Source organism: Lutjanus erythropterus, chromosome 5, assembly GCF_056507025.1.
Source record: "Lutjanus erythropterus isolate fLutEry1 chromosome 5, fLutEry1.hap2, whole genome shotgun sequence".
NCBI lineage: Eukaryota > Metazoa > Chordata > Actinopteri > Lutjaniformes > Lutjanidae > Lutjanus > Lutjanus erythropterus.
This window is the reverse complement of record NC_139321.1, coordinates 24,457,810-24,529,898: the sequence shown is the minus strand read 5'-3', so window position 1 is coordinate 24,529,898 and position 72,089 is coordinate 24,457,810. Positions and strand designations below refer to the sequence as shown.

The 72,089-nt window shown below is 39.2% G+C and overlaps 3 protein-coding genes across 3 annotated transcripts; 2 read left to right on the top strand and 1 right to left on the bottom strand.

The window, feature by feature from the left end:
- Window positions 1–17,090: 17,090 nt before the first annotated feature.
- On the bottom strand, window positions 17,091–18,981 carry LOC146326953 (protein GVQW3-like). Its single transcript, XM_084718282.1, has 2 exons — window positions 18,580–18,981; window positions 17,091–17,138 (listed from the first exon to the last, which is right to left on the bottom strand). Exons 1-2 carry the CDS (start codon window positions 18,979–18,981, stop codon window positions 17,091–17,093), a joined length of 450 nt encoding a protein of 149 aa, XP_084574408.1.
- Window positions 18,982–36,726: 17,745 nt separating this feature from the next.
- On the top strand, window positions 36,727–41,160 carry LOC146326952 (uncharacterized). The gene is made up of 7 exons (XM_084718281.1): window positions 36,727–36,868; window positions 37,041–37,379; window positions 38,543–38,599; window positions 39,485–39,732; window positions 39,856–39,906; window positions 40,340–40,433; window positions 40,591–41,160. The coding sequence occupies exons 1-7, from the start codon at window positions 36,826–36,828 to the stop codon at window positions 40,674–40,676; spliced, it is 918 nt and encodes a 305-aa protein (XP_084574407.1). The 5' UTR covers window positions 36,727–36,825; the 3' UTR covers window positions 40,677–41,160.
- Window positions 41,161–47,320: 6,160 nt separating this feature from the next.
- Window positions 47,321–54,051, top strand: LOC146326951 (uncharacterized). Its single transcript, XM_084718416.1, has 14 exons — window positions 47,321–47,524; window positions 47,611–47,949; window positions 48,739–48,867; window positions 48,990–49,157; window positions 49,271–49,341; window positions 49,580–49,826; window positions 49,939–50,028; window positions 50,126–50,200; window positions 51,201–51,329; window positions 51,463–51,627; window positions 51,917–51,969; window positions 53,527–53,629; window positions 53,712–53,742; window positions 53,828–54,051. The coding sequence occupies exons 1-14, from the start codon at window positions 47,461–47,463 to the stop codon at window positions 53,883–53,885; spliced, it is 1,722 nt and encodes a 573-aa protein (XP_084574542.1). The 5' UTR covers window positions 47,321–47,460; the 3' UTR covers window positions 53,886–54,051.
- The last annotated feature ends 18,038 nt before the right edge of the window (window positions 54,052–72,089 follow it).

The window sequence follows — 72,089 nt, the reverse complement described above, 5'->3', positions numbered from 1 at the left end:
GCACAAGGCCATATAAACAGCTTCTGTTCTCATTTGTGGCTTCCTGTCTCCCCATATCTTCCTCGTGAGTCCCAACAAGAGGCTGCTGTGACCAGCTTCCCATGTGAAAACTGACTGGACTTGCCAAAAAGGCCCTGGCTCTACTCCACAATGATACCCACACCCCCCATGTGCTGCCCCAAAGGGGTGGTATCATTTCATAATAAGGCACCCTAAATAAAAGTTTTATAAGACATGATTGATGGCTTTCTTAATGTTTATAAATAATTTGCTCATGCTTTATGCAACAGGGGTTACTCTTCTCTTGACTCTTTATCTATACACAATTAATAATACCCCAGTTATATCGCTGATTGTGGTGACAGCCAAAAGTCTCTGTGTCGTGTTATCATGATGCTTGTGGCTGACAGTTTACTCTAGTTGACTCCGACGAAGAGGCACAGACAGCTGCGATGTTGATTCAGTGACAAGTTGTTTATTGCTCACAAGCATCTCAAGATCAGGGGGACAGACTGTAAAGCATCATACAGGAATTTCTCCTAAGACACTTCTTTTTTTTTATAGTTTGAAGAAAACAAATATAAAGAAAACTTACTGTGTGTCTCAATACACTCTAAAATAAATCATGGTAGTTTATTTTCATAATAATGAAATCACTGTTTTCTCAAGTAAAACTGGATCAGTATGAAGTATTTGACGAGAAAAGTTTATTTGTTTTGAATCATTACAAAATGACCTCAACTTATCTTTTCAGTTTCATTGAACTTAAAATTTGAAGGCAGCCTGTTTTAAGTAAAAACAAATACCTCATATTTACAGCTGGAGCCCAGACTCAGTAAAACTATTCAGTATGAAAGAAAGTTATAATCAAAGGAAACTTACAGTACTAATGAATTATTGCTCAGTAACCGTTATCTGACAAGTTGTAGGGCTAACAGTCTAACCTTGATGAGACCCATACAAGTGGATCAATACACAGATAATCATTCTGGGAATCAATATAGCTATTGCCTCTCTCATGTGGGCTATACATTAATGTTTAAAGGTCTTCATTTCAGTCACACACTCGCCTCGGGGATACAAGCACCCAGGTGAGCTTGTTTCCACGGCGATGGGCTTTACAGCTGCATAGTACCTTGGATATTGTGTAACCTAGCATTAAATCTGAAATAAAAAAAAATAACAGAATAAGAATATGAAACTAACACAAATATGTACACCAATCTATCAGATAAGGGTTGAATTAATTGTATATTACAAGATTTAACTATTAGACATAGTAACCATTTAAAGCTCAAATCTAGCAATTACAATAATACTTTATTGAAGAGGCATATTTACTTATTTATGTTTACATGTCAGTTATAATGGAATATCGGCAATAACTTTTGGGTTGTCAGGCATTTATTTACTCTCTAATCAACCATTGTTAAACCCCACCATGTGATAAGAGTGTTATTTGCATGTATAGAGATCTGAGGGTGGTATCTTTTTGTTAGCCTTTCCAAAACTAAAAGCAAAGAACAAAAGTGTGAAGAATTCATTAAATGATGTGTTTATCAGCTCTAATCTGCAAACATTAGCATGTCCAGCTAACTGGCGTTGCCTACTAGCGTTACCTAGTGACCAGTTGTTATCTCTAAGGCCCAACAGCACATAATTCAGTTGGTTACATTAGTTTGATACTTGAAAAATCCTCAGTCATCCACTATGTTGTATTTCCCCACTGTGTTTTCATTTGCTAAACACAGTGGTTATTCCTCATCCTGAAAGCCTGTTATCCCATACAGTTAAACATGACGACATGATGTTCGAAAATATGAACAAATATGTAAGCTATGCAGCCAAATAGGGCTATATTGGAACAGAATAATAGTCTGATTTTAGGCCTATATTTTTTCTTATCGTAGGCCTACTTTGTTTCCATTTACTGTACATGCACCATCAACTGGTGAGGACTTTTTGCCTGCCCCCTTTTCAAGATTCTCATTTTAAGTTGAGTTGTCTAGACACATTAAAAAGACAGCTGGTTGGGTTTTCAAACAACTCAACTGTAATTAACTAGCGAAATATGGGTAACAACATCTGCCAGCATTAGTGGTAAATCTAAATATGTAAACTATATGGTGTATGATTTATGGAATCTAAAATGTATGGTCAAACTGTTCATTGGAGGATCTATTTGATGAATTAAATAGAAAATAAAAAAACAAGGCATCATGCCAAAGAAAACACAAGCCAGAGAGATTTTTGAAACCTGGCAACCAAAGACTTCTTCTTATTAATTGGCTTATAACACATCTATAGAGAATTAAGCCACTTAGTGTTCGTCGCAACAAAGGAGGCAGAACAACAGAACTTTTAATTTCTTCTTTCGTGAAGTTTTGTGGTCCAAAGTGAACTAGGGCATTCAGAGTTGACCATCACTGACTCCCAACTGGAATTACCCTTTAAGCACCGGCACTAGCTGCATGAAATCAGGACAAAGTACAGCAGGAGGCTTTTATGTTTTCCTCCGCTCATTTAGTCCAACAATGTAAGGTCACAGAAGGCCCTGGACGTACATAAGCAGTGATTAATGTGGGCCATAACACCACACCAACATGCAGGCCTGAGTAAACAGCCTGCCTATAGAGGCACTGACCCTTTCTTGCAGAAGTCAGGATTGTTTTATATAACCTACAGTATACCATTAAATGTTTTGTCCACCTTTGGTTTACAAGATAACTGTTGTGACCACGTTACTGTTTAACTATTGGAGATTAGACTGAATCTAGTTTGTAATGCAGAGAAATTGGCTGCATGGTTCAGAAAAGAGCTACAGGAAATGTAAAACATGATTTAATGATAATTGCTTTGATTCAAAACAAAAGTCTGGCTAAACTGTATAGGTTTTTCCTGTTTAACGTGAGCGGTATTATAATAACACTTAAGCAACTACTTTAAATCAATTATATCTCAAATAAATTCTCACAGTTTATTGCCCAGATGAGAAAACAAGGGCCTCCATAAAGCTGACTTGGAATTCATATTAGGCCCTGCTCTCCCATAAAGCTACGACTCTCAAATAGTAACGCATATTCTGACAGGTTTGTGTTATTCCACTTGAATTTGAACTCTGACCTCTTGAGAGTCTCAGAGGAAGTGCTTCTCATCACTGTTGCATAAATCTTGTGTAAACAGGCCTCACTCTCATCAAGATGAGAAAATATAATCAATATAATCAAATATATTGTAGTGACGTCACGGTGAGACTGTGAGTTTTAAAACACTGCAGAAACTGAATCTGCAGCTGGATATGAACATTTTTTCTACGGCATAATCATATTGTTTGAAGTGTAACAACAGCCCACTATGTCTCTGTTCTTTTGTAAGTGAGTTTTGTGTACAAATTCAACAAAACTCTCCTTATAGTGATGCATTTAACTATATAGTTGGTGCAGTATATGGCTCCACTGTTGATGATGCTATCTATCTTAACACGTCTGTTTAAAACATGGTGCAGCTATGCAAACAAAATGCAGTATAGCTCAATTTACATACCATCCTTAGAGAGAGTAATAAGTCATCTGCTACCTTGGGTGTGACTTGCTGAATATTTCATCTTCAGTGGTATGTAGCCATGCTGATGCTTAGGTTTTATAGTTGGTTTTAACTGCTTGGGTTTTAAAGGGATAGTTTAGGATTTCTTTAAGTGGGGTTGTATGAGGTACTTATCCATTGTCAGGGTGTTACATACAGCAAATGACACACGCCCCCAGTTTGGAGAAGCAGCAGGATTGTAGGAAGCTAAGCAATGAACTGCTGTGGACACGGTTGGTTTTAGCCACCTAAAAAAGCTCAGCTAACATAAATAATGCAGATACCACAGTTTCAGAATATCTTCACTACTTTATCTTACCATTGACAAACAAACAAAACAAACAAACAAACAGTTACTTTAAATAGTCAAGAGTTTTCATAGAGAATAACTGTGATAGAGATTTAATTTGTCCACAGTGGGTCTGTGTATTAATCAGAGTAACAAGGCTGCTGATGTTGGAAATACAAACTGCTGTCAGTAAATGCAAATTTTTAATGCTGTGAGCGCCACGCTCATAACTTCATTCATCTCTAAAGAATCTGAATCAAAGCAGACATCTAAGAAACAGACCACTAGAGGAGACAAAAAAAAAAGAAAGTTTTTAAGTGATTTTGGAGAAATGACTTGTTAAGCTTGGTAGAAGGAACAGGTAATTTTGTCATTTCAATCAGGAAGGGCTCTTGAATTTCCTACAGACACTGCTGAGTCAGCAGACATCACCCTTGGCCAAGGCCTTTGGCTTAAATCTGGTTTTTAGGTGCCAGATAAGGGCTGACCATGACTACTGTATTTACGTTGAATAGCAGAGAATCAATCCCCTGGTGGATGTGAGGTAAGTGATTCTATTTTAGTTGTACTTTGGAACAAGATGCAAGCCTGATCATAAATGCTGTGAAAACTGGCCAAATACAGGAATTTATAAAGCAGACAAACACTAAAGCAAATTAGCATGTAAAGAGAAAAGAGAAAACTTAGATCTCTACGTGTTTAATATGTGCTCCTATTTAAGAACTTGTATAAATTGAACTTTTTAGTTGTGCAGCAATTATTTGGGTGTAGCTAATGTAAATTAATGTCCCTTTGAATTGTAGAAAAATGCATTGCACAAACCTTGCAGATACTAAATTTCCTCATAAATGAACATTAATAAGCTTATTTATCTGCCCAATTTGGGTTGTTCTGGAAAGATGCCATATAAAAAAAGCAAATTTGAAGAGATTGTTTTGTACTAACATTTCTTAGAAGTTGTTGTCATAACATCTCTGATCAGGAAGTCAGTGCCTCAGCAGTGTACATTCCTCACAGACAAACAGAATGTGGTCTATTTATTCCTCCATTTACGATCCGTTTTTCATGTCTACAGCTTGTAATCCTGGAAACAAACTACTACAATCCAGTCAAAAGCACAAGTTTGCTCAGTCTGCACGTTCTTTTGTTGTGGTTGTCATGTTGTGCTAAAGGAGTAGATGATGACTGTACGTGCATACAGGGTGCACGTGTAACATGTGCTCCCCCCAAGAGAGGTTTATATTTGGAGTTTGTCTCCCCATTTATACTCAGCAAGAATGTGCCTTCAGATTTTGGCAATCAGTGAACTGAATTTTTTCCACAGCTGTCTTAATCAATTTGTCTCCACTATCTTGTATGACTGCAATAATCCATAGCGATCATTTATATAAAGAGACAACATTGGCATGGTCGATAGACATAGTTCATAATTTTGCAGGAAAATAAAAATGCTATTTATGTAGCTTACTGAATCAGTGCACATGAGGTACAAATACATAAATAACACAGAAATACATGATATAATTAGTCATGAGTGGATGGACTTGCTTGTTGTCTTGGAGATGGACTAATTAAAACTCTGAAAAGCTGATTTCATCCATATCGCCTCGATGTCTCGTCCACACTGCCATGACAAACTCTATACACTCATGAAGACTGTGTCATGTGGGAAAAAGTGATGTCTGTGAAGATTTTCAGTCATCCAGGTCATGGGATTTGTAGCAAGGGCTGTCATAGGCAACTGGACTTGATAGAGTCGATAAAAGATGTTTCATCCGACAAGCTTCTTCAGTTCTGACTGACTGGTTGGGGGTTCAGGTATTAAATCTATGTTCCTCAGGTCAGGACTCCTTAAAGCTAAGGGACACTCCTTTGAAGATAGCAATGTTCGCATTTTAGCCAGGGAAAACAGATGGTTTGAGAGAGGAGTAAAAGAGGCAGTTTTTGTTAACTTGGAGCGGCCATCCCTCAACAGAGGAGGAGGTCTAAGACACAATTTATCTGTCACATACAATGCAGTCTTAAGATCACTTCCCAGGCAGTTGGATACCAGCCTACACTCATGTGACTCTAAAGACTCACATGATGATCTCTTTCACACTTTCCCCCCAGGTGACCCTGACAGTTCACACAATGGAAGGGCGGGCTCAGGAGTCACATACCCCTCTTGGTGTTAACAACCCCACATATGTTTATTACCTGAATTCCCAACCAGTCAGTCAGAACTGAAGAAGCTTCTTGGATGAGAGGTGAAACGTCTTCAAGAACTCTAACAAGTCCAGTTGCCTATGACAACCCTTGAGTTGTGATAATTTTGTAAAACGTCTATTTATAACAGACCTGACTTAACAAAATTAAAAAAGGCTTGCAACGATACTTGGACTTAAACACTGATGACTTGTGACTTCACTTGGACTTGAGGCTTCAGGTTTGAAAATACTTAAAATCTTACACCAAGGCCCAAGATTAAAAAGTGTGATGTATCATGTGATGTGAATCAATTCATGTCAGAGCTACTTTTTTTTATGATGAAGATCAGTTGCACTTGTTTCAACAAAATTATTTTAACAAATAAACATACATTTTAGCATTTAATACATTATTAGTCTTTGTTAAAATGGCCTTTGGTAAAAAGTGCATTGTGACTTGTTTAGCACTCAGAGTTTAAGACTTGTGACTTAATTAGGGACATGCCTGTCTTGACTTGGAACTTGAGAGCAAAGATATGAGACTAACTTGTGACTTGCAAAACAATGACTTGGTCCCACCTCTGAAAATCAGTATGCTTATAATTCATATTACAATAAATAAGAATGATACACGTATTTATATCCATTTATAATTTCTGTTGTCATTTCTGTTTATCAATTATATTTTTGCTTCTAACTTATAGGAAAATTATAAGTTCTAGCAAAATCCACAGTCCCAAAATCAGTATTCCAACATAATGCAAAATAGCCACAGAAAACATCCAGTATGAGAGAGTGCATTAAAAAAATATGCATTTTCAGGTTGAATCTGTACAACTTGCATTGATCAATGAAAGTATCAAGGAGATGCATTTTCTTGTGTGAATTGTCCTATACTGTATTCTTAATGCTCAGATGTGATGCTCACATGTCATGGATGATTTGATCGATCACATAAAATGTAAATGATCTCCTATCATATAAAGATCTTATGAATGTACTCCTTATGTCTGCATATGTTTCATAGGCTATGAAGTGCTGTTAGAGACTGTGAAATATGTTGCTGTGGAGATAAAACTTTGATTGAGGGCAAAAACACATTTGGCATTATTTGGTAGAAGCAAAATTGTTATATCCTGCACAACCCCACCCACACTGTCCAAAATATTATATTTTTCTTTTTAAGTGTTCTAACTTGCAATACAGACTGTCACAAACACCCAATCAATACTGGAAAAAGATTTTAACATTTAAAGCAGTAACTCAGCGGGTTGAAGGCTGCTCTTAAGATAGTACGATGCAAGCTTTATAATTTTCTTGGATTGCTAAGAGCAGGGGGTCATCCAAGCCCACCAGAGGCTAAGTTTAACTTGGCGTGCAGGCAGTGAAACCTGTCAGAGGTTTAGACCATCTATAATATACCATGTAAACTCCTTACTGAAAAGACACTACAATGTTGACAAGCGGATAAAGGGAAATTCCACGCACAAGCCATTTCTAAATAAAATGACAAGCTGCCGGTTGAGAGTTCATTTTTCTTATTTCCATGTCTGGCCTCACATAAACCCAACAGTGACAGTCATACTAATGTACAAGCCGCAAATATACAAAGCTGCACATGATTAAATTTAAATGGACACATTGTTTCTATTAACACTATTCTATGAGCCTTGTTAAAAATTATTAGGTAAACAAATGCAATGAACAAAACAAGAAAGGATGTATGTCATTAAAAAAATAAGAAAAACATCAGCGTGTCTGTGTGTAAAATCATAAATTATTGATGAATGTCCAGAATCCCTTTGCAAGCCTAAACTCTGTCACTTTCTGCATATGAGAGATTGCAGCTGCACTTTCCGTTTGCTCATCATGACTGCTGCTCTTTTAACTTTCTGCACAGGACAAACTTCAGCTGTTGCTTTCAGGAGTGACTGCTCTTACTGTGTATACTATCACTGGTTCTTTCTCAGCTGCCTCTTTTCAACCAAATACTTCCAGGACTGAAGGGACATGAACTAAAATTAGAAGCCTTGTTTTTAACTTAAATAAACATTACAAACTTAATGCAAAATAACTGCATAAAACATCCAGTATGAGTGTGTGTATACAAGAAACGTCCTTCCGAAGACACCCACTACTTGATTAGTGTGAATGAAGCTGTGCTGAAGTTGCTGAAGCCAAAATGTTTGCGTTTGATCAATGGGCAGCTTTCAGCGCTGCAAACTTCAGCCTGATGGTTCTTGAGCCATCGGAAAGTTCCTCTGGTCAAAACGCAGGTAAGTGTGAGCCGGCGTACGGTTCCTGAGTCCTTAAAATGGTTCCTGTGTGCTTTGAAGAGTACCTATCGTGAAAACTGGCCTTTACTGGTACAAAATGGCATTTTCTCTAGAGGGTTTTGAAATGCATTGTGGGGAATGTGGAAATATTAAACCTGTTGTGGAAAATTAAAGTAAAATATTCCCCAGTAAAGTGACAGACTGGGATCAAAAAATGGTCCTAGCATTTGCAACAGGCTCGCACTATTTTCAAACCAAACCCCACTCAAATGTTAACATAAGAAGCTTGAGATAAATCCATACAGACACTCAAATGACACACTATAATCACTGCAGTCTCTGATGTATGCTAACAATGATTTAATACAATCTGAGAGCGGCAGAGCGCTGTGCTACGACATGATATGCTCAACTAAAGGCACATTCAGCACAAATACAATGGCTTGACATTAAGGCACAGTACATAATAATACAACAGCTCCATCAGAACATGAAAAGAGCATCTATAAATGTGCATATCTATGAACCATATCCACAGTGCCCCGGAATAAGTGCAAATCTGTCACTCAAGTTGAAATCTTTTCAGTTTTTCTGTAATCCTGCTGACAAACAGACCAACAAACAAACCAAACAGAGATCCCTAATCTCCTTGGTGGAGGTAAAAATGGAAAAATGTATTTTCATGCGGTTAACAAGCTATGCTTTGCTTTTCTCCACAACCTTGTCCTTGTCTCTTCCTTCGTCAGCAACAAATATTTTTCTATATTTTCCCCCCTCAGCCAACCAAGCTCCCTGGCCTAGTGATCAATTTCATTCTCGCTCATTTTCAAGTTTCCACCCACTTGATCTTCTCACTTGCTACAAATCAAGGGGATCATGGGAGAATCTGTTCATTAAAAGGTACAATTGAGTTAGTCACAAATGTTTTGGGTTGCATGCATAAAATAACTTTTTGAATCAAAACAATATGATTATTTTTTGTTATGATCTTTATCAATGCAATGCCTCGCCAAAGCTAAAAAAAAGGACTGAGATTGCATGATAGTTGCATCTATCAATCATTTCTTTATATTCATAATTAATAATTTTATGGATTTATTTTATTTTATTTTAAATGTGATTATTTCTAATTTGTTTTAGGATTACACACATTCCAGCAACTCCAGTCAGAGTGGTTGTTTGCTCCTTTTGACATAATTTGCTCTTATTTTTAAGACTGTCTTGTAAGGAAGAAAGCTGTGGTCACTAATGTGAATCCAATACCTGACCTGCAAGATCTAACCCTGCAGAATGGGCAAGAGATTACACAAGCTTTTCAAACAGCCTCTTCACTCTCAGATAAAGTACATGGACATGGCATTGAGCAGCACACATCAGCATGCACAGTGCAAAGGTAAAGGGAAACTAAAACCTTAAAAAGCCTCATTGATGTGACTTGTTACTCTGCCAATCATAATGGTTTCCCACAACATCTCCTGCCACAACGACTCTCTCTCTGTTTATTGTTATTTATTGTGAATAGGTTCCTTTCGGCTTGATTGTTCATTAGCTTTACTTTGCAGTTGGCTTGAAGCATTTTTGATGTGTAGGCTAACCAGTGTCTATCCATGCATCACATGAACTTGTGGCTGCTGCGATAACTGAATGTAAACATAATATGTGTGTTACTGTCTTCCCAGACAAAAACTTCACTGCACGTTCTCGCTGATTACAATGTACAAAACAATCCCAGAACCGTTATCAGCAACAGTTAAACTGTGTCCTAAGTCTTTAAACGACTTTAAGGGAATTAATTATTTGCAAATGGTTTGCTGGAGCACAATAATTAAACATGACGGGTGAAGAGCTCTGCAATCACAATAAAAATGACAGCCTGGTGCCACACTGATATGATGATGTGCTCCACATTGTGAAGATAACTGTCAAAAATGATGGAGGATGCCATCAAGGAGACATAAAAAACTGTAGCGTCAGTTTGTGTCTGAGCTGAGCTGTCCCCTATGAACGTGGAATAAAAAAGCATTTTATTACTGTATATTGAGGAGCTGTTGTCATAATTAAGAAAACACGCTAATGTGTACACTCACAGTAACGTGGGATGCCAAGAAATGAGAGATTTCCAACGGGGGCAACTGATATTTAATGAGCTGTGCTCTTTCCAAATCTCTCATAACTGAAGTGCCCACTCATCGTGTGAAAAGTGAGCCAGACATGCAAGTCAATGGACCCAATTATATCCATTTATTTTTATTGTTCAATCCATGCTGCATCCAAACAAATTTAAATGATGAAAATATCTCCACATCTACAGAACAATAGACTGAACGCTGCGCTGGCTTGCCGCAGAGGGAAGTGCTTAGTTGAACAAATTAGGAGAAAACACATATAGGCTCAAGATAAAATAAACATTAGTGGGCAATGAGCTGCTGCATGTTTTTCATTAGATTTTTAATTTCTAAACCCATTTTCTGTCAGAGCTGTTGTATGAGAAAGATTGACAAAGAAATAATTTTGTATTTGAGATTCTTCTGCTGCCATCCATCCGTCTGACGCTCCTCACACTGCATCCCAAAGCCATAAACACCTCAGGGCTATTATGTTCGTTAGTTAACTCACTCACAAACACAGGCACACGCAGACACACACGCGCGCACACACCCCCACACACACACAAACACACACACAATGGACATTAAAATGTGCCAGCATGCCATTTGGGAACGGAGCTGCTATCTTCTCTGTTTTAATTACTGTCATTACAGGAAGTAGTGCAGACAAGAGTTTGTGTTGTTTTCTCCCACTTCTTGCTTCTCTCACCCAGACTCACACAGTGCTAAGGGGAACTGTTCCCAGGCCTGGGCGCCTCGCTAAATCATTCGTCATATTCAGCTCTGTTGTGCATTGCCTTGACAGCAAAAGCCACAGATTTGTAGCATTACCTTATCACATTCTGACTGTATCTGCTTCAAAAATGAAAGCTTGACAGCAAGAAAAATATATTGAACATTTTTACATTTTGTCATGTCCCAGAATGTGGTGTACGTGAGGGTAGTTTAAAAAAAAAAAAAAAAAAAAAGGATTCAACACAGCAGTCAGAACAGCGGAGCTGCTCTCACTGCACACGCTTGCTTGTCTCATGTTTCAGCCGGCCAGTTAAAGGGATAGTTCAGATTGTTTGAAGTGGGGTTCTTACCCGGTCAGTGTATTACCTACAGTAGATGGTGGTCAGCAGGCTCTCAGTTTGGAGAAGCAGCAGTAATCCTGTTGTAGGAAGTTAAGTGGGTCACCTAACAGTTATTTTTTTAATTGATAAATCCGATGATTATGTTTCAGATTTTTTTCTGTTACTTGATTATTGTAATAATTAATTTATCCCAAATAAAGAGCAAATACTTCATAATATTTCAACATACTTTATTCAATCATCATACTGAAAATGGGATGCATAAAGCACATTTGAATAAATGTGGCATATTTTAAATTTTAGTAGATGCTGTTTGTCAGAAGATTGATCAAGAAAATACTGGACCTTAAATGCATAAGGATTGCTGTGACACATTCCATTCCATTCCTTTCCTTTCCTTTCCTTTCCTTTCCTTTCCCTGAACTGATCAAGTTAAAACTTAAACTGATTTTGATGTGAATTTATTTCACTGAGTAATTTGCAGTTAAGATAATCAGCGGTAAATGTATAGTTGCATTTACAGATCGTAACAGCAGTCAAAGAATGTGACCACTTATACATGGAAAATAAAGTAAACAAAAAATATGGTACAGCAGAATAACAGCATTAGATGACACATGGTGTAACGTTATGTTGACAGAAGTGGTGCAAAAGTTACTTTTAACATGGTGACAATGAAAAAACATTTAGAAAATCTATTTTGCATAACTACTAACTAGCACTTTCTGTATTTGATAATCCTGATATATCATGCTTGGGTTGCAACAAAACGTAAACATGAAGGTGCTGTCTTGTGGCTGCTGCTGTTGTCTTGACAAAGTGTTACCATGCTTTGACTTTGTGTGAAGTGTTTGTTCATAGTACTTGTAGCCTACTGTTGAGATAACGTTCAGCCATTTCCAATTTGCAGAACTTACATCATATTATTTGGTCTCTGTCTAAAATACTCCCACACATGCAGCCTCTGCAGCATGCAGACCCATGCTATGTCAATCTGCATATTTCTGGCAGATAAACCAGAGACTACAGGTGTACACTACAAGTTTCATCATGATAAATATTAAATAATATTGTTCTTTGGACAAAGACAGGATATTTGCTTATATCACAAAGTTTTCAACTATACAATTTTGAATCAATTCAAGTTAGGGGTCTGCCATCAACATAAGATGATATTATATGTCCATTTATTCAGTAATTTTGTGATTAAACTCTTCGAGATGTTTGCGACAGACATGCCATGGAAATTTCAAAATAAAGGCGTATCTTAAAGATGACAATATTTGCACTTTGCAATGATCATATTGGATCGCTTGAACACTGAATTGATCTTGTGCTAACTACTTTTACAGGTCTATACTAATAGTTTTATTCTAGCTATTCTTCCCAAAACAGTCACATTTTTCAGATGATGATTTTAAGTATTTTACAATAATCCTTCAAAATAACCTCACCATGTGTAAACTGTCTGTAACTGTACAACATAGCCCCCTACATGTGTCATTGAAATCGAAGGACTTGACCTCACTGCTCTATAGCTTCGACACTGATGAACAGCCTTTTTCATGTCTTTTGTGTGCAATGGAACTCACAAAATGACAAATTAAATATATAAAAATGAAGATGTTCAGCTGCAAAAACAGTCTGTATCGTGTGCTGAGTGTGATTTATGAGCCTCCCTGCACACTGCTCAGTACTTTGGGAACACAACAGATTTTGTGGTTTTGAAATATTCAGTGATAAAAAATGTTTTAAAGATATGTCAATGTCATGGACATTCCCTGTCTGCCCCCTCCTGCGTAATGTGGCCTCCAGCTCTGTTAATCTCTTGATGAGACAGAATTATGATCTTATTGTGTATTTATTTTGCGCAAAACTAACTGAGTTGAACTCTGTTTCCATTTGCTTCACATTACAGTTTCCAAAGATATGTGTTTGATACATGGGGTGTCAGCAAATTAATGAAGAGAAAATTGGAGTCAGTGTTTATAATTTTCACTATTTTTTCAGGCAGACAGAGGCTTTAAAATGTTCTTGTTTATTAATGAGCATTAAATATTTTAGAATATATTGTTAGGTGACGTATGCTGAATATTCAATACTCAATCAAATCCAGCCTCTACCAAATTAGTCATTTGTGATAATTTAATGATAACATGTGTGTAGTGCATTAATTTTTTAATTTTAATTTGTGTCATATTGATGTTTAAAACAAAAAGACTTATAGACACTGTCTCCTGCACTTACAGTCAAAAATTTTATGTTTCAGTACAATGACCTTCATGATGTTATTTAAATAATTAAACTATTAAATGATTAAAATAATGTAATGATGGTTGTTCTTCCAAAACGCACAGTGTGACAGTGTGCGGGAGTCTTTTTGTTTTGTACTGTCAAACCATGGCCTTCTCCTACTCACCTGTCGATTAACAGATGTGCAAAATTTTGCTCTTTAATGAACAGATATTTCAAACATAAAGGCAGTATGGCATCACCACAAATAATCACAGATAATGATAATTATTAATAGGCATATCAAATAATACACATAATAAATGAAATAAATAAACAAACTATACATAAATGAATAAACTAATGATCATTTATTACAAATTTTCATTACCAATGCTTTTACTGAATTTACAACAGAATTTCTTGACATTTCAATGACTAAGTGCCAATTTAGGCAGTGTGCATGTGACTGATGGCCACACAGGGAAATCTAGGAACTTGTTGTGGGATCTGTTTGATCTCAGAAAGATGTTTAACATAAAAAATTTATTGAGCACTGAATTCGCCTGTCTGCCAAGGTCAGAAGAAGAGAGTTGATCCATTTTTCCTCAAACCTCCTTTTCTCCTCAGCCATATTCAGTCTCACTCCCACATTAAACTGCCAAGTTGTCCACCAAAATTTCTAACTTTAGCCCCTAGTTGCCATGCAACCAGTAGCTTTCTACACTTGACACCTGTTAGGGGGTCACAGTTTAACGCTGTGGCTGAGTATTGTGTTAAATGTGGCCTGTTGGAAAGGACAGTACTGAATGGACTGTAGATGATTAAAATATAATGCATGCATTTCATGTCATGTTCGGGGGGCTGTCCAAGATATTTCTGCTGGCTGCCAGTGGCGTGGACGCCTCGCTTTGAGAATGTGTCCCTGTATTTATGACGCTTCATTCACTGCAAACACTCCATTTCCTCACACCGTATATCGAATAGAATTAAAGTCTAGTGTTGCAACATTCTTCACCACAATAAAAGAAAAAACACAAACAAACAGACGAGGTAAAATGAAAAGATTATCACCTCCTTTTCTTTTTTCATCACGCCTTGTGGTACCACATCTGTCAACAACACAATAGCTGAGGTGAAATAGGGGTATTTTGCACAATCTTTTATTCATAAGAACATTTTGCGAGCTTCTTGTTTAAAGCCCACTCTGTAATCCAAAATGTTGTAAGTAAAAACACACCGTGTAACTGTAAGACCTGTGTTTATAGTCCCTACTGATGAAGGAGCCACAGACAAGACTTTCTGCAGCCTCTCAGTACAAACACTGCTCTTTTGAAATCCACAGATCTCAGCCAGAATAAACAGCGATACAATAGAAGCTTGTACAATATCATCCCTCATTCACAGTCACTCGCTCTCTGCTCTTTATTGGCAGCAGTGTTTATTATGAGAGAGGATGGGGAAAAAAACAAAGCAAAGTGTACTTTTGACAGATGTAAGAAATCGTGAGCACAAGTTGTGTATATCTCTGGGGATTTTGCGCTTGGAAGACAAATTAAACTGTTGTTGAGGGAACAGCGAGCAATTTGCCCAAATCTCTGTTCTTCTAATGACTTGTTAATGTCTGAAGCCATATACAGAACATGGAGTAAACCTAGATGCTGCATGTGAAGGGGATTCATCATTTAAATTGTTTTGTGGTGTGATATCCTCCCATGTGTTGGAAAAAAAATGTCCTTTTATGTCAGTTTATAACATCACAGTTTCCTGCCTGAAACAGGAAACTTAAACAGGAAACTCCTTTGTGTTTTTTTCTTTAAATAGTTACCAGTGTGTTGTAAGTGGAGGTATTTTTCTTTGCCTAATTGAAATGCCACAGGCGTCTGTGAGAAACTCAGGCCGTCCCTCCAGACCCGGGGCCAAGTGAGCTGCACAGTTGCAGCAACAGTGTCTCCAGGGAGACTGCAGTGTGATTATAAAGAACTGCCTCCATGTTTCTGCCCTGTCTACAGGGTGCAGCACAATGCAGCGAGGACGTGAGGTCGATTGCATAACCTGGGAGTAATTTCACTGATTGGTCATTCAAGGCTGGGCCCGAGCTGACAGACTTGACCAGAGACCCATGAAGCAGAAAGCGAGAGGGGGGAGGAGAGTGAGAGAAACTCAACATGCACAGATGGTTTGTTAGAAAGTCTCATCAGAGTAGCCTTACTCTTGGCTGAAAGACAAGTTTTAAATCAATTTGTATCACTAAATATTTTTTCGCAGTATTTTAAGTCTCGTACAGAGATACTGAGATGCATGCTATTTTTATTGTAAACAACAAAAAGCATAACCATATAAAGTAATTTTCTAAAAATGCCTTATTCATATATGACAGTCATATCAATTTATCATTTTATTTCCAAACTTCATTGCTGAGATGTTGGTCCACTACAACTACAGTCCATCAGAGCAAACAACACTGACAGTCAAGACAGTTTTCCCTGTTTTTGACTACTAGTAGTGCCGAGGAGGAGAGTTTCAATGACTGCGTTTTCTTTGGTCTCACACATTTACAAAAGGACGCACACATTCTGACCAGTGGTTTCACACTATTTGCTGATCTGCAGGTGGCTGTAATGTGGCAAGAAAGGTAGTGATGTTTGATCTGTCTTTGATTGGGTGTGTAAATACTGTTTCCATGGTTTCTCTACCAAAATGTTTGTATTTATTTCAGAACATCCCCATTTTTATCCATAAATGCTTTTTAAAGTTGCAATATGTAACAATTATGCATTAAAATATCTAAAAATGCTGGACACGTTATATATTTTGTCGAGTTGTGTACTTACATTATCCCAAATGTTTTCAAAAATGCTCAAATCCAGACAATTCCATAATTTTTTCAAGGTAATGGCATCTTTCCTCTGAGCTGCTAGTTGCTATAACTTCTGGGGAACAAACTGTAATATTACCTTGTCCATGAACATGATTTTATATTTTATATTTTCAACAATTATAGTGGCTTTTTAACAATGAAGACAACGATTACTATGATCCTACACTACTTAACGCCGTCACCAAAATATGTCTTTTGTTATTGTTTTAATGGGAGAGAGACTCCAGGTGGTATGCATGATTTTCATTAAAAAAAAACAACAAAAAAACAATGTATAGACTCATAAAATAAACCCTCTCAATCACTTATGACCCCCTGGAAGTGTTATTCTAGGCTTCAGCCTTTGAGCAGCGGCATGTACACCCCAGCCAATAACATTGTGCAAGTTGTGAGGTCTGTACTACAAAAATCTAGCGACCAACGATTACATTACATTCTCCGCCTCCTCAGGCCTCTGTCATGAGCTGCAGGTCTGTGTGTCCGTTTGGCCGAAGGTGGGGCTGAGCTACACACAGACAGACAAAGCAGATTAAGAACACAGCTGACAGAATAAAAACATTCACTTCAGCTACATTCACACAAAATCCAGGAATGTGGCACTGTCCTGCAGGGTTGTGTAGAGGTGTGGGCGTGTTTATTTGTGCTTTAACTATCCAAAATTAAGTTTTATTTCTCTTCATTGATTTATTATCTCTTGTGCTGCTTTCTCTCTCTTCAGCCCCTTTTACACAGCCTATTCAAGGCAGTACTGTTGCGCCTTTATTCCGCCTTACTGTCTGTATAAAAGTTATTGTTCTGCCTGTGATCGGCTAGTGGAGGTAGTAACGGAGCCGTAACAGAGGAGAATCAATGTCTGTGTAAAGGGAAAAGCTGGCAGAATGGTCCAGGATGCTGTTGAGTAACATGTTTGTAATTGTGTTCTTTAAACTGTTCTTATTGCACAGATTTGTCAGCTGTATTTGTCACAGTGCTGAATGTCCTAAGCAGACATACACTCACAGACGGAAGAGAAATTCTTCCCACCGGTCATCACATAAGGAGATCTTTTTAGTTTAACAATTGCGGATGAATATTATGTCATCAATCCTTTAGATTATCAGCTCTATGTGTGATTAGAAAAGACCAGACCGGCAGAATCACTTGTTGACTGGTGCGCTGTTGTGCTATGTCTTGCTTCTTTTGATTTTGCAGAGCCAACACACAGTAGAAAATGACACGCTGGGGCGGCTTTATGCTGGTGCTGCTCAGAGTAAAAAAAAACAAAAGCAGTACAGATGTGAGCCTTCATGGTGGTGCTATTTGCATGATCTCTGAGTAAAAAGGGCTTTCATCTCTCCTTTTTTTGAGCTGGGGCAGAGGGGCCAACTTTGCCTTTCATTTTGATTAAAAAGCACATGGAGTCTCAAAAAACACCTTCAGAAGTCAAGGGAACTGGGAGGTCTGGGTTTACCATGCTTTTTGCACTACCACTGGGCAGCTAATGTTAGCGTTATGGTATAATTTCAGTATCATTATGAAGATGGAGGCATACAGACCTGGCCATTGAAAAAAGATTCACTTCTAATACTTCTCTCCCAGTTCTCCTCTTTTTTTTTTCTTTTCATCCTTGCCAATGTCCAGAGAATTTGGAGCTAAATTAGGAAATCTTGCACGCTTCCAAAAACACTGATACATGTTTTGATTTGGCACAACCATGCCTTTGTTCCATCTTTTGCAGATGCTTCCTTTAGTACAAGGTGTGTCAGAAAAGTAACAGGACTTAGTGTGCTGTGTGAGCTATGAGTGGGGTAGGGATTAGCGGGTCGCGTCAGCGTGTGATGTAATATTGGGGAGTATGTAACTGCAATCTCAGCTCTCTGCAGCCATTGTATGTTTTTTCCTGTGCTTTTGTTAACAGCTTCTTAAGTTCAGGCCATCAAGTGATGGGCACAGAGCAACGAACTGACCTGAAGTTTCTCATCCGGGTGGGGAAAACTCAGAAACTGGAAGATTATGAGACGCTCAAGGATGTCCTGACACACCTGCATACACCGCTCCTTCTGGTCATCATTCAGTAGCTTCGGCACCATCTTCGTGCAGATCTTCTGCATTCCCAAATCTTTAGTGATAATCTTCCGGATGCTGTCACAGTTCATTCCCAGCTCACGTGCGATCAGTCGAACAGTCAGCCGATGATCGCAACACACCACCTGCCTCATGTGCTCAGTGTTGGCCTCATTCTTGCTCGTTGAAGGCCTTCTCCTCTTGGGGTCGTCTTCCACGTCCTTGCGTCCCTCTTTGAACGTCTTGTGCCACTTGAAAACCTGTGAGTGCGACATCATCTCATCTCCGTACACTTGCTGCAGCATTCAGAGTGCTTCTGATGAAGTTTTCCCCCGCCGGACCAGAAACGTCAGGTTGTTTTGTTGCTCTGTGCCCATCGCTTGACAGCCTGAAATTAAGGAGCCGTTAAAAAAAGCACATGAAAAAAAAAATACAATGGCTGCAGAGAGCTGAGATTGCAATTTGAGATTGTTATATAAATATACACAGCACACTAAGTCCTGTTACTTTTCTGACACACCTTATATAATGACTTTAGAAGATCTCTTTATAAATCGACGCTTCACCTCATTTGAACAGTTACAATCAAAGTTCTTGCATTTCTTTTGGTATTTACAATCAACAGACTACATCTGGTGAATCATTTTATCTTTCAAGTCACTCTCTAAAGATAAATGCTTTCCAAGAGTCTCTTGGACTCCCCAGAAGCATTTCTAAGACATTTAGTGTCAAGTTTGTTGACATCTTCAAAAGCAGGCTACACAGCTCCTCTTCCAAAATAAAACAAGCACACTAAAGTTGCTGATGAATAATACATGGGAGGAAACGCTGATTGAATTAAATCCTACTCTATCAACACCATGCTCCAACTCAGTTCAAAGCAATCCATAAACTACACTGCTCAAAGGCTTAACTGCACATCCCTGATGTCCAAAACTTTAGAATTTCTTACGTCCCATATATCAGTGGTGCTGATCCTGACACTGCTTTACTTGGGTGCTCTACAGTACGAAGAGAATTTAAACAATAGTGTCAGATTTTAGTGTACATCATGATAATTACCATGAAGTATATTTAAAAACTGTGGAAATCTGACTCTGTCCTCTTGTTTGATTGTGTATGCAAAGACTACTAGAAATAGAAATACTACAAATAGAATGTTTTACAAAAAGGAGGAAATGCCTTCAACATGTGTTCACGCGCCTCAAGGACAAACAGTGAGGTCTGGTGAGTAACACTGAACGTAAACAATAGCTTTGCCTGTTTACAAGAGAACTCCACATGGCACATTTAAACAAATCCACACATTAACTATCTTAATACTGTCTAAATACTCACAAACAAAAAGCTATAAATTGAGAAAACAATCTCAACTCAAGGTACATTTAATAGCATCATATCATATGGTTTTCATCAGCAGATGGAGTTTGATTTGTTGTGATGGAAATGTGTTCACACTCACTGGGCACTTCATGAACATCGTGTCTATTTACATAACTGTGCTGCCAACAGAAAATCCTCATTTCTGTTACAACTAGAGATTGTTTCATCACCTGTTGTGTCTCAGGTCATGAACTTTAAAACTCAGAAAGATAAATGCCACAATTATTAGCTTAACTGTCCATTGTAAATATTCTTTAGATCCCGTCTCTGTGATTAAAGCACAGTTCTGTGCTGTTGTTGCACACAGTTTTATGATGCTGTTAATCATTTTAATGGACATTTTGGACATGTTCTTTTCTGTTTTTGCTTGCAAATATGTGGCTTATATAACTGCATTAACTGGGGATTGTTTAAATTGTGTCTGATCGTCAGACCGCTGTTTTTCTTGCCCTAATAGGGAGCGCCAAGTAGAGCCACTGCTCCTTTGCATCAAAAAGGGCCAGCTGAGGTGGTTTGGACATCTGATAAGGATGCCTCCTTGGTGCCTCCCTTTGGAACTTGTCTGGACACATCCAACTGATAGGAGACCCCAGGGTAGACCCAGACTCAGAAGGGGGTATATATTTTTCATCTGGCCTGAGAACACATCAAGATCCCCAAGGAGGAGCTGGAAATCGTTGTGAAGAAGAATGTGTGGATAACCTCGCTTTGCCTTCTGTCACCACGACTCTGACCCCGATAAGTGGAAGAAAATGGATGGATGGATGGATAATAGACCCCACATAGTAAAGCATGGAAAAATGCAAGTAAAATTAGTAAACTAATAACCTGAAATGAATTTAATACCTTTACAGAAATTAACGTTTCCCCCAGACATGTTTTAAAGTATGAAAAAACACTGCTATGATTAATATTTTTAACATGGTTTCCCAAAGTAAAAGGTAAAAAGACATGATGGAAACAGGTCTACTCTTTCTTTCTTAATGAGAACATCTGGAAGAATCTGAATCTGGCCTCACTACCAGCCCCCTTGTGCTAGGTTGACAGGTGAAAGAGCACTGCTCTTCAACTAGCTTGACTAGTGTTAACATTAGAGGAAATATCAGAGAGATTTAGCCATACGTGTTTGAGCCTCAATCAGACCCAGACTCAGATGAGGAGTCAGTCGTGCACCTAATTCAGGGCCAGCAGACGTATCAGAACGGTAAGTGTAGTTAGCACCTTTTTATTTGTTTATGTTGTATGCTTGTTAGCTTGTAACTGGCAGTGGTTGACACAGCTAAACGTAACTCTCTCTCTCTCTGTACTGGTCCACTCTGCACTGGAGGTCTCAGGCTTCTTTACCTGCATTATACCAATTCACCCTCCTGGCCCAACAGTTGAGCAAACTTTGTGCTCGGCAGAACTTCAGTCAACTGTCTCCTTTCTACATCAATCGTTAGCTAGCTAGTTACGTCTGGTAGCTAATGTCAGCAAAATGCTAGTTAACTAGTTGGTTAATGTATATCAATTGTTAACTAGCTAATTAGCTACCATTTTTCTAACATTAACTAACTAAAAATGTGCATTTAAAGGTCCCTAAGGTTTCTAACCATCTTCAAATTACAATAGTATAATATTATTTGAGGGTCCAATTGCCTACCCCTAATTTAGGATACGTTTGAATTGCAAATGTTGGGGAACTGCACAGGCTTCTCCCACTTCAAGACAGGAATATTAAATTGTGACACACTTTGCAAAGATACAAGTCAGTATAGTCAACGTCAGGGATTTTAGGAGACATAAACATAAGAAAAACATATTTTTGAGAGGAGGGGATCTTCAAATAAACATCTTTCCATCTATACTAACTGGAATGTCACTTTTGCCCTCTCAGGTGAGGTTTTTTCCACTGACTCTGTGCCCGCTCTATAGCTCCCCATTGTGTCCGCCATGCAGACAGTGTGTTTCCTTCCTGTCTTTGTTAAGGTTCCCCATATGAACCCAATAAACAGGGATCATTGGCTGAAGATGGATGATGTACCCTGTGGACAAGACGGCTTGAGGAAGAAGAAATGTATTAGTGAAAATTCCTGAAATTCCTTGAGCAGGTAAACTGGTCCAAGTACAGACAGCAGGAACACCAGCTGTGATGTGAGAGCTGACATAACATTAAACAGTGGCAATGTTTGAGAGGCATTTTAAATCACTGTGTGATGTCATGTCCTAATATTTAGTCTGAAAAAAACATCCACAAAAACATCACTTTATGTTTAAATACCGTCCTGAACGAGCCTGGATTTAATCTTTGACAAGATGTGGCAGTAAATTGTCTGCTGTAGCTCTTTTTAAGCCTCCCACCGTAATGTTGGACTTTTTAGTTTACCCTGCTGATTTATGGTGCAGGCAGGTATTTGCAGTAGCCTTCTATCCACATGTCTGACTTGAAAGGAGTTAAAATAAATCAACCCACCCTCTGTCTCTAACAGTGACTCAATCAGAGACCATTGAATGGGCGTTACTTCCACTTGTCTGGTCTGAATGATTGAGAACCGTCTGGAAGAAGAGAAGCCCGCTCTCTCAGTCATGCATCTATTGATTGTTGTTTTCCGCTTCTTTTTCAGACAGTGGTTGGATAAATCTTGAACTGTTGATTATTGAAAAGCACAAAATTGGATTGGACGAGTCAAAAATAAATTTACACTTTATCCTCTTTATCGCAGAAAAGAAGCTAATTATTGAACACCATGATGCAGAAATCATGTCACAACTATTAGGGGACTGCTACAACGGACGTGGCTGAACTAGCACTACTGCTAGAGGTGGAAATTATGAATCAGTTTGCTGATTCCAAAGATTTGTTGTCACTGACTGTGATCACATTACTGTTCAAATGCACTGATGCAAATCAGTAAACACATCAGTGTTCATACTGCTGTGACTGATTCTGACTGTCTTCAGTTCAGTTGTATGTTCAGTAGCTGTTTTTTTTTTAATTACCTTATTAGATCAATAAACACCTATTTGCACAGGGCAGTCAGCTCAGTTTGAAGATTGGGTGTTAAAGATTTGTTTGTGGGCAGGTCTTATGCATTGAGTGTTTTGACACCTTCTGTCTCTGCTTCCTCCGGTGTTTTTTTTTTTTTTTCAAGTGAAGAAGTGGTGAGGCGCTGAGTGTAACAGGGTAAAGGATGCAGTTTTCACGGATTGTCTGTGAATGCACACTACATCATATATTTGAACCAAAAGCGTGCAACAACAAATCATTCTGATGTACTTTTCAAGTGAAAGTGTCAGTGACAATGATTTTGTGGTCAAGCAACTAACCAACTAACCATGGGGAGAGCGAGGCTGGAGATACCATAGATGTATTTACGCAGACGCGATGACTAGCGGTGTTTTTTCTGGATAAAAAGCACTGTAACATTTCTCAGCTGATTTCAATGACTTGTTCTTATATTCAAGGCTCAGGATCTACATGGAGTAAGTTCGAAAAAAAAACCTTATTCTTCTTCATGCATGTAGATCATAAATGCTTAAACTCAGTGAAATTGGTTGAGAAACATAAATGTTGTAGTTTTTTATTAGTTCACAGCTCAGTCTTACCAGGACCACTATGACGGTGACATTCATGTATTGCGGCAGTGGGATGAAATGGTCAATGCTGCATCTCTGGGATGGACTGAGTCGTTAGCATTGATCACACTGTGCGCCTCAGTACGTCTGAACTACAAGCTAATCGCTAGCAAGTTTACTGACAGACACTGACAGTTGATCATTATTGGCCATGCAAGCTATTATTAACAACATGAGCTTAAAGACCAGACTGGTTGTGGGCGAGTTTATTATATTTTACAGTAAATTATTCAAAATTATATTTTAATGACTGGTTGTTGGAAGCCTTGCAGATGGCCTGACACATTAATGGATTTGAAGGAATACCCTCTGATTAAAAAACTATAAAACAAAATGTGAATGACTAAAAGTACAAAAAGACAGCAAAATCCACGAGGTCTTTCCTAATATAAAGTTATGCACGTGGAGGAAAACTAAGGCACTCCATCTTCTGGTGAAATAATACTACAAATTTATACTTTGAGCACAGGCAAACAAACACACATATTGACTCTAGGTCTTCATCTGGGTCTCAGTCGATATGCGTTGGTCTGTTTGTTTGCCTGTGCTCAAAGAATAAATGTATATTATTATTTCCCTGGAAGATGGAGTGTCTTAGTTTTCATCCATGGTTGTGTGCAGAAGTTTATATTAAGCAAAACGTCCTGGAATCTGTTGTCTTTTTGTACTTCTACCTGCCTCACTAAAGAACACTTGTCAGATCAGCCATCAGAGCCATGCAGCACTTCCTCTTCCTGTTTTGACTGAAAGTTTTATGTTTGTTTCTCTAATGATAATTGTTGGAGTGAAACTGTACTGTACTGTATCAAAACGAAATGGAAAAACCTTTGCTGTCCTACAGAGAGTCTGACTTGTTTTTCAAGAGCAAATGTACTTCTTCACTGATTACCTTCAGCAGTACAACAGGGGTTTTGAAAGTAGTTAACTAATGTCCGCTACAATCTCAATCTGTCACATAACCCTTGACTTGTGGGTTACAGCAGTCCCCTGAGGGTCTCAAATCATAATGCAAGACACAGTGAAAACAGCTCGATTTTAACACTCATGTTCAGTATACACTGCATGTTCTACAAATGCTATGATTTTAAAGCATGTGCTTTGTTCTCGTTTGTGCAAGATAAACTATGGGGTACCTGCACATGAACTAGGGTCAAAATGTTTTTGTTTTTTTTTTTAGCTTTTTCAGTGCACTCTGCATCTGACCTTTTATACTGTCATATAACGGTACTTGTTAAATAACCACTAAAATATGCACCACGTGTATTACAACAGAATGGAGGCGTGTGTGTGTGTGTGTGTGAGATCACTTGCTCACAGATAGGACACAAATTTTCTCATGAACCTTGACTCTTGCTGTGTTTAGCGCTGAGGACTCGTGGCCTTGGGTTGATTCACAGTATTGTGGCTGAGTCAGGCTCTCTCTGCTCGGACACACCGACAGGAAAAAACACTCTGATAAAAGCCGCAGGGGTTTTGCCAACAAGAAGCCTTACACGTCAAACCTGCACTTGCTTAACGCATTTGCCTCTAATTGTGTGAGTTTGAATCACTGTTTTGAGTAGTTGTTGACTTGACTGGATGGATTTCCTTTAAAACTTGGGCCAGACTTTATTTTATAGTACACTAATAAGACACAGCAAGCTGTGCTTTGTATTAAATTAGACAAAAACCTTAAATAATGTGTCCTTTATTAGTTAAACAAACACAGCTATACCCTAATTATTGGGTATCATTAAGATTGTATTGATATTACTACTCTTACTGATACCACTTCACAATCTGGTACTTTAATGGTTAACGGTTTAATGGTCATTACTAAATAATTACCTTTTAAAAAATATATTTTTAAAAAATCTCATCGATATCTAAATCTCATAAACTCATTAATATCTAATTCGAAATATATCTAAAATATCAAGTAAATCATATTCCTGACATCAAAATACTGAGTGAAATAATGAAGCACACAGACATCAGTCGGTTTCATTCATCCTGTCCTCTGTCCTCCTCCCTCTGATGCTGATGTGATTCACTGCCTGCAGAGAGAGGAGGGGCTGTTTGTCTCATCCAGCAGTGAGTTTACAACAATTTGACAAAATTGAACATACATGGTAAAGTCAGTTAAACATTTAGACAACACACGACTCTGGTTTTAGCTTGTTTCAGTTTGCTGTTAGCCGAGCTAATGTGCTGTGCTTGTGTAGAACAGGAGATTAAAATATTGCTGGCTTCAGTTTACATGTTTGTGCTGGTTGATCAGGTGGATTGCAATAGTTTATTGCACTTACTTACAGTCATGAGCATAGCTGTCGTCAATTTAAATAGTCTTTGAGTTTCTTCACCTGTTTCACTTCACTGTCTCTACCAGCAGCCTCTCTGCTCTGCTGTGCACTGTGCACTGCACTGTGTGCATATTTTCATGTGTGTGTATGGAGGACCTGCATCGACACAGACACAGAAGGGGAGACGCTGCACTGCAGTTGGTTATAATAAATTACACCAAACTTTAAAAAGTACCCATAAAAGGACAGATAACATTGCAGCTTATCAATGCTCTTTAATAATTCAGCCCTGGGGCCTGTTTAGTATCAAGTTTCGGTACCCATCCCTACTAATCAGATGTAACAAAACTTATTTTGTATCAGATTAGACAAAAACTAGAAATTTGCTCTTTATTAGACAGTAGACTTTTTAGAGGGTAATTAGACTATTATTACTACTATTATTAGACTTTTTAGAGGGTAATTAGGGACAAATTACAACAGAACTGTGCTGTAAACTAAAGTGATGTCACATATTTGTTACTTGAGACACATCTTTAGTCTGATTTACTGGATGAACACTACGGGCATAAGTCCTGCCACTGGTCACTTGCTTCAAGCGCCATTGCAGTGTTCATGATTGACATTTTCGAAGTCCCTGGGAAACAAGAACAACCCCCTAGTTACAACCTACATGCTGAAAAAAAGAAATTAGCACCTGTGACGCTAATAGCACAAACATAAACAAGACTTCACCTTCTTTGGCTGGTGCCATGCAATTAGCAGAGCAGCCAAGACTGATGCCTACTTCTTTGATGTTAAACTGACCTGCATTTCTTTGCTTCTGAACGCTACGTGTCACATTCATCCATATTCATACACTAATTGCCTTGCATGGCAGCCTCTGCTCTGAACTCACACATTCACACTGAGCCACAGCCACTGCATTAAAGCACATGATATATGATATGTGATATGTTATTGTTATTATGTGATATAATAATAATAAGGGTCTAATACAAGGTCCATCACTGTCTAATAAAGAATATATTATTTCTAGGTTTTATGATGAACAGTAAAATAAACTTGATGTAAGCTCAGCTATCCCAAACCTGTAAAAACAAAAAAAAATCCAAACATTTTAGATCACTGCCACTAGAGGACTTAGTGCTCAGGACAGTCTTTCCCATAAGGTCCCCTGCTTATGTCCTTGGATGGTTTTCTCAGCATCTCTCTCTCCTGTGTTAGTAGTACGGGTGGCCAGGCCATGTGAGAAATGAAAAGAGGACTTTGTTTCCCAGCGGAGAGAAAGAGTTGGATCTGGATCAGCCTCGGGTCAGGAGAACTTCTTCTCTTCTGTGCACCCCTAATCATCTTTCCTTTAAGGGCATGTTTATGTTTGCACATTTTTCCCCTTCGATTGTGCCGAAGGAGACTGAACTCATGAGAATACTGTTGGTTAACTTCGTACCCTGCAATGCCGCTCCTCCTCACGCTGCGTTGGTCCCAGCATCCTACCTTTCTCATGCCCATTTTTAGGCTATCATCTGGCACAAAGTGCACAGCATAGACATCGTGAAGTGGCAAGTCACTGATCTAGAAAAGATTATTTGTGGGAAAACACTGTTTGCGACTGCATCTCCCATAACGATGCTACAACGAGCAACAGTGATGGGATTCATGGAAATGTCCCAACACACTGGGGTTGGGAGAGAAAAAAGTTAAACGAAAGTAAACACTGGGAACATTCATAATAAAATTACAATCATGACTACCCTGAAAACCATGCTGCTGAGTGTAAGGTGTATTTATATCTGGGACAGATCTCTACATCCTGTCCTGTACCAGCTTCTCCATCCTTGTTTGTCATTCTTACTTTGTCTCCTCTCTCTTTCACTTCCGTCTTGTTGCCTCTCCTCACTCGTGCTTTCTAATCCTCTTTCACACATTCGAACTGAAAATCTCTGTCCCTTATTATTCTCCTCACCCTCATCCAGCTCTCTGTCTTCCAGGAGTGCTTGGAGGCGTTTCCGCTCCCAAACTCCCCCATGAGCTCTGGTCTCCCTAGTGGGATATTAATAGGAGAGAGGAGGGGGGGGGGGGACATCAAGACACACTCCCAGGAGAGACGAGGGTGGGAAGTAAGAAGTGGGGAAAGGGCCGGAGCTCCACAGTTGCCGGGAGCGGCAGCCATATATCTGTCATGCATGAATTGCACACACACACTCTCAGACATACGCACATGGATCAGAGTGTGTTACTGTATTAGAAATAAGGAATAAAATAGGATAGAATGATTAACAGAGAAGAGAAAGAAATCTACTCTATATTCCATCTAAATGCTATTTACACTCACTTTGATTCTCCCACAGAAAGTCCCTAAAAGTTCTGCAGTCATCTCTTGTTAGTACGGAAAATCTGAGGAGTCTTCTTCATGGCTGAGAGAAGTGACAGAACCAAGAATATTATAATATTATGGCATGCTTAATCTTTTCATTTGCTTCACAGATAAAGTGAACTCATGAAAACCCTGTTATCTTATGGTGATTTCATGAATATATTGGGGGATTTTGTGCTGTATTTATACTCGATCTATACTTTCACAGGTTAATGGGAGTCCTGTCTGGGATAAGTTAAAGGCAGAATAAGTAGGATTTGTCAGTTTGTAAACGCACCAAAAAGATATTTGATTGTTGATTCTCATTCCCAGGAGGACAAATACCAACATTTCCTGCACAGTTAACATAGTTTAACATTAGATGTCACCCATTGACAGCAGCAGCAGAACAACAGACAGACATGTTGAACGTGATTAAACCATATCAAGCTTTTAATTGCATTTCCCATTTTGTCCATTCACATTGTGTTATTAGTGGCGGTGTTTGTCTTGTCTCATTAGTAACTGTTCTGAGCTGAACATGAGAGGATGACTGACTCTTCTTCAACTTGTTTCATGTTATGACTCTACTCATGCTACACAATCTACTGGCATCACAGACTTGTAGGATAAAATCCATGCTGACCAAGTACAGTTTTTGTTGTCTTCATGCAGTATAAAAGTATACAGTTACATTTTGGAGGAGATGTACATCAGCTATGGCCAACACATCCTCCAACTCAAAAAAAAGGTGTTTGTCCATGTCCTATAGCAGTGTTCCCCAACCCTGGTCCTCAGGGCCCACTGTCCTGCACGTTTAAGATGTTTCCCTGCTCATCTGCAGAGGCTTGATGACGAGCTGATCATGCAGGGCAGTGGGCCCTGAGGACCAGGGTCCTACAGAATGAAACATATTAGTATTTTCTCATCTAACACCAGTATCAGCAGAACAGCTTTTATCTGTTCTTTCCAAAACACATTACAAATTACAGTTGAAAATAAATATTCTGTTAACAGGACAACATTCAGGACAATTCACCCCAAAATCCAAAATATATATTAAGCCTGTATATATGTGGCCTGTAGGGCTCTTTATCCATATAGACAGCTTGGGTGTGAATTGTTCAGTTGGGCAGATATCCACCCACCCCTAAATATAATGGAAGCACCCCTAGCCGAGTGCCAGGTAGTTGCTACATGAAGCTGCTAAAAACAAGGTTTTAAAAACACGGTTGGATTATCTTGAGGATCAGCTCATAATTTCCGGAAAGAGATTTTTTCAAATGTATTGCTGTTTTTCTTCTTCTTTTTTGGTCCACAAGTTGAGGGCAACCTCTCTCCATTATATTCGAGAGAAGACAGACATCTAAACTTGGCCACTTACGTCAAAACAATCTAGATGAATAAATACACTATGTGACAGAGGAAAAATATGTACTTTTGATTTTGGAGTGACTTGTCCCTGCAGGCAAAAATCAAATTTTCTTTAGGGAAAGATTGTGGTGTGAGTTAAAATTACTTTGTTAAGGTTAGAGGAGCTTTATTGTCATGGTTACAATAATAAACACATGGTTAATGTTTGGGAATGATCATGGTCATGACTGGTGGTTGGAAATGGGAAATGAACTAGGGTATCTTGTGTTAAAGTCTGATGTTTTGTTGTCCCAGCTATACGCCTGACCTCCTGCCATTGTGAACTTTGTTGCTCTATTATATCATGACCTGACTTCCTCCTTTGCTCCCATTATAATTACAACAAGCACTAGAGGGCTTTGTCACTTTAACATAAAAATACAACATTTTGGTGCATTAAACCTACACTGTAACGCCTTCACACTCAACTATAAATACAACTTAAGATGGCTGAAGTGTGAGTTGTTCAGAAAGGCCTCAGGTCTATATCACAAGACAGCAGTTTTTAGCAGAGTAATATTTAGCCCACTCTAAGCTCTCAGTGGTGGTCTTGGTGCTCTTTTTATCTTATCTAACTGACAGCAATGAGGCAAAAACAATCTGTCATCAGAGAGAGCAGAAGGCAGAGGAAACCTATCAAACCAAAATATTTATTCAATAATGTGACTAAAAGGTCTTCGTCATATTGAATAAATAAATTTAAATTTGACACTGGGAGTTGATTTGCATCTCACAATGTAGTGGTAGATAAGATATACAGACACCTGAAGAATGAAACCACTTTTCTTCTCTTAAGACACGCTGATATGCTGAGTGTTCAACAAATACACTTTAAATGTACTTTAGGGGAAGTAAAGGAGTATTAGAGGCGCATATATTCAGCATTTTAAAGACTGCTGTTGTCCCACATCTCCTCCAGCAGATGGTTTGTGTCTGTCCAGACAAACACGTTCAGGGAGTTGAGGTCACCTCGTGGACCAATGAGTTGTTTGTAAGCTCAGCATGTCTGTGCCAGAGGTAACAGTGGATCCTCTGGTGTCAGCAATATTGCTAATCGATGCTTTTGCTCATCCAGCAGTGATAGATCACTTCAGAAAACCTGACAAAGAATGAAGCTATGATGTATGCATTGTATTAGTATATGCATCATTACTCATCATGACTTATTTTATATTTCCTGGAAAAAAAAACACAAGATCAGTCTCTCTGTGCTTCAGTTTCTCAAGCAATTTCAGCAGCGACCAACTACACACCCCCGTTCACGATGTCTAAAATTGACACAGACTGACCTCTGTCGTCTCACTTCTCCTTTTCTGTTTGCTTCTGTTTTTTATCAGACATCAGCAAAAGTCGCCCAGCCACATATTTGTCAGTGCCGGGGCACTTTTGGTTTTGAGCCAGAGCAGTTATTCTACTCTCAATGCCATTTTTAAACTTTTATCTCTACGGCACATTGACAACAACTCCAATTTTAACCCAGACAGGAACTCAAAGTAAACAAGACCCCTTTTTGCAAGGTATCAGCAAGTAACTAGTAAATCTTACAGTCCCTGTTGCATTTACTTTCAGGACATTCAAAACACCATAGAAAAAAAACTGGATGTGACAAGTTGTTTTATGACTTCAAAAACTGCTTTCTACCGAATCTTCTTTTTGATTTCATACAAACAAGGTTAGTTCAAATACAAACACGATCCAGCTATTTATGGCTGGGTTACACCAACAAGTCTTAATTTTTAAACCCCATTAAATCGTGGCTCAAAGGCAATATGTGGCAATTGCACATGCAAAAATGAGCACACCAGTCCAAATATAGAGTTAGCGCCACTGACTGTATATTATAAATAGATTGAAATCCTATTTAATATACGATCTATGGTTGAAACAAGCTGTTTACTCCCAACCCCTCATCCTCAGACATGTGGAAAGCACTCGCAGACTGCAGATGCACCACAGGACACGCTTATAAATTGACAAGAACAAGAGACAAGTCTTACACTGTAAATTGATTTATAACTGTCAGTTTTCTGCCTGTTACCCTGAAAACAAAAGTCCACTGCCTCGATAATAGACACTCTGGATTCTATCAACGTATTGCCCAATTTAGCCGTTATAAACAACTACACCGTCTGCAAGATTAATAATGATTTCTTATGACTCATAAACACTGATTTGGTGAACATTCGGCTCATAATTTGGAGCTCTAACACGAAACAGTCATGCAATATATTACAACAGATATTTCACAGGAGACACTGTGGCTGCAGCGTTGATATGTGGAAGTGAGTATTTCAACCTAACATGTTGGTCATTTGATAGTTTATTACAGTAAATATATTAAGATTTAATACAAAATTTCCTTTAACATTAAATTCTGTTTCATCAAACTTTAAGACTAGCTTAAAATGAAAAAAGATTCAATTTAAACCTCTCTTTAAACCTCTGTTTACTTTTTATCAGATTTGATTTATTCTGTTGTACCAAAATTTTAATCTTTTTTTTTTTTAATCTAAAATGTGATCAGTATTGACTTTAAACTTCGCTTGCATATGCATCATGGCTACTTTGCTTATTCTGCATCTGTTTGGAAGATTCGATGTGCGCGTCCTCAGGCATTAACGCCTTAAAAAGTAATTATCTCCTGCATTATACCTGAGGAGGTTTAACTTTTAAAATAGTTGCGTTGAGTTGGATTGAGCAAAATAATCAAACAATAATTATCAAGTTCCCCTAAGAATTTTAAGGGACAAACTCAACTCAAATTAGTTTCATGATGGTCTCTTCTTCTTCCCTCCACTTGATCTGTCTGCCAGTTGCTGCCAGGGAGTATCTCTTTTCCTTACTGTGCTGATGTCATTTTTTAATCCATTTTGCCATATTGCTCTGTTAATTCAGCTAACAAGTTTTTGTCAAAGAAGGAGAAATTTCTCCACTGAGCCTTCATGATTAGGCTAACCTTTCTGCTAGCTAGTAAACAATGTAATGTTGTGGTTTTAAGTTTCAAGCTTGCTAATAAACAACAACATGTTTTAACTTTTTATCTAGCTATCACACAATGTAAAATTTGTTAAAGAATATAGAGCAGTTTAAACTTTCACCCACTTCTTTATATGGACATCGATCTTTTTTTGATTTTTTTAATTTCAATTTCTGTATGCAAGCAACTCTCTCATATCAGTAATTTTGGATTTACTAAAGTTTTTAATTTTGCAACAGAGCTCTCCTTAATTTTAAATATGGATTTACTCACTTTGAGCCTACTTTGCTCAAATCTGATTAATTTTCATTTAACTTAATCTTTATCGGCACAACCCAGTCTATAAGTAACATTCTCTCACCATGTTCACATACTTTCATTGTGTTTGTTGATACTCACAATCTGAGAACGGTCTTGCAGCTAAGAGAACAGATGAAACATAGGCCATCATCGTGGGAGGACAGTGATCTATGGGGCACTATAGCGGCTCAATGGTGGCTGACAGTGTTGACTAGTGGAGGTGGAGACCGGCCTGTCAGAGGTGAGCGGAAGGCAGATAAAGGCTGGCAAAAACAAAATGTTTTTCTCAGACTGCTGTCCTTGTATATACAAACTGACTCCTTCTTTCCATTTGTAATGGTCACATAGCAATACCCTTTGAACATACACACGTCTTTACATGCATATACACACGGACACCCACAGACGTGAACTGATGGTGAATTTGACCTTACCTGACATTTAAAAAGTGATGCCAAACATTAATTCAGACTGAACAAATAAATCAATGATAGAAATAAATAGCACTATAGTGACAGTTACTATCAAAGTGTGGGTTTGTGAAAGTACAACACTAAGGCTAGAGAAAAAAATCAATACAGTACAGTATTATGGCATTTTGTATGGCAATATTGTCATGATACACTACATACAGTACACTACATAACTGCTTTTTCAATTCACTAGGTGGTGCAGAGTTTTTTCTGGTGAGGTCAGCAGAGATCATGATCAGCGGGATTAACTGGTGAGTCTATCTGCCTGACAGTCTCATTTTAACGCAATAAAATGATTTAAGTGAGGTGAACAGAAAAAAGAAACTTTATCTTATTCAAACACATATTGACAAAGTTTTCCTTTTGGGACATAATTCGTAGTTGGGAAAAAGTAACAAATCTCAATATAGCACATAACACACACACACACACACTCATACTCACAATACTCATATACTCAATACTCATAAATGTTTGAAATCACAATGATGTTGTATCATGATAATGTATCATGGAGCCTCTGGTGAACAGGACAGGACAACTGAGGTGCAAGCTGTATCCATCCACAGACTGATACGTGATTCAAATTGTTCCATTAGAAAGAAACTGATTGGTAAAGAGCTTTATTCTTCCAAATTCTATCTCCTGTCAGTTGTATGCCTTCACCAACCAGTCATGTTGACTTATATATTGACACGTATGATTCCAGTTTAGTATGTCCAGTGACAAAGCTGTCTTTCTCATAGAGACTACTTTTTACAGAGGAGTACACGAGACTGATGGAGAGCTTTGTCACATGGTGCAACAACAGTCACCTGACGTTCAATATCAGCAAATCCAATGTGCTCGCTGTGGACTAATGTAATGTTAGTCTGTTCCGTACATGCAACATCTATTGCACATCTGGCAATCCTGGGAGACGGACCCCTCCTCTGATGCTGTTTCTCAGGGTTCTTCCATTTTGCCCATTAATGGGAATTGTGCATCATCTGAATCAAGGGTCTAAGAACAGTGGATGTCCTTTACTGTGCAGATTGCAAAGCCCCCTGAGGCACATTTTTGATTTGTGATATAGGGATATATAAATAATACTGATTTGATTTGACCTTTGTTGTTCTTGTTCTGCTGCATGTCTGTTAGTGAGAAAGTTCATTGGCCTATGAAGAGTGGCTCAAACGTGGATGTTACTGCAAAGAAGCTACAATGTGGAGGCTTACACACGTCAACCACTGCAGAACAGAAGATCTATACAATCAGCACAGTTTGAAGATGGGAATGATTAGTATCATCATTTCAGTATCTAACCACATGTGAAATATGGTCATAATTTGTCATTCTCTCTCTCTGAGTTATGCTGCTGAATAATTACCAGGAAAAAAAAGTTTTTCCAGAATATTATGATGTTGATATTTTCCAACTCATTTTGGCAGATTGCTACTAATATAAGCACACATTTTTTCCAGCTAAATGCAGAGAACATCCTGCAATGGAATTAACACATTATTGAGCCACTCTGACAGCTTTTTTCAGTGGTTCCTCTTTCACTGGTGTTTTGTTGTGGTGTCTTTGTTCTTCACAAATTCATTGTAATTTTTAGGATGATGGCTCTTAAGATGGGCAGTTAAATTTGTACGGTTGAGGGAATGTGATTTGGCTCCTTACATGACCAGTGCTGAGCAACCACTGCAAATAGCAACTTTGCTATCTGTTTCATACATTTAGAAAACCATCACACCATAGATATATTTGCATCACATATGCATAATTAGTCATCTTATCAGCATGTCATATTGACAGAAATGTTCATTTCAGGCCAGTATGATAATTCATTTTAAAGCCTTTATCGGCCAAAGCTGATATTATCAAGCATCCTTTTTAAAATGTCATCACCTCATTGTTTTATCCTAATCAACACTGGTGTGAAATTTTGTCCTAATTACTGCTGCTGAGGAGCTTGTGTTTTTGGTGCCATTTTTTTGTCCATTCGTCTGTTCCTCTCTTTGTCAGGAGGATGTTGGAATAAAATACTTGCCTGATTTTCATGAAGCCTGGTAGAATGGTGAAAAATAGGCCAAGGAAGAATCCATTAAATTTTGGATCTAAATCATGAGGCGGTTATATGAATTATTTTTTAACTTTCCTTGAGAGATAAGCCTGTGGCCTTGGTGGAGGTGTGTGCTCTCTGAGTGTCCTTCAAGTTATTATATCATATATAATGTAGCATGACTCCAGTCCAACTGGACAGACAGGCTTTGTGCTACGCAGCAAACAAGTTTTACACAAATGTCACCTTAGCACCATATACCCCAGTAAAGTGTTAGGGGTATGAAGGTATGGAAAAAAACCACCCAAGCCTACATACAGTGAAGTATATTTACCTGCCACAGCTATTGATGGCATGGAGGCATAAAAAGGCACAACAATGTGGTCTACAGTATTACAAAGGATCTAAACTAATAAAGCAGTCCATTTCAAGTTTATTAGTCACTTTGAGGATTTGGCAAAGGGTCTTGTTTTAACTCGTAAAGGATTGCAAATGGGAAGAGAAAGTTACTGTAAACACTAGATTTAAAAAAAAAGAAAAATCTAGACAGTGGAACATGTGGTTGAAAATGAGATCGTAAGATAAAGTTAAGCCATTTTGTTATGGAAACTAGAGGGAGAATTCTAGTAACCAGAAAGCTGTTGACATAACCGCTGCACTGAGTAATTGTATTAAAGGGTTAGCCTGAGGACTTTTTGTCTCCTTTAGAGGCAGCAGAAAGAAATAAACTCATCACTTTAATGATCCCTGTGGAAAACTGGGGACTTTAATCCAAAGTGTCTGTGTCCTGTGAGCAATGCACAAGAATTCAAAACCCCAGAGTGATGTAGTTGATTTGTTCATTTTTAGAGATCACACAGCTTATATGCTGACAAGAATACTAGACTTCTGAAATCTGCTTGTGTCACTATATGACACTTACTCACTCACAATGTTTCCTGTAAGTAAGTAAAAAGAAGTGTGTGTCATCTTAATCTGACTTCTTTTAAACATCCCACACTGAATAAATGTGGGATTGCGTGTTGCATTTATATTCACTTGTCCTATTACAGGTGACAGCTAATGTTTATGGACAATTGTAAACTCAAAATGTGGTTTATAATAGCAGATAAGACAGTGAGCTCATTGTGTGTAATAAGAATTCAAGTCCAAATGTCGACAGGACTAGTATTGATTTCCTTCCTGATTTTCAAAATACGGAAGTTAAGCCTTCAGTGTGTGATGCCATCAATCTCAAGAGTGTGTGTGGGGGAAGAAATTCATCTTATCCTCACTTCAGGACATTGTTATACAATAGCCTACACACATGCGTGGTCTTTGTTATTTTTTCCTCTCCATCCTGACCCAAGGTAAGTCGATATTCTGTGTTTTTTTGTTTTCTTGGATTTCTAAAGTGCATGTGGGTGTAATAGTGGTGGTGGTGTGTGTGGAGGGTGGCTGCATCCGTGGGCTTCAAATCTCAGGATTACAACTGCAATCTGTATCATCCAGTTTGATCAAAGTCATTGATGTCCTCCACAGTGTCTTCCAGCACCTCCAAAGTCATTGGCCTTTTTGGGGAAAATGTGACTTTGCCCTGTAAGTACGACACCAAAACTCACGGTGTCCTGAGTTTCTGCTGGGGACGAGGAAAGGTGCCCAGGTCCAAATGCTCCGACACCATCCTTTCCTCTGAAGATGGGGCTGTGGTTTTCAGGCAGTCTCCCAGGTATCAACTGCTGGGCAGTGTGGCGGACGGAGATGTGTCCCTGACCATCCTGGATGCTCAGTGGACGGATGCTGGGGACTACGGCTGTAGGGTCGAGATCCCAGGGTGGTTCAATGACTATAAGGTCAACCAACACCTAGTCATGGAGGAAGGTACAGCTCATGAAAATCATCCAGGGTGGTTACAAACTCTCTTATCCAGCTTTAAAGTGGATATAGCAATCTTTTTTGTTTTTATGTTGAAGTAAATGTTGTTCTGTCTACAGAATAATGATTCCATCCACATTTACATTGGTTCCTTATAACCTTGCATTCACGCATTTGAGCCTAAATCAATGAACAAATTCATATTTTTCTTCTGTTTTCTTCTAATTTTACTCATCCTTCCAACCCACTGCCAACCCCTGTTGTAGTTGCTTGTTTGTGCAAAGCAAGTAACTGCAGTTAGTCAAACTACGATATTACTATGTACATCATTACAATCGCTTTTAGTTCCCGTCTTCAGTGAATTTACTTTATTGTTCTCTTCCACATGGTTTTTACACCAAAATTATCATGTAGTTTTTTTTTAAATGTGGCTAAACCCACTAAAAATAGACCAGTGACCCTTTTACCTTTACCAGTGAATGAGTTACCTTATTTATTTATTATTTATTTTTTGTGTGATGTGCGCGGGAAAGCCGAGACTTGACTCATGTCTGTGCAGGTGAGCAGAGAGAAAAACGTTTTCAAAAGTCTGTGTGTTCAGCTTTTGGCTCTCTTGTAAATTTGACCTGAACCTCTGTAGATTGAAGTTTAGTTTCTCTCCTGCATTGCTGTTCATACTATTAGGTGTCTAAATTTACTGTTTCATGTCTTGAGACAGTCTGAGTTAAGTTAATACTGATGAAAACTCAACAGTTCCTGATTTTGCTGCTTTTTATATCATGAAAAAGCTTTTAGATAACACAATAATGAGGGACACACAGAGTCAAACCAAATCAAGCCAAGCAGCATGTTCATGAAAAAGGAGCAAAGAGCTGCAGAAGTTACCAATGGAGGCAACAAGCCTTCATTGCCTCCACCGAAAAGGGGTGAAAAAAGTGTGTCCACCCCGGTGTCATGTTTACATCACTGTCGATCAGAGCTGGAAGTGATAAATACCCATGACCACTGAGTAATTTGATCCTGGAACGAGTGCTGATTGTACCCTTTCCCATTTATTTCCACAGTGGTGTTGATCATTTCTCCACGAACAAGCAATAACAGCACATGGAAACACTAGGGGAGAGTTGAAAGTTGTCTGTTTCCACTTTAAAGTATTTCTTTTATTTCAGCTCCTGTGGAACAACCCGTTACCGAGGAAGGGATGCTTACTACCTGTGTGACACAAGGTGAGCAATCATCTATGAATAAGGGATGTTAAAATGTGCTGATGAACAAAATTTTCACTTGCTTTTTTGCAAAATCGAAACACCTTTAAGGATAAGTTTATTTGCAATGTTTTATTATCCCAGATAAAACATACTCTTGTTTCCTGCATTTAATTTTAAGCATAAACTTAATTCTATATGTGGCCATGGGTGCCAACTTAATATTTTTCTGAAAATGACACATTTTCTATCCTGGTAACAGAAACACACTAACCTGACGTATGTGGGTTCCAAATCTGACCACTTTAGTGTTTAGTCTGCTGGTATTAATAATAATCATTAAGGCAGAAGAATGCCATTTCAACATTAATCAACATTATAATGAATAAAATAAACTGTGCAGGCTGGGTGCAGTTTGAGCTTTGTTGCAGCTGCATGAGAGGATGAAATGCCAAGTTCAGCCTGTGATCCGTCACTGTCTGACTGAACAGCCTCATGGGAGTGATATTTTACAATTCTTCATACATCAAACTAATGAAATTTGTTAAAACAAGTCATTTTGTGTTTTCAAAGTCTTGATATCGAGCTGAAACATATTCCACATTCTGTTCACATTCATTCTGCTGAGCGCTCGCACTGTGCGCACTTCAATGTTCAAACATAGTCGGCTTAATAAAGTTAATGATCACGCAAAGTTTATAAGCAAAACTCTAAAAAAGCTCTCACTTGGTGTGAGGCTTTGGATGCATTCTTCAGGAGATTTTACCATTTCTCTCTCATCTCTCATTACAACACATTTTCAAGGTGCTTCAGTGTAACATAACCAGTTACATATCTGCATGACAATTCCAGTTTATTTATTGTATTACTTTTTGCAGGCGTTCATGTAAAAATAAACTATTTTCCACATGAAGCTGTTTTGCAGATGTCCTTTCGTTTCCATATATTGCGCACTCTCAGGCTTTCACTCCTCGAACCAGGAGATCTGTCTCCTGGCTTTGAAAATCTTTTCTCTTTATTTCCTCCTGGTAAATTCGCTGTCATGCTGCCATCGCTTGCGCTCCCAAAACCCAATGCCCCCCGTAAATGGTGCCTACGTATGTGGTAGTAACTTACGGTTTCATTCCCTTACAGATGGACTTGCAACAACTCAGGTATGGTACTGTTAATTTCTAAAAAAAAAAACCAAAAAAAAAAACAGGAAATATAATATACTGTTTTAAAAAAATATTCACAGCACACAACTTATACAGAAAATTCTACTTTTTAATGCACAGGAGGACTCCCAGGCAACTAAACAGAAAACCTACGACAGTTTTGTGCTCACGGTAATGTTTTTTTAATATATGAAATATATTGAAATATATTAAGAATGGAGAGAAAATGCTCTGACTTTTTTTGAAATTATACTTTGAAATGAGCCCATAGCTCTGATGCAGTCTGTTTTATTTATTTATAACTAATGTCTCGGAACATCTGGTCGTCTTCAGGAACAATTTGTCTAAAGAATGATATGACAGAATTTGAATCTTATTGAGAAACATGTCATAGAAATTCTAAATATGTATCTTTTGCATCTATTTTTATTTAAAAATATAAGAATTCAACTGTGATTTTGCACGTGTAGGTTTAAAATGGAAATGAGAAAAAGAGGAAACAATAAAACGGTTTTCAATAAACTGTATATTCATGGTGCATTTCAAACTATGTGCTAATTATAACTGACCCAGTCCCTCATGATAAGGTTCATTTTCATTGCAGGAAGAATTCAAAGCCTTCCTGGGAGTGGAAAACATTGGCAGGGTGGCAGTTATTTTCTTCTTCACCATAATCGTAATCCTCGTCTTTATTTTCCGTAAGTGTGGAATGGATTATAGTTTGTGACTCATGTGCCATTCAGATTAATTTTACACATTAAAAGTGGGCGTCTTATTGAGCAGTTGAAGTCACTGACTGTGTCTTCCTCTTATAGACTGAGAATATCATTTCATGTTTGCATTTCTTTGAATCAGGGAGAGGATTTCTGCCGAGGAGGACACTCGAACATCTCCACACCTCAACTGCTGAGAACATTTATGAAAGTGTCCCATTAAAGTGAGTTATGGTCAACATAACAAGAACAAAGGAGTCTGCAGATTTGTATGAGGAACTGCTTGCTGAATGTTTCTGCTTGTCATGTGCTGGCTCCACCTTTTGAACTAACCATTCATCAACAAAAGAGCAGAAATGTGCCCTACAGCCCCAGTAAAGAAGCCCATAGTGTCACATTATTCTCAAATTGCTTTGAAAACGGCCTGAGTGTGGCTGAGAAGATGAAAAATATTCTGCAGATTAATTGATTTGCTTTAGCTTTCTGTCTGTTTTTTCATTGGAAATTTGATTTCACAGCCCTTAAAATCTTGTGGGTGGTTTATACTTGTGGACACAATGCCACCTACTGGACTTAATACATCATTATCAACCGAGAGAAGATTCCACCCTGAATATACTGTACTAACACAGTTTGATAGAGAAGATATTAGGAGGGATGAGGCTGATGGGCAAGACAGAGTGAGAGACATGTTTCTTTTTACTCTGTATGTTTTGAAAAACATTGCACATAATTGAAATTCTGTCTGATAAAAAGTTAAATAAAAACACGTTTTGGAAAGACCTTTGAGTATTTTTATGTAAATGCTAAAAACACACTACACACTGTGCTCAATCCTAACTTTACTTACATATAATTTACATTTTGACCACATTTACTGTATGATGAAACTGAACGAGGTGAATGAAATACGTGTTTCTCTCTTTCTGTTCTATCTAGGGCTGGGAATTGTTCAAAAATCTTCCTGTTACTTTTTTTTCAAACTGATTTTAACAAATATAAAATGGCATTACATGTTACAGTTGTTCAAAGACCTGATGGGATACCTTTCTCTGGGCGTAAGTGTTTTTCTTGCATGCCTCTGCAACTGTATCATTAGACAGCCAATCACCAGCATTGTTAGATCTTGAAACAAGTATGCTGCATGCTTACTGGCTCACTGATGCTGATGAGATTTACTCATTAGGTATCAGAATTTAGTATTGAAAGACAAGGCATTTATTGATATGATAATGAGGTAATTCGGTTGGTGCCATGTAAGTATCAAAGTGCAGTAGTCAGCCCTTGTTCCACCATCTCTTGTTATGAGAATTTTGTTATACAAGGAGTCACACCAACACAACACAGATCTTATTCCTGTTTTGGGCGTGCATTTTTCTATGAATTCTTGTAGCAAAGTAAGCAAAATGAAATGGGAAGAGGGAGAGGAAGACATAATTTCTGAACAAGTGAGAAAAAAATTCCCTGAATGTGGCCACAATCTTTGTTTTTGCAACAACTATTTTGCATGAAGATGTGAGAAAATAAGCTGAAATGTGTCAGCTTGGCAAGTTTTTTTCAATTACAGCTGTGTGCAACTCTCTCCATTACAGGTGTCTGGTTTTTGTAAGACAAACTCATACTACCCTGTCTGAGCGAAATTTAATGACTAAATCTTGTGTAATGGTCTATAACTATTCATAAATCAATTACATTTTTCTGTTTAGTAAAGTTTATGAAACTGCCGGCTTATTGTATTTTATATATTTGTGTTTTTGAAATATTCTAGCAGTTAGCTGTATCAGTGTCTGTGGGAGTGATCAGAGAGGAAGTTCTGTGCAGGGTTAGTAAACATGCAGCATACCCTTGTTTGCTCAGCAGTCTAAGAAACATGCAAAAGGCCATTGCCCTCAAGTAAACCAGGTTTTCAAGTGAATGGTGACCAGTTTTCAAACATAAAAAAAACAACAGAATAAAAACATAAAATGCCTCCGTTCTGCTTGTCTGGTGTACTTCAAGCCCAACACGCCAAGTTGACCAAAGAAATGCCCTAAATCTTCAACCACAATCTTCAGCCACATGCACACTTTCTGAACTGGGTGTGTGTGGTGTGACAGTGTACAAACAGCATGTCGGGGCTTTAGGAGGCCTGGATTAAGCCAGACAAACAGTATGGAGGCATTTTATGCTTTTTTTCTAATTTTTTTTTTCTTTTTGAAAACTGGTCACGTTCACTTACATTGATTGGGAGATTCTGCAACACTGTTTTCCTGTGAAACTCCAGCATTTCCAGTGATTTGCAGACTAACAAAACTCCAGCAGTGTTTTGTGGACTAACAAAATAAACCCAACCCTCAATCAGCATGAGGGTAAGAAGAAATGAGTGTGAGTTATCCCTTTAAGAGTCTTTTGAGGGGAACAAATGATTTGCTAGTGTGTGCTCAGTTGAAAAAGTAGCACATTTAACAGCATAATTTCTGTGGATGCAAAAATGGTCACCCAAAAGAGAAGGCAAGACTGTTTTAATGGTTAAAATGTATGAATTAATTTCTATCCCTACAAGGACTGAGAACAAACAACAGGAGTGGAGACAGTATGATAACCTTCCATCTCTGTCTAATCATCAAAATGAAAAAATAGTTTGTTCTCACTAAAATGTCTAAAAATGGTAGACATATGTTGTGCTGAGTTGTGTAGTTGCATTATTCCAAACGTTTCCTACAGTGGACAAATCCAAAGATATCCATAATTTATCAAGGTAATGGTACATTTCCTACTAGCCGCTATTTGCTATAACTCTCGGAGAAACATGGGATATATTAGATATGTCTGAGAGAGAGGAAGGAGGGCAATTGTGACTAAGTGCAACTAAGTGCAATGTGAATAAAACTTTACCTCTTCCATGAACATGAGTAATGTCAGATAGATTTTCATTGGCAATGATGTTAGTTTAACGATGAAGACAACAACTCCCATGATCCCATGCTACTTCAAAACATCATACCTCATCTTTTGTTATTTTAATGTGAGAGACCCAGTGGCAGAACTTATATATTGTGTGTTTAAGTCTTACAGAGAGGTAGAGAATAAGTTATAGTGCTGTTTGCTTTAAGTGTTTCAATTTACTGTATATTTATGGTACATACATTTTAGCACACCATGGCCTCCTTTAGTAACACTGCTGTGAAAAAAAGCAGTCCAAACATTGCAGTAAGTGATCAAGTAATTGGGCACTCATGTGGGAGTGGGATATAGAATATATATAAGATTGGAAATTATTACTGACTTTACAATAAAAGTAATTTTCATAGCAGGAAAAATTGACCCAGTCCCTCATGATAAGGTTCATTTTCATTGCAGGGAGAATTCAGAGCCTTCCTGGGAGTGGGGAACATTGGCAGGGTGGCAGTTATTTTCTTCCTCACCATAGCCATAATACTTGTGTGTGTCATTCAGATTCATTTTACACATCCTTGGAATACATGCAGTTCATACTGAACAGTTTTGCAGACTTTTGGCATGCTTGTGTGGACATATACACACATGCACACAAGCATAACGTATGATCCCCTCCTGGCTAAACAGCTGACATTGAACATTCAAATTTTTTAATTGAAATGAATCAAAAACAGCGTGCAGAATTGTATGATATTCTCTTGGACTCATTAAGTTACTTAATATTTTCCTTTTTTTTAAACCAGATACACAATTTGTGAACTTTAACAGCGTCTACCTTTAGTGACTGTCAGCCATACAAGAATAACAAACATCTGCAGATTTCTCGGAGGGACTCCTGTGTGAAACAGTGTGTGCCGTGATGTGTGTTGAATTTATTTAAGTTCTCAGCCAGGAAACCTTCTGAACTCACTTATCTATTAATTGGTATCAAATAAAATGTACCTAATTCTCCAAAGGAGCAAATCATTGGGTCCTACGGTTCTCAGATTGTAGTGAAAAGGGCAAATGCAAGATGTAAATATATCCCAGAAATTGATTCATTCCTTTTTCTTATTTTGAGTCTTGTTTTTCAAACGTGGCACGGAAAAGCTTGTGTAAGGTTTATATTTGGCGACATGATGCCTCCTTCTAGACACATTAATATCAAAATGTTAGAGGAGAAGATGTCACCCTGAATACAGTGTACGCTCATCAATGTCCAAAGTTCGTTTGTGTTTGTCTCTGTAAAAATAATGAATTGCTATCATACACACAATCTAAAAATTTGAGTCCATAAAAATTATGTTTAACACATTTTTCTTTAGTATCAATATTATGTATTTGGTATATTTTAGGCCAAATTCAAATATCACAAACAAACAAGCAAAAAAACACATGAATCAATTTTGGGCCTCTTTGTTTTTTTTTTCCAAGAACTCACTGTGAAACCTGTTATGCTGAATTTCACTTCAATGTTTCTCTCACATTTCAATGAAAGACAATTGCTCTTCCTGTTTTTGTTCCAGTTCAGTTTTCCAAGCTTTTGTTTCATTAAATATAGATTCACCGTAATACTGATTTTGTTCCTGTTTTGGTTGAGTATTTTTTTCCTATGAATTAGGAAATCAGAGGGAGGCATCATTTCTGAATCATTGAGGAAAATACCCTTCATGTGGCTGTGAGACTGTTCGCAGGAATTTTAAACGTCACTTGGCAAATTTGCATGACATCTTATAATAGCTGTAGTATGTAATCTTCTTTTTTATTGCTGTCTGTTTGTGTGGGGCGCACACGCATTAAAGAGTAGAAGCTCTCGTGGTGTACAAGTCAAGTTAAATAAGAAATCTTTTTGGATGTGGATTTGATTTGGAGCTAAATTCAACAGGTGTGACAGTACATAAATGACTAAATCCATCAAAATGATGATTCTATAAGTTTACTAAAAGAGGTCACTTAGTAGAGCGCAAATCTCCACCAAGCAAACTTTTAAGTAAACTTATTTGTGTATTGTAAGTGCTCTTATCTAGATGTATGTTACATTTTTAATTAAGTGTTTTCGTATGAAATAGTCTTGAATTCACCTCCATTTAAACACTGATATTTACAAACATTACATTTATTTAGATGATGTTGTTATTTATTTGGGGCATTTCAAGGAACCGGGCAACTTTACAGCAATATAATATAAAAATCTACACTTTTGGAAAAGCTGACAAAAGCTGAAATTCCAAATAAATTACACTTGATGTTCCTTATTCACAGGTCAGAGCCTGGATGTCCCTGTTTGGTTTTTAACAAACCAAATTTCATGAAAATTGGCTCAGAATTAAGTGAGTTACAGTCGATTATGTAGCGTAGTCTGCATCTCTCATTTGTTCACTAGTGGTCCATGCAGACACATAGTGGAGATGACGGGGAAACGAACAAGGATTTATTCATGTCATATCGTGCCTAGCTTTAGGGGATAATAACATATTGGGTATAGACTTAATCTTCAGATGCCTTGGTTTAAAATGAAACAAAGCTTTTTTTTTTTATGGATGTCAGTTTTGAGCCACAACAAAGGCCAAAATGTGGCCTACAACAGACTGAGTAAGCCTTGTTTTTAGCTGAGCAGTTGCAGCCCTTAGTGCCCACTTTAGAGAAGTGAGTAGTCAGCAATTGGTATAAAACAGAGCAGTCAATAAAATAGTTTTTCCAAGTTTTTTTTTTTTTTTTAAATTGTAAATCACAAAAACCACGGGAGATATTTGTGAATACAGTCATAAATGTACACAAAAAATATTAGGCCGATGAGTCCAGTATGTGAGATAAGTTGCAGACAATAGCTCCAGCCGTGTGCGGGTCCACATGCACACAAACAGACACACACAAACAGACACACACACACACACACACACACACACACACACACACACACACACACACACACACAGACACACAGCTGCATGATCTCACCCAGGCCCACGCCTGGCAGAGATAACTGACAGTAAGCTTTGTATTTTTTAAAAATGCGAGATAGTTCACTTAGTCAACTCAAGCTGCACTGCTATACACAAACACATCATGCCTCACTCTCCACAACCATGCACCAAACACACCCTCCCACTTTGTCTTTTTTAGCTGCAAAATTTCTCATCTCTTCCTCTGCCCTCTCAATGCCACTGCTGCCCTGCATTATTGCTATCTGTGTTTCAGCCCCACCACCAACCCAGCATCCGGCTCTCTGGGGTTTAAGATATTTGCTCATCACTCCCTAATATCTCCATGTAAACATATCTGCAGGAAGTAATGAAGTTGGAGCCTAGATACCAAACTCTTAACCATGTTCTGCTGGTGAAATAAACATTTCATAAGCGAGCTGTCTGACTGAACTGCAGTAGTTAGTTGTACCAGCAACATGTTTGTGGGAGTGATCAAAGAGGAAGTTCTATGCTGGGTTACTAAACATCCTGCAGACTCACATGTTTCCTCAGCAGTCTAAGATACATACAAAAGTCCATGACCCTAGAGTAAACCAGACTTTCTTTTTTAGTCAGTACTATATTTCGGGACCTAAAAAGTATACATTTTTGGAAATGAAGAGGATTAGATATAAAACAATTTTGTGTTAGTGCTCATATACTGACAGTAAAAGTTAACAAGTGTTCCGAGTTATTTTGAATATTTTCAACTGGAATGAATTTTCCAGCGTGTAAATTTCTGTGGGTAGAAAGCTGCTCTCCCAAAAGAGAAGTGAAGAGTTTGAATGGTTAAAATGTCATAAATGCCTTTCTGCCTGAATCACAACATGGATTGAGAGACAAACAAGGACAAGCGGGAGTGAAGTGAGTATGTTGACCTTGATTCCGTCTCTGTCTAATCATCAAAATGAAACAGTGTATCCCTTCTAGATTAAGGAACCAAAACCACAGAAAAGGAAACGGCTCTTTTCTACATTCCTCTTCTGCCAGCAGAAATTGTTTGTGTGAGCATCTCAAGGACGGCATCATGTGATCTGAAAAGTTTTCAAAGCTGAAACCACGCTGTGGTTTGGTTTAGTGCTGCTCAGCAGGTGAACTAAATCCTTTAACTGACTCTGAGACAAGAAAGTAAAATGATCTTTTTAGACAGAAGACATCTCCCTCTGTGCTGCAATTTCTTCTTTTGTGTACTCATAGGTGAGGCATTTTAATTCAGTGATGACTTAAAGTTTTTATTTAATATATCCTGCCAAATATTCCTTATTGCCTCTCTATCTTTTCAGGAGGTGTGTCTGCAAAAGACATCATAGCCACAGTGGGAACAGATGTTACTTTGCCATGCAACTATGATGCTCAGTACTATGGTAGGCTTTCTACATGCTGGGGCCGTGGGGCCATCCCCAACAGTGGCTGCGCAAATGAGGTGATCAAGACAGATGGGACATCAGTGACCAGCAGACTGTCAGAGCGTTACCTGTTCATGAATGATCTTGGTGGCGGTGATGTGTCATTGACCATCAGGCAGGTTGAAGAGGGTGACTCTGGGATGTACGGCTGCCGTGTGGACATACCAGGCTGGTTCAATGATCAGAAAACCCAGCTGACTCTGACAGTACTGGCAGGTGAGACCCACAGGGATGAATTATAGTCTATAAATAAGAGGAAAAAAGTATGTCAGAATTTGTGATAAAAATTCAAAGTTTGATTACAGACTCCCTGCGTGTTGGAAAAATATCTTAGTCAACGTCTGCAAATTCTGTCATTCAAGAAGCTGGAATGAGTTTCGTTTCACAAATTTAGCTTCATCAATTACTGAAACAATAGATTGATTGTAAAAGGATGTTTTAGTTTTTATAATTAATTAATTAACTGTTTCAGCACTATACTATACAGCACTGAAGTGATAAACAAACAAACAAACAACAAAATACAGTTCTGAGGTACTTATATCTATTTCTGCTACTTTGTACTTCTATTTTGCTACATTTCAGAGGGAAATTTTGTACTTTTTAATCCACTACAAGTAATTGATAATGTTAATAACTAGTGACTTTGCAGATACAGATTAATAATACAAAATTAAGACGCAATTATGATGTAATATTCTTAAGAATAAGACTTTATGGATCCCTAGGGAGAAATTCACAAGCTACCATGCAAATTAAGTATATAGAGTGGTTAAAATATGTCCCAATCATATAATATTATTCTGAAATGGCTTATCCTGCATACTGAGTACTTTTACATTTGGTACCTTAGGTACTTTGATACAAGTGCTTCTATGTTTTTACTTAATGAAAAATTTTAATGCAGGATGTAACCCTACTTGTAATTCTACAATGTGGTCTTTCTGCTTTTACTATGAGTTCTGAGTACTTAGCATTGTATTTAGTTTTAGTTTTTTTTTTTAGTACGCCCTAATCCTCTGAAGGTGGAGATGAGAGAGGTGAAGGAAAGAACTGTCACAGTTCGCTGGACTCCTCCGTTTGATGGCGGCAGGCCCATCACATCCTACAGCATCGACCTCAAAAACAAACAGGGTAAGCAAGCACAGGAGGCACAGCCCAATTAAGAGAATTTAAACATTAGACAGTTAATTACATATTGTAATGAACTTTAGAGTATGCAGTGTGGTTTTTATCTATGCATTCCTGTTGCACAGCATCCTGGAGTACTGCAGTAAGAACTGAAGTCTCAAATCCTGAACTGACTCAGGTGACTTTGGTGGATTTGCGTCCAGCCAAGACCTACAACCTGCGCATGTTCGCTACCAACAGTATGGGCATGAGCGAGCCCAGCAATGCTCTGACAGTCACAACCAAAGAAGCAGGTAAAGTCAGGATTTCTTAATAAAAAAAAAAAAAAAAAAAAAAATTAGAATTATCCAGGGCAAAAATAAATAATTTTGATGGATCTTCCCATAAAAATTTGTTTTCCCTTCAGCACCAGAGGGTCCTCCTCTAGATATGCAGCTGGAAGGCCTTACTTCTAAGAGCATTAAAGTCACTTGGAAGGTAGGGGGCATATTAGACTACTGTTGTTTTCTTAGTAGCACTTCGTTGGAGGCTTGAAACTTTATTTACACATTCAACAACCTTCTCAAAAAGTATTTTCTGAGATTAAAAAAGGCCACAGATGCCTACATATTGCCTTTTTTATCCAGGATTAGTGTCTGGACACAGTTTATCATACATTATATATGTAGAAGGTGAAACATTTGTATTATAAAAGTGTTTGTGTTCTCTTGACTAGCCTCCGAGGCCTGAACTCAGAAATGGTGTTCTTCGGAGTTACAGCATCAGCTACAGAGAGTATGACCCCGCAGGCAGACAGTTCAAAAGGTGGCAGCATGTAAGTGTGACTGCGACACAGGACATAGAGAGTGTCGTCCTGAATAACCTGAAGCCTTCCACCAGCTATGGCGTGCTTGTACAGGCCAAAACAAATGCAGGAATAGGACCTGCCTCAACTGCGCCTCTCTGCTCCACCCTGGATGAAGGTGAGCTGGAAGGGACAAGAGGATACCAGTCCAAATCTGACTAAAAACATGAACTGAATTATCATTTTGATGCATATTTCTACTGAAATAATGTATTTTATTCTGTTTCAAGTTCACACAACTACAACTACAAAAGCTTCAACTAAGTCTACTTCCACTACTGCTACACAGTGGATAAAAGACACTACAAATCTCACTCCAGGTATGTGTACTGGGTTGGTGAAACTAAACATTTTGAAAATGATGAAAATAAAAGATTGATTATGACTGGGAAATATATTTTTTTATTCTGTCCAAAGTTCATACAACTTCAACAGCTGAGCCTGTTACTGCTGCCACAGTCTGGGAAGAAACCTCTACAAGTATTATGTCAGGTACTTTATGTTTTAGTTTTTAGCCTCTCATTAACTGGTGAAACTCTGATTAAAATCCATTTGGTCGAGTAAAATTTGTCTCTCACTATGAAAATTGCAAACATTTGGCATGAGGTCATTAAGAAACTGTTAAAAGTTGTTCCACTGACTCTGAATTAATGTTACTGTTTCTCAAGTTTTTTTTTATTTTCATCCAAATTAACTTGGACCCAAATACAAGTTAGAGCACACAGGTGCTGTTCTGTGTCCAGTAGGAACAGATCTATTATTCACAGCTCCAGGTTTTGTCTATATTAAACTCACATCACAAACTTGGGAGTGATTTTAAATTCTGATTTAAATTTCAGTTCTCATTTTAACAACATAACAATGCCATTAAGACTTATTTTTTTTAAATACTGCCAGTCAGACCTTTCTTAAAAAGATGTGCAAACACTCACACTCACACTTTTATCACTAGTCACTCAGACTACTAGCTCCTACTACTAACTCCTTATTTACTGGATTACCTGAAAAGTCAATAACAAAACTACAGCTAGTTCAGACTGCTGCAGCCAGGATGTTCACTAAAACAAAGAAAATGGAAATGAAAATGGATCACATTACTATTGATACTTGGTGGGAGGAAACTAAAGTCTTTTTTTTTTTTTTTGGTAATCTGGCTTTTAACTGGGAGTTAAAAGGGAGTAATGGGAGCAATGTTATAACCGTACTTTTTAAGCTTCAGTCATTGGATTTTTAAATTTTTTCCCCTAATGGTTCTTTAACATAATTCTACTGACTTTAATTTATATTTTAATTCTTCTATGTGAAACAATTTGGGCTGCATCTGTGTATGAAAAGTGCTATATAAATAAAGCTAAGCTGAGATGAGTTGAGTTCTACATGATTATTACAATCCGTCGTTCTATTGAGAAAAAATGTTTGAATTCAATAATTAAAATGAGCTGTATAAGAAAACATCTTTCTTTGTTAAATGTCTCTGCTCTGTGCTTTATAGTGCCCCCAGATCCCCCAGTGGTTGAGTTAAAGGAGGTCAAAGATAATACAATTTCTCTTTTATGGACTCCTGGGTTTGAAGGTGACAGCCCCATTACTGGATATTACCTGGAGTATAAAGCGGTTAATGGTGAGAAAACATTTCAATAGAGTAATTAAATTGTTGCCACTTCACCGTAATTCAACTGTGAAAGATAAACCTCCGTTCTTAATCCTCTTGGCATTTGGTAATATTGTGCAAAATCTTTTTTTTTTTTTCACAGCCTCGTGGGATTACACAAAGACAGTTGTAGACTTTAGTCCCAACCAGACAGAGGCCACAATAATAGAGATAAATCCCTCAACATACAACATCCGCATGTTTGCTAAGAACAGTCTGGGCACCAGTAAACCCAGCAATGTCCTCACCATCACCATCAGAGAAACAGGTGCAGTGTTTTCTGATTCTACCAACTGTATTCTTTATTCATACTGTCTCAATTTTATGTCACTGTGATACATGAGGAAGAACAGGACTGTTTTGGCTGACTTTACCATAAGTGTTATGATTCTGTGGTTCATTAACAGTGTCAGAGTAATTGGCTAGCTGCTGCAGACCACTGGAAATGTGCTGCTCCATTCAACCATTGTACTGTTGATGTATTGTTTTAGCATGTTTAGCAGCACTTTCAAAACTTCCTCTTCGCTAAGTTCCTTTGTGGTTTATGTGTCTGGCAGGACATCAGAGGGATGATCTTGTTACCACCATATCTACTGACACTCACGCTGCTGTAAGTATGAAAGACATATATTTTATAAGACTTCAATAACACCAGTGATGGAGGAAGTATTCAGACTCTTTACTTAAGTAAAAGTACTACCACACTGTAAAATACTCTGTTAAAAGTCTTGCATTGAAAACGTTACTTTAATAAATGTATTAATGTATTATGGTGGTCAAAAGAATCATTGATAGCGTTCTCTTTCAGTACCTTGTGTTAAAAACAATACAATGCCCATTAATTAATTAATTGCTTAAAGGGACAGTTCATCCAAAAATGAATCTTCAGTCATTATCTACTCACCCTCATGCCAACTGAAGGTTGAGTTTATTTTTTTAGTCTACAAAACACTGCTGGAGGTTCACAGGAAAACAGTGTTGCAGAATCTCCCAAACAATGGAAGTGAATGGTGACTAGTTTTGAAACATAAGAAAACAACTGAAAATAAATAAATAAATACATAAATAAATAAATAAAATCGTGTAAATCAAGTCTTCTGAAGCCCCAACCTGCCAGGTTGACATGAAAGACATCATTTACACCATGTTTCTAGCCTGCGTCTTCACTGTAGATCTTTAGGTTTGAGCCACGTTCACATTCACATGCTGAACTTGGTGTGTGTGACAGTGTGCGAACGGCATGATGGGACTTAAGGAGACTTGGAATACACCAGAAGTGCAGTATGGAGGCATTCCAAACTTCAACTGGCGTGCCGTTGTATAGATAACAACTTTTCATTTTTGGTTGACCTATCCCTTTAACTAATAAATTAATTAATAATTTATAATTGAGGAAAAAAAATGATAAAAGTTAAAAATTCTAGTACTGTGACAGCTCTATTAAGTATCAGGAATGTGTACTTCAAGAATCAAAAGTAAAATTTCACTCAAGACAAAAGTGGCCTGTGGTTGTTATAGAATTATATTTTATATCATTACATTATTATTTCTTCTGCACTGATGTAAAAGCTTGATGTTACTGTTTTAGTTGGTTGCGGTGCAGCTAATTATTTTGAACAGGACAGCAACTAATGATTATTTTCATTATGGATTAATCTACTGATTATTTTATTGATTGATCAACTGATTGATTGTTTTGTGTGTAAAAATTGAAACAGTAGTGACAGCAATAAATTTGACACACAAAAAGCCAAAGTGACACCTTAACAAGTTTTTTTTTGTCCAACCAATAGTACAAAATTCAAAATGATTAAAAATCATTTTTAAAAAAAATATTAAAATAATACACAAGGAAAAGCAGCAAAATCTTTACATTTGATGCCTTATAAAAAATGTTAAGCTATTTTTCTAAGGCACCAGTATAGAACAAAAACAGAGCTAGAAGGAGAGTGAATAATGGACTTAATGTTCATTCATTAGGTGACCAGATGCTCGATTTCAAATGAATGCTAATGTTTCTCTGTAACCACAGCATGCAGAACATTTTTGTTTGCTAACTTTGGTGGCGACTTGTTTTGATGCTCTGCCTGTTAATAACACAAGAGAAGAAGAGCTTAATCTCCAGTAAAAGTGTAAAGTTGAACAGCTGTTGAATGCTCTCTGCCAGGCAAGCGTCGACGAGATTCAAAGTAGTCACCTGGTGGCCATTGTGGTGCCAGTGGTGCTGGTGGTGTTGGCTGTTGCCATAGTAACCACGTGGCATCTTCGACGTAAGTATTTCTATCATTTTTAAATTTAACCAAATCAGACTAGATGTCCTTGTTTAATCTGATCTCCACAAATTGTTCACAGGAGTAAAGCAGAAAAAGGGCAGCCTGAACATGTGAGTATTTGTAATATTCAAACAGAGATTTAAAAACACTTAACCGCCTCTGCTGTACTGAACAATGACTTTTTCTTGTCTGCAGCTGGCTGAGTGGTGGAGCGCTACGTTACAGTGGCTCTGAGTCACTACAAGAGCTTTGAAACGCTCAGTTTCTTCATGAAATGGGCCACAGAAGATTGTATATTTCTGTTTGTTATGTCACTGAGGAAAGAAGCGACCTGTGCTACGTTTAGCTGATTCAAACTAACCAAATGAACAAATCATCTCTATTTTGTAAACACTCATTAATAAACTGTAATCACAACACCAGCGTGGTTTTGGTCTTGGTTTTTCAACAGCCTATTTTTTTATTTGACATGTTTGGTTGTTTTCTCTCTTTGTATCACTATACAGTATATCTGCTGTTTTTACTTTTCTAAAATCAACAGGTGACTAAGTAACTTTATTACTTTATCTTTGTGACTTTATCTTTAATGGAATGGTACCACACCTTTGCTATTTTACCTCATGGTAATAAATTTGTTCACTGACATGTATTCTATTGTAACTTAGTTTATTTACTTTTTGTGTCATGTTGTCAGCCACCACTGAGAAAATGAACACAACAGATGTCATTTTTGGTTTCCAACCATGAGCTGTCTCAATCAAGGTTATTACAGGTAATCAAAACTAAACAAAACCCTAAAAACGAGGCCTAGATGTGAAAGAAATAGTTAACTGAAATAAAGAGCAGACTTCAGAAAAAAACAACTCACTGAAAACCAAGCAGACCCACTCTGGAAGCTAACTGAACTCAAAACAAAAAATAAAACAAACTTCTATCTAAATTTATGCAAACTGCTCCCCAGACAAAAATCCTCTCAATGAAATGAGTTTGATTCATCATTGTAAAACTGAATCGTCTGCACCAGGCTTATTCAGTTACTTTTTTCTGTTTGTGCCAAGAGCCTTTTCTCCATTTTATTAGTTTTCACAATTGGAAAAGAAACATGTTTAACCTGTTTAATGTTATTTTAAAAAGGGAAAAACCAATGCACCTGTGTAATCCCATAGAAGTAGCTTGTTTTTAGTCAAAACATCTTAAAAAATATGTCTCTATCACTATCACCCATAAACTTAGAATAAAGTTAGTTACAGTTATATACTTTTTCATATTTGTAAATTATCATTGGCCAGATTGTAATTGTTAAAAGGCCCATGAGCTGACAAATAAATAGGCCTGGTCTAGACTCAGGTGTACGTCATTTTAAAAGAGTTCAGAGCTGTTAACTGACCAGTTCTTTCAAATAAAACTTAACACTGAACTCCACTTATTATTTTTCCAAAAGACGAGAAAACAGTCATGTGTGACATTTAATTTCTACAACAGTCAGAACCACTGACTACCAGTGTCCACCTACAACCACAAGAGGGCACCAGAGTCCCACCGGTGAGACGACATTAACGCTCTTAAGCGCTCACTCTGATCTCACCTCATCATCCACAGAGCCGTCCTCAGGGGCAGGCGCCACAGCCAGCTGGATTTCCATCCATCTGTCCTGTAAATCTCTTAATTGTTCTAATTAAGGAGATGAGGAAGAGGAGGAGATCTGATACCTCTACGGAGCTTTGAGGCAGCTGCCTGCGAGGGAGTCTCCTACTAATGGGGGATCACGGGGGGGATACCCAAGCTCGTGTCTCAGCGGGGGACCACAAAATGGATCGATGTTTGTACGTGTGTGAATGGGTGTTTGAAAAAGGGGTTTTCTGCTTATTATAGCTCTTTCTACAGAAGGCCTATAACTAAACCACTGATGAAGGAGCTGTTGTTCAAAGTGTTACACTTCCTGAGAAATTGACTAATTGTCTACAGAAGTGTAAATATCTCTTGATTATTGGTTTGAGTTGTAACCCATCATAAACTCAGAGCTGCTGACACACAAAACCACAATGCCCTGTGTGACTGAGGCCTGTAAACACAACTCCACCACATCCCTCTTCTCTGGACCCCTCACGTCCGCTGTCCACTGCCCTTCTCCCTCTTTTACCTCCGCCTCCTTACTCTGCGTTTGCTTACACAAACACCAGAACCTTCCTGTCCTGGTGCTTTCCTCCATCTCTACACATCTCCATCCTCTCCTCCTTTCATCCGTTTTCCTCTCTGTTCAGGCACTGCTGATTACACCGTGTGGCACTTACATAAACAGAAGAAAAGAGCCAAGGAAGGTTGTGGGAAGCATTGGTTGGATGACTTTGATGAGGTCGCTTTGATTGGCCACACAGCCAAAAACCAATTTACCCCGCAGCCACCTCCACCCCCAGTCTTACTGGTTCCCCTCGGACCATTCCTGCCAGGAGTAAACCACACAAGGCAACAAACTGGAAGTCAATACAGCAAGGATGAGGAAACGGCTGATCTCGCTGACCTTCAGTCGATTAACAATGTGTCATCGCCCCAACAGTTTTGTCACCTTACTCAGAGCGGGGCTCCCCCACCCTCTTTAAACATCTTCTACTGAGACCAAACATCCATTAAGACAACAACACAACACTCCTTATGTAAGCCACGCAGAGCTGTGTCAGCTGTCTCTGCTAAAGGCTTCAGTGTGTGCAGGTGGGAGATTGAGGGGGCGGGGAGGGGTGCGTGGTCATAATAGTGGCAGTATTAGCAGTGGGGACAAAGTTAGTACTGTAATAAATCATGCACTATGGTTCTGGCCACATCAAGGCACCAGCACTCAGGAAATAGAGACTCTGATGGGTACCACACACACCAAAGACTGAGCTCTGCAGGAGGGGCTGGTCTCCAGGCCTCTAGAACGGATGCACGGCCCTGGGCCGGAGGAGCTGCCAGATGTTGGCCCTTCTGAAGCGCCTTATGAATTTGCGAACAGCAAAGCAGATGCGAGTATTGAACAGAGCAGAGCAGAGTTGGGTAGGAACAAAGAACAAATACTTTGATACTGTATTTAAGTAGAGTTTTCAGGTATCTGCACTTTACTTGAATATTTATATTTCTGACAACTTTTTTACTTTTACTCCATTTACTAATTTTAACACAAAGTTCTGTACTTTCTTTCTTTTCTTTCAGTTTTAATTCATTTGAGGTGAATTATTATTATTTATTTCGATCATGAAGCACCGCTGGTACAGTCTTAGTGTGGTGTGTGGTTTTCTCTGCTCTGTTCTCACCCGTGTCTCCTCCCAGGTACCGCCATCCCGCTTCTAACACATAGAAAAGACGGTTTATCAGTGCATGTCACTCACAACAGATGTAACAACATGAATGTGAGATTCAGATAGCTTTGCACAGAAACAGTTGGTAGAAATGTCCTTAAGAGAACTACTTTTTACTTTAACACTTTGAGTACATTTCAGAGCCTGTACTTTTGCACTTTAAATCAGTAGTTTTACAAAGTGTTTTTACACAAATATCTGTACAAATACATGAGTAAAGGCTGTGTCTGCAGAGCAGAAATGAAAGGGGCAAGTAGATGAGGTGGAACAAAGCAGGGGGACACAGAAGCAGTTTGTGAAAGCATGCAGAGTGCTGGGGTATGGCCTATTTGCTGATGAAAGACGCACTAATTGAATCAAGTCTTTATTAAACCCCCCTGCAACTGGAACTTTTCATCTTGTTAGAGCTACAGCACGCCTGTCAGTGTGCAAATGAAAACAAGGCAGCAGAGAAGCAATCCTAAAATCAGATCCATAAGTTTTGTGTGAGTTGGAGAAAAAAATCCAGATATTACAGCCACTGATAACAAACACGTTGAGAATGATCTTAAAAAAAATCACCCCAAAAATTCTCTTCATTCATGATGAGATCTGACGGTTCATTTGTGTGTGTGTTGATGTGATCTGATTAGCCAACCTGAGCCAGATGGAAGGCAGCGCACATGTTTGAAGGTCAGACATAACAGTTTCCATGGAGACATCACCAAGTAGACCAAGTAAACCAAGTAAAACGTTGTACTGCGCTGTCGCTTCCCTGGGGGGACCTGCATCAGCCCGTGTGTGTTTATGTGTGCATGTCAGTGTGTATCTGCATGATTGTGCATGTGTGTACAGTATGAGAGCATTTGTCTGGCGTTTGCAATTATCACTCTGCACAATGCTTTTGTGCATCCACCAAGGCATTAAGATTCGTTACTGCTCCTCAATCGTGTAATTGGACGAATTATTCACAAGTAAATAAAAAAAAAAAATAGAGCATGACTCAACTTTGCAAAATCAAAATATGTTTTAAAGGAGCAATATGCAGCAATAAGTAGTAATTGCACATCCAAAAATGAGCGCTGCAGCAAAGCAACTTATTTCCCCTGGTCTCGCCTCCACAGACTCAAGGAAGCTCAGGCTGCAGGACCACAGCTGGAGCACAAGACGAGTGCAACATTGTAACAAGTGACGACAGGTCCTACATTGTCAGTTGATCAGCTGTTTATAACTGTCAGTTGTCACTCAGTGTAAGGCTAACGCTGTTATCCTGAAAGCAAAAGCCCACTACTCTGAAAATACACACTCTGGAGTTACAAGACTGCCCACCTAATTTCCTCCTTATTGCAGACACCATTAATATTTTGCTCAGTTTAACCATTATAAGCATCTTCTCCTTCTACAAGATTATTAATGACGTCTTACAACTCATGAACAGACTGTTGCAAACTTGCTGCATTAATTTTAAGTGTAATTAATGTGAAATGGACAAATAACAACACGTTATGGGCCGGAATAGAAATTTCACACCCCAGTTGTAGCATTGTTGTCAGAGAAATTAATATTTCAACTTAGCATATTTTCCTGATGACATTTCAAAGCATAATTCTATGATCTAGTACAGTAAATACAGTATATTACAGATTTCTCCTTTAAAGATGAAGAAACAACAGATTAAAAATCCTGACAGATGTAACTACATGCTTTTATCTCTTGAACTGAAAGAGTTAAAACATATGTTTGTGTGTGGATGCTAAAAATTGTGCAGCATTCGTATCAATGATGCATATGTAAACTGCAGATTTGTTATAGTATGTTATTATTGAGCACATCTTGAGCTAAGTGGCAAATTTCAACCTTCTCGGAGGTCTAAGTTTCCATAGAAACACACTAGACTTTATATTGATGTAGCGAGTTTATCAAATGCTGGAAAAAAATGTATTTGGCAGCCAGTCATTGAGGACAGAAATAGCTATACTGACATGCTTGTTGCCTCCCTTTTGCACACCCATAATCCTTAATGCTTGCAGATATTTCCATAAACGTTTGAACATCCAAAACCATATCTTGTACGATTCATATCACACGTCACCTCTCATTCAGGCAGCATTAAGTGTCAGAGCTTTGAACAGAAGCATGGGTCTTAATCTGTTTAAATGTGCTTCCTTCTCGACGCTAACACCACTGACTTCTGCTTTTTTATACACCTGCCCAGAGGCGAGTTCTAGTAAGGAGAGGCGTCGAATTGGAAGACCTCCATCGTCCTGGCAGCTGAACACAGTGGAAGTCTTGGATCTGTTCAGGGGATTGGACCAGCTGAGCTCTGCCATGGAAGACAAGTGGCTGGCGCTGTTGAATGGGAGAAGGAGTGTGGAAGGATGGAGGGGGTAACGTAGAGGAGGAGGGAGGAAGGGAGAGGAGTGGTAATCACATCAGGGGATTAGTGGCTGTTATTAATGGAGGATAAGGCTCTTTGCTGTCACTTTCTCACTCACTCACACACACATACACACACACACACATCTATCTCTCTATCTATCTATCTATCTATCTATCTATCTATCTATCTATCTATCTATCTATCTATCTATCTGTCTATCTGTCTGTCTATCTATCTATCTATCTATCTATCTATCTATCTATCTATCTATCTATCTATCTATCTATTCCCTTGTCTGTCAGATGGTAATTCAATTACACAGCTGTCTCTCCTCACCTCTGGCCTACGGCAATGCGTTATGATTTTGGTTTGTAATATTCTCGCTACCTACTTCATGAGGGAGAAAAATGATCTGCTCCCGTGTGCAAATCTGTGTGTGTGTGTGTGTGTGTGTGCTGCTGTGTGTGTGTGTGTGTGTGCTGGCATGCCACCCCTTGAAAGATGGCCATTCAGTGGTGAACAAACAAGACATTTGTCTAAAGTCTTGCATCACCTCAGGAAAGACTCTGTGGAAATGTGCTTTGCCAGGTTATCTGTGCTGTTATTTTCAGTCTCCCTGTGACTCACAGGATCCAAACTTTATGGCAAGATTTAGACAAAATAATAAAAATAAATAATAATCTTTCCGACACCTACCTGTCATTTGTGCCACATACACAAAACTTAATTTGACGAACTGTCTAACCTGTTTTTTCACTACAATGCTGACGCATATGAATTAAAGGGTGTATTACCTACAGTACATGCTGGTTGACATGTTGCCAATTAGGAGAAGCAGAGAGGAGTACCAGCATGGGTGCTAAGCAATGCACTACTATGGACAAGGTCAGCAACTTAAGGTATTTTAGCCAGTTAAAGAAGGTCAAATAAAAAAAAAATCTATATCACTTTAAGTGTGTGCTATATTTAGAATGTTTTCACTACTCTATCTTAACATCAGACAGCCTTTTCTGACAGAAAACTGCTTCTGTATAAGCCAAAAAGGAGTCTCTCCAAACAGGCGAAATCAGTAATTTTCCCTCACAGAAACACTGGAGTTGTTCGTTTACCGCTGCATTGATCAGTTAATTTGTTTGTATTATTGTGTGACTTTAGTGTTTTAAAAGGACAGTTCAGTTTCACAAAAATCACATAATAACACAAACTAACAGATTGAGCCAGCTGTAGACCTGCAACTCCTGTGTTATGCAAGGTAAAATGACTAATTTTGCCTATGGAGTTTGGCTGGTTTCCCACAGGAAAAGTCTGATGGTAAAGTAAGGTTGTGAACATACTCAAAATGTAGAGTACACACCTTTTGTTGCAGACCCTGTCCACAGCAGTACATTGCTTAACTGAGGGTACGCTGATGGGCATCTACTATTGGTAACACACTATCTATATAAGCGCCTTATACAATCCAGCATCGAATAACCAGAACTATCCCTTTAACAATGAACACACATTCAAGTATGGGTACTCTGACAATAGTGGTGTGTATGAGCCTGTTAAAGTACAAGATCATATTAGTAAGGACTTATTAGCCGGCATAAAGCCAAGCACACACACAGGCACACACACATGCATGGGCAGATGACAGTCACAATGGCTTCTCAGTGAGAAGATGTATGGGCCCGGGCTAAAGAGGCACATTTGCAGGCTCTTTCATCAGTGAGAATTCGCCTCAGCGTTGCAGAGAGCCACAAAGACACCAGCATCCCACCGTGAGCCGCAGACACAGCTGCACCGCAGTTTCATCATCTGAATGGAGTTTCACAGCAGTGGCAAGGAAACCAAAGTCCCCGAGCCCTATCATATCACCCGAAGACCCTGGAGGTGCAGTGGCATGTCGGAGGAGCTCAGAGGCGGCACAAATAAGTAAATAGACAGAATCCACATGCAAAGCTAAAAGAAAAAAGGGGAAGGGGAGGATGGAGAGAGTTTGAGAGGCAGTGAGCCGTTCCTTTTGACCAAGCAACAGTGAACTTGATATTTTGTCTTTGCTTCCCTATCTTGAAAACCTTACAGTAGATAAAGCAGAGCAACTTAACTTGTGCACGAAACTTCTTCACAGCTGTTGAATTAAGATGCAGTTACTTAAATAAATTGGAAATTTGTTACACTTTTTTCCAAATAAGTAAACAATGCTAAGAGTACAACTGCCTGCATGTTTTTACATGGCTGTGTTTTTAAGTTGGTCCCTATGAACAGAGGGAGCCGAAGGCCCTGTGGGGATACACACATATATCCGTAGACACACACACGCCAATCTCTCTGTCTGTCAGCTCTGTGCTCATAATCACATCCTATCCCCTCGTGTTCCCATACACACAACCCCCCTGCCTCGCTTCACTGTGGAGGGAGAAAAATGAGAGATCCCTCCAAACGCTCTCTAAGATTAAGGCTTTGTGTTTTACATGTGTTATCGTTGCTTCCCTTCGTTATCCCCCTGCTTTTGTCTCAGCCTCCTCCTCTAATTAGAATCTTGTCCCTTTCATTCCTCCATGCGCCTTTCTTACACCTGTGAGAGCGTGGAGAAGAAGAGCATGGAGAGAGAAGAAGAGGAGAAGAAGAATGAGGAAGGAACGGGGAGAGGAAAGATGAAAAGCGCGCCACACGGAGCGAGTGGCGGAGCGTTGTGGAATGCGGCGTCTGAGGGGAGGATGAAGGCGCTTGTCACGTCTCATCACACAAACGTACACACACGCACACACACTTAGACACACACACACACAACCTGGCTGTGGTGCAGCAGAGACACACAGTCCCGCTGAGCCGAGCTTTGAAAAGAAGAAAGTGCAAAGGGAATGAAAAAGAAGAAAGAAGAACAAGCAAGAAGAAGCCACCATGTTGGATGTTTCATTTTGACCCATATTTGTCCTGACGCATAAATCAAACAGGCGCTGAGGAGCCCAGCGCATCTGTCACGACAGGGCGTTGGAGAAAATATCTAAGCAGATCCACCCGAATGCACACACCGCTGGTGGCATGAACCGCAATTAGGAACTGCAAATAATAAGAATAGAATATATACAATGTTAAGGCAAGTAAGCCTTGATGCCACGGTTGTTTTTTTTCTCAGAAACATGAACTGCTCTAACAAGCATAAAATCATTGCCTTCCCTGCCTGCTCCCTGCTCCATTCCCCATCCCCTCTCCTTTCCCTTCCCTCCTCGCCTCAGCCAAGTTCAGCGCTGTCTGTCTGTCCCCTGGCCCTCAATGTGGCCTCCTTGGCTGTTTATGTGCGAGGTGAGGGCAGGCTGGCACTGCGCCTCTGTGTGCGGTCAGGCCGTGTTTACATCTGTCTGGCCCTGGAGCCTGGAACCAGGAGCTGTGCGCCGGTGCATCCTGGACATCTCCCAGAAGACTGTAGTAGGACCTGGGGATGGACTCTCAGTGAGCCTGATGAATGGCCTACAGTCTTGCAGAGCCATACATGTCCCTCTGCATAACTGACCCCCTTTTCCTACATTGCTCTTAAATCGTCTACTGCTTTTGTCATTAACTGCCTCCAACTATTGCCGTGCTCTGCACTCTTCCCAGACTTCCCAGTATCTTCACATAGGAGAAAGTATAAGGAGCTTTTCGGCTGTGTGTAAGGAAAACTACAGACTCTCTTTTCTTTTATTGAATGTCTATATGTTAGTACTTAGGATTTGTGTGTCTGAGATATGTTTAACATGCACTAATCTGCCAGAAGCAGCAAAGAAGGGAGAGAATTGAATAGCACTGGTTGTGGTACATGACAAACAGTGTGATCTGCCTTTTGTTTTTGATAGCTGATGAATATGCATGTGGCCCCGGGAGTGACTGAGTTTGGGGTGGGGTGGGGGCTCAGAAGAGCATGTTAAACAATGGAATTACATCTCTGACATGCATCCACCGCGAGGCTGGGATTAAACCCAGCGCAGAGGAGAAAAAAAAAACAGAAAAGAAGGAAGAAGGGAAAGAAGGGAAAAGGATAGAGATGGAGAGTGAAGCGATAAAGAACAGATCCGCTGCTTATCTATTGAAGAAATGGAGGCCTCGGGGAGAAGAGGGGAGGATGGAGATGAGGAGGGAGGCAGTGGTGGCGAAGAGTGGGGAGAGGCAGGCAGATGAGGGGGGGAGCGGGTCGTCAATCCGATGTATTTAATTTCTTTTGCTGTTAGTGAATCATCAAGGGGATGATCCAACAGCGGATCAAAAGAACGAGCAGGGGAACGGGGAAAAAAAGCAGATTAATGCAACAGAACAAAGGAGCAGTCTCTCCAAGATGATCGCAACTCATCCACTTACCCTTCCTCCTTCTCTGCCCGCTCTCATCTCTCTATCTTTTTCTGTTTTTCTCCACAGACAACTTTCATAAACTGTATGAAGACATGAGAGCATTGACAGGAGCTGATCATGCGGTGGGATGTTCGCGCCCTCCTGACAACTCCAAAATGTCCGCAAATGACCAGATCTGATAGCATCTGTTTCTTCCCCACGAGCTTCATCTGCGTCCTGTCGTGTATTGTGGGCAGCCTCCCGCAGGGCTGCGGGCAGACCACTTGTTTAGTCTGAGCAGGCCTCGTTGGGCGAGACTTGAACAACTTTTATGAAAAGCCTACAGATCAGAGCGGTGGATGTCCAGTCAGCATGTCCGTTTTTATTTTGAATCCCCGGGTCGACTCAGACAATGTTCGTGTTTAAAGTGAAGCCTTAATCTGGACTGTTATTTCCCAGTACAGCCATAGCATAGTTCCCCTTGAGTGGTGTTGGTTTGTGGTGGTGTCCAACGTGTTTTCATGTAAGTATTGTTGTTGGCCCACAACTACTCCTTCTGTCTTTGTGCTGGTGAGAGGAGAGCATTATGGGCAATGGCTCTGGCTGCAACACTGTGGTGAAAGTATTCAGCTCAGGAGGGATTGGGATTGCAACAGAGGTGGCAAAAGTACACGCATTCTTTACTCAAGCAGAGGTACAAATGCTTGTAGGAAAAAAAAAGAATCTGGTAAAAGTAGAAGTACTGAAGTAAAAGTGAAAAGTATAGGCTCTGATATGTACTCAAAGTATAAAAGTAAAATGTAGCCCTTTGAAGGACATTTCTACAAACTGTTTCTGTGTAAAGCTAACTGAAACTCACCTTTTCCCCACAGTCGAGTCTCCCTCTTGCCTGTTTCATGTTGTTACGTCTCTTATATTGTGTTTTTTTGTTACATCTGTCGTGTGTGATATGCACTGATGTGTTATCATCCCCTCCATTTATGTTGAAATCAGTGCTGATGTTGGTTACATTCCACAAGAGGTCCTGGGTTCAAATCCTGGACGAGCATGTTATGGTTTACTCGAGGGATAATGAAAACCCAGGAAAAAGACTAAAGGAAAATTAAAATGCAAAGTCTTGTTTTTGGAATAACAAATGTTCATAAAGGTGATTAAAACTGGTATCTCAACAACGGCAGAGAAAACTGTTGTCTGAATGAAGACTGTGACTATGATCAGCTTTAAACAGATTAAAGGTGAAATACTAGCAAACATACTACTTCCAGTAAGGGAGTCAATTTTGCTGACCCCAGCACACCATGACATCGGTCGACCACCACACGCAAGCTTCCTGATGGCCCACTGGCCCCATCTGCTCATCTTTTCTGGTATTTTGACTGTAGCTCCTGATCAGTAAAACCCCTTTTACACTGCACAAAAAAACATCTTTCCTGCTAACATCCGGTTTTTGTCTTCATTTGGAAAGGGTACAATTGACCTCACTACCAGGTCAAATGACTCTGGAGGACTCTGGCATTTATTATCTCCAGCTCCAATTGGCAGTGCTTAGTTTGACTCAGTATGTCAGCTCAGCACAGCCGCGTTTGGACCCACTTGAAGGTGTGTATTTACTGATGACTGACAGATTAACATTTAATTTTCAAAAAAATGTTTACAATAAAAGCCCCCTAACCCTAACCCCCCCCTGTTATTTTGTTATCTAAAACCGTTGGGGTGGGTTTTTTCAGCAGTAACTTAATATGACACCAATACAGCTTATCATCCTTAGAAACTGTTTGGAAAAGGGCAGGCACTTTCACAAAAAGTGGATGAAACATCTGTCCATCACATCTAACACAGGCTAACTTCAACCAATCAGATCAATCTCACTGAAGCTGATTAGGAGAAGAGTGAAAACCTTTTTCACTGAGAATAACCTTGAGTGAAGTTATTTCCTGTTCCTTCAATGAAGAAATAGTCTCCAGTTCTCATATAACTGATGCTATTGCAGTTTCTATGCTAACCTCTTCAGGAGCTGCCATTGCTTGTTTGAGATGAGTTGCTTCCATGGACAGTTCTCACTGTGATCACAGCTAAAACCGTGCCCAGAGCTGCCAGTAGTCCCCTCGAGGATGCTGATTGGCTGCACCACTTTTGATGCCAACGCAAATGGATAACTTGAAGCCTGGCAAGATGAATTCCCATGTGATCCTGTGATCCTACCAGCTGCCTCGCAATGTAAGTAAAATAAAGCAGATAACCTAAAAAGTACAAACAGCAGCGTAGGAGAGAAACTAAACTTCAAACCACAGACATTCAGTTAGAAGCTACAAAAGTACTGAACGCTGAACACACAGGCACTTAAAATGCCTTTCTTAAGCTGTAGCTCAGTTGGTAGAACATGTGCCCCACATACACAGGCTATTAGCCTTCTGCAGTGGCCAGTTCAACTCCCACCTGCAGTGTGTCGTCCCCTGTCTCTACCCATGATAAAGGCAAAAATGGCCAAAGAAATTATATTTTAAAAAAGGCCTTTCTCTCTGCTTTCCAGCACGTTAGAAAAAAAACTTCACAAACTTGTCCACTGGTGATGGAAATGGGGTAAATTGCCTATTTTCTTAAAAAATACCTGCATGTTCATACTAATTGTGGTGTAAAACCAGCATAAGGGAGTCCGTGTTGCCAACCTCGGCTCACCACGACAAGAACTGATCACCACACACAAGCTGTCTCGTGGTGTACTGGCCTTGTCTGCCCTGATCAGTGAGAGAACACCGGTGTGCTCACACACATACACACATGCCATAACAGCATGGCATAATGAAACACAATAAAAATAAACAATATTTCCCCTCAAATGCATTCAAATTAAAGTAACAAGCCTGTTTATGGAATAAAATTAGTCAGTTAGTCACTTCTCACCTCTGGATTGTAATAGTGTGTGTGTGTGTGTGTGTGTTTATGTGTCTGTACAGAAAAGGTGAGGGGCTTTCCAGGTCAGGCTTGAACGGTGCTCCAAAAGACAAATGGGCAGCCAAGACGGTTTGACCGTGTCCAGTTAAAATAAATATAAGAGGCCTCAGTGATGCTGTTGTAATCCCATTTCATTGCACCCCCCCCCCCCCCCCCCTCCTCCTCCTCCTCCTCCTCCTCCTCCTCTACTTCCAACACTTTCTCTTTTTTCCTCTCAGTTTCTCTCCCTCTCTCTGTCACCTTTTCTGTCACTCTGCCCAAACCGCTGCAACTCCCACACAGTTCACCGTAAAGCCTCCTCATACCTGCCTGTCTTCTCCAGATGGCAGATCGGAGACTGGTGCATGTGCATGTACGAGTGTTCGTGCCACTGTGCGTGTGTGTGTCTGTGCATGAGCTGTTAAGCCTAGTTTTATTCTGTGCTGGAGTCCCCTTCCCTGACTTTCCCTCCCCCTGTTTGAGTAGAATGAACTGAAGTCTGAAAAGTCAAGCGGTGTCCAGCCAAGCTCACGGATGGTTGACGGTCAATATTGACCCTGGGCTCCATGTCTCTCTCTGGAAACGAGGAATAAACCCCAAACCCTCCCCCTCCCACCATGTCACCTTGACTCGCTCACACACAGATAGGACCAAGTTGCAGGCAGAGGCTTGACCCAACCGCTGACCCTGGCCTGGGTATTTTCTCATCCCCCTGCTGGTTAAGAACAGGCTAGAAGAGGGTGTGAATCTGTTCTCAGTTGTGCGAGCCAGCAGCGAGTGATGGATGACGGTGAGATATTGTCACTGATGCTTAAGTTTGAAGGTGCATCGTTAACTGCTCTTTGCCAAACGACTACAACAAAGCCAAATCCTCATGCTCGTGTACTGTACCGCTTCAGTTCTGAGAGTTTGCGTGTCTGGAAAGAGACAGAGGGAAAGTAAAAAAGTATCGTACGTGCGTGCACTGATGTATCAGTGTGCCGCTGTGTGCTTGCCTTTGTGTGTTTGTCAGCACAAACACCTAACATTGAAGGAGACAGGCTGCCTCCTGACAGTTATTTGCTAGTTTTGGTCTCTCTGTGCTCTGTCTAACTTTCTGTCTCTCTTCCTCTCCCCAAATTACCCCTGGAGGACTGAGCGAGGGTAAACACAACTGCTGAGAAAAGGCTCGCGACACACCGCTTGTTATTGTGAGAAGCTTCCCTCTCTGCCTTTCTCTCTTCTGTTTATCAGCGGATTGTATGATTCCCTGTTTGTCTGCCATCTGGGTTCTATAGAGACCACGTGTATGCTTAGTTTTTATGCATCTGCAAAGCCGAGTAAGCATTGTGCAGCCGCATTACATCCCAGGGACATGCAAGACGCACAAGGTTTAAATCCAGAAAAGCGTTTGTTACAGCTGGGTCAGCTGCTCTGTCAGTGCATTACAGAGAAAATTATACCATTGCAAGAATGAAAGTGCTAGTCCTCAGAGGGCTCAGGAAGGGGCGACTGCGCGTGTGAGCGTAGGAGTTTGATATTACATGAAATCATTTCAAGTTCCATCAATTATCCAGCTCATTGGCCGAGGTGAGATGCCACCAGCTTGAGCAGCTTGAGGTTTGAGCCTTGCTGAGGAGAGTGAACTGATACTAAGTGATTTATTCATGACACCCCATCTCCATCTCTTTCACTCCCCTCTGAATATGAGCTGCCTTTGGGAAAAAAAAATTCCTGCTTCGCCTGATTAAGAAGAACTAGATAGATAGATAGATAGATAGATATGACATGCTCCACTTTTTTGACTGACCTGAGACAAAAGAGAATGGTATTGTGTCAAGAAGGAAGGCTCAAGCAGCGGCAGTCCCTCTAAAACAGCTTTATGTTCCTGGCAACTTAAGAAATGTGCAACATGTGCAAGAATGTCAATGTCCAGAGCAATCTGAATTTGAAAATAAATAAATTAATTAATTAAAACTAATGTTATTTGCAAATTTGAAGAAGCACTCAGAGGTAAGTAAGGGTGATTTGATTTACATAACTGTAGATGCTGAATATGCAAAAGATATTTTGTTATCATGTGATCGCTTGTGTGTGTGTGTGTGTGTATGTGCATGCATCCGTGTATGCATGCATGTGTGTGACCAGTAGACCTGGAGCTTGTCCACAGCTAATCTCAAATACTACTTGATCAATCAGCCCAGTTCTCTTTGTGCACTTCTATGCCTGTGTGCTGAAGGACCTCTGTGAATCACATTAATAAAAAAAAACTTTAAAAAGCTCGTTTTGATGGCTACATGCCGTTGACAGCCATGGCCACAGCCATTATGTTTTAAGGTCATCCCATTGTTATGAATGCGATGTCTCAAGAACGCCTTGATGGAATTTCTTCAAACTTGACATTACAGTTACTGACAAAAATTGGTAAATAAATTACATTTACTAATCAAAATGTTGGTAATTACAAAGGGTTGATATTCAAATACTATTTTCGGGGTTGTCTGGTGGGTACTTAGTGCACTCTGGTTTGTACTGCAAGTGTTTTGAGATGTTTAAAGAGACAAAAAGTGGCTGTTGATTTTTTAGTTCATAGTGCAGTATTTTCATTGTTTGCCTTGAAGTAATCCAAAAGTACTTTAGTTTAGATTACATTTTTGTAATCCAATGTCTTATGTTACCAATAACAAAACTTATTCAATAACTGACTACTAATCTGACCCAACCCTGATAGATAGATAGATAGATAGATAGATAGATAGATAGATAGATAGATAGATAGATAGATAGATAGATAGATAGATAGATAGATAGAACACCTGAGGTTGCTGCAGCCAAGCATATGTCAGGCATGCTTGAACACTCACATACACCATAATCACAGATGTCCTTGGCTTTCATCAAAGCCCCTAATTTTCCCTGTTCACATCTTATAACCCCACCCCCCATCTCAGTCTCTCACAGCGCACCTGCACTCAATATGAGCCCCCTGCCCTCCTCACCACATCACACACACACACAGATGCAGTCAGAGATTGTAGGACCTGCTTGTGTGCTCCTAAGCGGCCCTCGGCCTCGTCACCGCTCTGTGTCATGTGTCCACCAACAGGCATTACACATGAGCTACCCCTCCTACACCCACCCCGCTCTCTTTCATTCAACCTGGAGTTTCATTACAACAGGAAATCCTGAACATTTTACATTTCCTTCAGTTGTGCAGCAGATGTGCTTGACTGGCACAAAGTGAAAGACCGACAGAGAGTGTGTGAGAGCTGGAAATTCTCTCAGCAAACCATGAAAAAATAGCTAGCTACCAGTCCACATCCATGTGTTTCCTCTTTTCTCTTCATGTTAACTCGCATGTCTGTTCGCTTCCGCTCTGCTGCATCCCCAAGGTGACGGCTGGCTTGGGCAACCATGGCCATTGCCTAAAGGCTATGGGGAGAATGGGCCGGCCGTCCTTAGAGGTTTGTGGCCGAGGGGCATCCCTCCCTATTGATTCTGACCAAACCTCAACGGCATGTTTCTTTGATGAGTTCTGTCCAGATTAGTTAACGTGAGTTACTTTCCATCTCGATCAAAGTTGTCCCCATAGCTGAGGAACAAGGAGAGGCACTCCTCCTGAACCACCTTCTCCACCGCTGAACTGACCTTTTGTTGTTAACATCTGGTGAAGTTTTTCCTTGGCATACTGTGGAATCTTAGATATCCCAAATAAATTTAGATTTTTGTGTCTTTCTCTCATACACACACACACACACACACACACACACACACACACACACACACACACACACACACACAATCATGAACACAATCCCAACCCCCTTACACTCTACTTAAAATATCATTTGTTTACACCCCCCACCAAAAAGTCCCAGTGCGCTGGAATGCACAGGGAAAAGCACTCTGAAGCCCCAGTGTGTTTGCAACCCTATAAATATAGGTGGCGGTGGGGAGTGTGGTTGACCATAATTACACAGGCCCTGTTAAAGCCAAGGCGGGATCTCTGTCTGCCTGTCTGCTGCTCCCTATACCAGTCATGGCCACTCCCATCCAGCATACAAACACACACATGCACAGGCGCGTGCACACACACACATTCACACAAATACAGAAACCCTTTCAGATGGGATGTGGGTCAAAAGTTTTGTTTTTCTACATCTGTTTGAATGTTTGAAACATTGTTACTGCTGACAGTCTATTACATAATTTAACTATTTGAACAAACACATTTTTCTTTGGCTTCTGTTTTTTTCTTTACAGAAACTTGCAGAATCTTAGCTGTTTGTTAACCATGGTAATTATGGTTAGGGCCTGAAAAAAAGACATTACAGATGAACAGTTCCTAAGTTAATGTTCTTATCCTAACTTAAGATAGCAAATGTGTATTAAACAAACATCCTGACTTTCCTAAATCTTACATAAGCTATCCTAACTTTACGATAACTGTTCAGCTGTCCTAACTTTCACTTTAAACCTTTCACTTTTTCACCTGTAGTAGTAGCAAACTTACTAACTAGCTAATGGTAACTAACAATAGTGTTAGCTAAAAATGACTGGCAGTAGTGTTAGCTATCAGTAGCTAATTGTAGTGTTAGCTAATCTGTATGGCAGCTATTTTATTTATTTTTTTACACAATAGTTACTGGACTTGGTGAAGACTGTGTCTACTGTCTTCGCCCACTTGCTTTCTTTTATCCCCCAAGTTAGCATTGTTGTAAATTCCCCAAAAATAACATAATTGAACATCTCTGCAGATGTTACGAGCACCTCTAACTCATCTGTCTTGAAGTTTACTGCCTGCTATTGGTTTTGCTCCATTTCTGTATGTTTTAGTGTACAGAGGTTCTCAATCTCAATCAGGCTCCTTACAAGACAAGAAGTGTATTGGAAATTGCTATTAAATAAGACAAATGCATCTCTCTCTCTCTATCTCTCTCTCTCTCTCTCTCTCTCTCTACACACACACACACACACACACACATATATATATATTGTTTAGCTCTCTGAGATAAGCATCTATTGCTAGGTACAGTAACAGACATAAAAGTTGATAAGCAATGTTGGATCGAGTATTTAAGATTTTCTCACTTGAAATAAGATAAGTTAGATAAATATAGTTAGGATTTGCTTGTAAAATCAAATTGGGAAAAATCCTATCTTAAGCTCCTCATATCTTAAATTAAGACTCGAGACAGGACAGTTCTGTAATACGGCCCCTGCTTTATGTGTGTCACACTCTTGCAAGTGTGTGTCTGTGATTGATTAGAGAAGTTATTGATTTAGCTTGTAATCCGTGGTTGGAGAAATTGAGTCTTTATGTCTTGAGTGGACATGTTGGCCCAGCCGCCGAATGACTGTTGAGTTTCCAAAACCTTGTAATTGAACGACATATCCCCCCACCCAATGTAAAAGCTGCACTCAGTCAGACCTGATTAGAGTGGTAAGACTCTCTGTTTTTAGTCCCTTTCGCTATGAGTATTTTCATCTCTGTGGCGTGCATGTTCACATGCTAAATCTCCATCTGGCCGCTGTGAAACGAAGTTCACAGCATTGGAGTTGAGATGTAAAC

Excerpts from the sequence above, each read along its gene's own strand:
- LOC146326952 (XM_084718281.1), top strand. The coding sequence starts at position 36,826 with ATGCGTGGTCTTTGTTATTTTTTCCTCTCCATCCTGACCCAAG. Across the intron at positions 36,869-37,040 it reads CCTCTCCATCCTGACCCAAG|TGTCTTCCAGCACCTCCAAA; the intron begins GTAAGTCGATAT and ends TGTCCTCCACAG. Across the intron at positions 39,733-39,855 it reads ATGGACTTGCAACAACTCAG|GAGGACTCCCAGGCAACTAA; the intron begins GTATGGTACTGT and ends TTTAATGCACAG.
- LOC146326953 (XM_084718282.1), bottom strand. The coding sequence starts at position 18,981 with ATGCTGCAGCAAGTGTACGGAGATGAGATGATGTCGCACTCACAGGTT. Across the intron at positions 17,139-18,579 it reads ACCCGGATGAGAAACTTCAG|CTCAGCCCCACCTTCGGCCA; the intron begins GTCAGTTCGTTG and ends GTCTGTGTGTAG.
- LOC146326951 (XM_084718416.1), top strand. The coding sequence starts at position 47,461 with ATGATCTTTTTAGACAGAAGACATCTCCCTCTGTGCTGCAATTTCTTC. Across the intron at positions 47,525-47,610 it reads CTTCTTTTGTGTACTCATAG|GAGGTGTGTCTGCAAAAGAC; the intron begins GTGAGGCATTTT and ends CTATCTTTTCAG. Across the intron at positions 49,158-49,270 it reads AGTCACAACCAAAGAAGCAG|CACCAGAGGGTCCTCCTCTA; the intron begins GTAAAGTCAGGA and ends TTTTCCCTTCAG.